Raw genomic sequence first — 59,326 nt, forward strand, 5'->3', positions numbered from 1 at the left:
TTCCTAATCATGGATTTCATTTTGATAGTTGTTAGGTTGCAAAAGTCATATATTTCTAGTCCACGATGTGGGACTCAGGCACCAGTAGACGTAGCCAGTGAATTGGCCTCTGGTTTGTGCGGTAACAAGACATGTTGCCAAATCCATAGAAGCACCAAATTTTCCTTTTTGAAATATGTCAAAAAAGTTAAAAAGTTGCTTTTAATATAAGTATTTTCTTTTTATTTTTTTTGGGTGTGGGGTGGGGAGAAGGGGGGGGGGGTGTGGGAGAGGTATACTAGTGCTTTGAGGAAACTCTGCACTGATCTTTGGGTATTTTCATGTAAACTATGCAGACCTGAAGGAAATTGTAGCGACAGTCCTTCAATTACACAAACCAATTCAATTTTCGCAGTCTTTAGAATCAGAAACGACATATGCTGTACAAGCAAAGTGAAAAAACCGGGTTTGTTTGGATTGTGAATTATTAGAGATATTTTTACTGTAGCACTTTTTGTGATGTGATGTATGTGAGATAAAAAAGTAATTGGGAAGATAAAAAGGTGCGTTGGAAATTGTAATGATGATGTAAGCAAATATATTTTGACAAATAAACCGCAATCCAAACAAAATTATCGTGTCTCAGCAAATGTTAAATAATTTTAATTACCAACAAACCATCTTGTTCATGTGTTTGCACTATTCTGGAACATCTCATGGGCTATTACTTGACACTTTGCAAGGTAAATTGCTCTAGATCAAACAGAAAATAAATTTTTCAAACCTTGTGCACGATGAATTTCTTTTCATTCCCACGATGTAACTTCTCATATTCTTTTTTTGAAAAAGTAACTTCTCGTATTCCAATGGCAGAAGGGATTATGCTGAATTCACATCCTTTATGTATTAATTAATGACTCATATCATGAATGCAGATAACAATTGTATCATTAATTATTAGTATTAAAAATTACACCAATTGTAAATTTAAAATGTAGAACGTGAATTTAGCCCCTCACATTATGAACATACATTGAAATGAGCCAAAGTGTTACGACTTAAAAACTACCACTACTATGCATCGGATTTTTTTTTTTTTTTTTTTTTTTTGGGAGAGGATGGAGGTTTCCATAAAAAGAAAATTGAAAATGTCCAAAATATAGGAATTGTAGAAGACAACTGCCGAGATACGTGCAAAAATTCCACAGGTTTAAATTCATTGGAACTGTCACATCGTATAAATATTCATATTCCTTCCCAAGGCAAGAGTAAAGCACGCCCTATATAAACCTCTCATGCCTTGATATGCCGTATATACTACTGCCACTTTCATGCATTAGACCGCCTATTTAGCCATGGATTTGTAAAGTTATACTACTACGTACTAGCTCTTCTCCAGTTCTCCTACATCTACATTGAATCCGTACAAGACATTATTCACTCTCCCAAGTCCAATTAGAAACTGTAAAGACAGCAGGAAATTCTGGCAGCCCCTGCAGTTTCCTTCATCGTCTAAGTAAGGAAAACCAGACGTCAAAATGGCTTTCATTTTTATTCCATCAGCAACTGCATTTTTCCTTCGTTTTTACTTTTTGGGTTCCATTGAAGATAAAAATTTTTTTAGCTCTACTATACTGCTTAATACGTCGGTAACTTGGTACGCAGAGGACTGTTTGGGACTTGAATCTTCTTGGCTACTCCTGCTTTTGGTCTATAGAGTTGACTACAAGTCAATGTTTTGCCTTTTCTTTGTTTCACATTCGACAAACTTTCCGCGTTGTGCTTGTACGGAAATATACTTTTGATGATCTGTATAAAGTTTTAATCCTTTTTCTTCTTTTCTAAAGCATCTTTCTTAATCTCGAAGGTTTCCTGGAGTTTCCTTGTACTTAATTTCTTCGGGGCTAAGCTTTCAATATCATTTATCCGTGCATTTGTGTGTCTTTCTGTGAGTGCTACTGTGATATTTGGGTAAGTTTATTTCATCATTTAGGAAAGAAGGAGAGATGATGATGAGGAAGGCGAACACGAGGAAGAAGGAAGAATCCAAGGGTCTGGGCTTGGTTGACTTTGTGTTTTCTTGGTCTATTCCTGATGTGATGAACAAAAATCTTTACTCTGACAAGGTAAGGGATTGATATCAGTATTTCCTTTTGAGATTTGAGATAACAAGATATTGCGTTTTTCCCCCCCTCAAATGCATTTTATCTATTTGCCCTGCTGAAATCATCTTAAATATGCTGATGACATTATGTGCGTCTTAAATTTGCCATGCATTGAAATAACTAGTAAGAATTTTCCCCACGTACATACAACTGGCAACAAAAAGAAAATTTCAGGAATGAGGTACATAAATTTTAACCATTTCGAAGCAATAGTAACGGTCTGTTATTAGCATTAGATGATCGAGAGTACAAAGAAGATGACCACTAAGCTTACTGGAACTCGAATTGGAAGGCTAACATAGAAAACTGAATGATTCTTGATGATCCTCAATTGCTCGTGCATGGCGTAGCTAAACATACTGCAGATTGAGATTTCTCTGTTCGTACTAGATTGCCCTTGTTGATGTGATGCTATTAATTTTTTGTAATCTTTGATTATTGCTTTTTAGACAGTGGATTACAGACACAATGCATTTTTAGTTTACTGCTCTATTAATTGCAAAGCTGTATTCTTTTCTTCTTCCTCTTATACGTATAAGGAGAGGTTAACAATGCTTCTGAGCCCGTGATGGCGTAGGTAGTATATTCCAAAACGCATTGTGAATTAGGGACTATGGATATATGCTGTCACTGAATACTATTTTGGTTTCATTTTGAGACAGGTGAAACAGGTACCGGAGACATTTCCGTCAACTGATCATTATCTGAAATCATTTATCTACCCACTTATTGAAGAAACACATGCTGATTTGTTCTCAAGCATGACAGCATTGTCTCGTGCGCCTATGCGTGAAGTATTTGATGTAAAAATATCAAAGGCTTATAAACCTCCTAAAGAGTTGTACTATTCCATTTCATTGAAGCAAATGGGAATGAATGAGAAAAAAGAAGGAATCTACGAGCCTGAGTTTGGAGATCTTATTGCACTTACAGATGTAAGGCCAAAATGTATTGATGATTTGAACAGGCCGAAAAGACCATATCTTCTTGCTATAATTCAAGGGATGAAGGATGGAGATTCTCAGAAACTTCCTATTTTGTCGTCAAAACCTCTTGAGTTTGAGAAACATGAGGATGGAAAGGGTAAAAACAGGGACAAACTGTTTGCTGTTTATCTTACTAACTTGACAACAAACATCAGAATATGGAAAGCTCTACATCCTGACCCAGAAGTAGTAAACATGAAGATTATTAAGGCCATAATGCCAGTTGATCCGAATGTAAGATTTACTTATCTTTGTATGTTCTTCTGAGAACTATCAACTCTCTTTTAGTACATTGCAAGAGAAATAGGAATTGAAAATTTCAAGTTTGCTTCTCTTTATGATGTTCATAATTATTTGTCATTTGTAGGTTGGACGGAATTGCACTCTTTGTTCTAATGGAGAAACTAAAAGAGATGCTGGATCACATTTAATTGCAGCCATTCGAAATTTTGGACTAGATGAGTCCCAAGGAACTGCTGTTTTAGATTGTATTACTACTAAAGAGTGTCACCATCAAAATTCAGTCAAGCTGATATGGGGTCCTCCAGGAACAGGAAAAACAAAGACAGTAGCTTCTCTATTATTTTTGCTGCTACAGATGAAATGCAGAACATTGACTTGTGCACCAACCAATGTTGCGGTGCTGGGAGTTACAAATCGGTTGATGACTTTGGTCAGGCCATCTCTCGAGTGTGATACTTATGGACTAGGGGACATTCTTTTGTTTGGAAATGGGGAACGAATGAAGATTGATGATTATGAAGAACTCCTTGATGTATTTCTTGATTACCGAGTTTCTGCTCTTTCATGTTGTTTGGCTCCATTGTCCGGGTGGAAAGGCAGTACTGAATCTATGATACAGCTGCTTGAAGATCCTGAGAAACAGTATCAGCTGTATTTGGATAAAGAGAGGGAAAAGGATCAAAGTGATGATGAAGAACCTCCCAGTGATGAGGAGGGTGAGCTGGAAGGAGGACTATTTGAAAACATTAATGTAAGTGACAGCCAGGGCAAAGTGGATGAGATTGACAGTCAAGGCTCAAAAAAGAATAAGCCTAAGTTCTGGAAGAAAGTTATTGTTCAAACTTTAAAGGAGAACAAGAAGAAAAAATCGAAGGACAAAGCAGCTTCTAAGAAGAACAACAAGAAAAAATCGAAGCACAACATGGAGGAGAAAAATATTGCTGGTAGCAAGACAAACAAAAGGGAGCCAGACAATACGTCGGTTACTCTTTTGTCATTTGATGAGTTTTTTATCAAGAAATTTAAATTGATTGGGAATCGGCTAATATTTTGTATACCAAGCTTGTACACCCACATGCCTACATCTTTCATTCCAATGGAGGTAGCAAAGAGTATGAAAAGGGTTTCTAACATGCTGCAAGCTCTTGGATCTTTGATACATAAGGTCACTTCTGCTAATGAAGGGCTAAGAGAAGTCCTCTATGGAATTGAAACTGCAGAAAGAAGGATAAGACACTTCAATGAGTTGCGAAGGACTAGAATGGGATGCCTGCTAAACCTGAAACACCTTCAAGAAAAAATCTCTCTTCCAAGCTTCTCTGAAGATTATCAAATTAGAAGCTTCTGTTTACAGAGAGCTTTCTTGGTCTTTTGTACTGCTTCAAGCTCAGCTAAGTTGCATGTGGAAGGAATGGCACCACTGGAATTATTGGTCATTGATGAAGCTGCACAGTTGAAGGAATGCGAGTCCACTATACCCCTTCAGCTACCTGGTATCCGCCATGCTATACTTATTGGAGATGAGAAACAACTACCAGCAATGGTTCAAAGCCAGGTTTTCCAATTGAACATGTTTTACTCGTCTATTTTTAGAAATTTAACGTATTTCTGTTTCTGACTCTTCTGATATGTCTTAAGCAGATATGTGAGAAGGCCAATTTTGGAAGAAGTTTATTTGAGAGGCTAGTGATGTTAGGTCATCAAAAGCACCTTCTCAATGTTCAGTACAGGATGCATCCATCGATAAGCTTATTTCCAAATAGGGAGTTCTATGGAAAGCTAATAATGGATGGTCCCAATGTGAAGGATGTGAAGTACAAGAAGCGCTTCCTGGAAGGGTCCATTTTTGGATCATACTCATTCATTGACATCAACCCTGGTAAAGAGCAGTTTGATGACAAGCATAGTAGGAAAAATCTCGTGGAGGTTTATGTAGTTGCTGAGATCATTGCTAACCTTCATAAAAGTATGCTTCTCTGCAAATTCTAGAGTATCATATTTTTTTTCTCCTCTTTCTTTGGACTTGTATGCAGTTAAGCTGATATCTCATCGTCCCTTTCTCAATAGGGTCTCTCTTTTCAAAGCAGAAGCTCCGTGTTGGCTGCATATCACCCTACAAAGCTCAAGTTTCTGCAATTCAGGGAAAGCTTGGCCAGAAATATAGTACGGACACAGACAGTGACTTCTCTGTTAATGTTCGTTCTGTCGATGGATTTCAAGGAGGGGAAGAAGATGTTATAATTATTTCAACAGTGCGGTGTAATGGGAGTGGATCAGTTGGCTTCCTTTCCAATCATCAGAGGACAAATGTGGCTCTCACTCGAGCAAGGTATGAATTTAATGTAAGAGAAACCTGAACGTAAATGAGTCTCATAGGTACTCTCTATTTCTTGAGTTTCATTATATGTTTGGAAAATTATATGCGTGCAAGATGATGCACAGACACGTAGTCTGTAGTAGCACTTATGGCTTGATTTACAGGCACTGCCTTTGGATATTGGGAAATAGTGCAACCCTCGTGAATAGTCATTCCGTTTGGAAGAAACTAGTATTGGACGCAAAGGCTCGTGGTTGTTTCTATAATGCTAGAGATAACAAGATCTTGGTTCAAGCAATTTCTTCTGCCTTAATTGAGTTAGGCCAATTTGATAAACTACTCAGTACCGACTCAGTGCTGTTCAAAACAGCGAGGTGGAAGGTATGTCTCAGTTGTCATACTAAAGTAATAACTTGGTCGGCTAGTTTGTTGCTGTTTTTGGTAGGTTTTTTTTTTAATGCTCGCTATAATTTCCTTTTACAAGTGGTGTTGCTGACTGACTCAACTATCCTTGGGTTTATACAATAGGTTTGCTTCAGCAATGATTTTTCAAAATCACTCGCAAGAATTCGGGATCCTGAGATCTGCAAGGAAGTTCTTTCTCTTCTAGTGAAGCTTGCGAGCGGCTGGCGCCAGCCTCTAAGTGACACTAGTAGAATTGAAATTAATGGTACTTCTCTGTTGTTGGAGACGTATGATGTGAAGGGTCTGAAACTGATGTGGACAGTCGGTATCCAGAAGTTCATTTCAATTGACATGCAAGTTCTAAAAGTTTGGGATATTTTGGCAAACCCGGAGATACCAAACTTGGCAAAGCAACTTGACAAGATATATGGAAACTACACACTGAACACTGTGAATCGTTGCAAATTCAAACGGATGGAAGGGTAACTTTACAATCTTTATAATCTTGTCATAGTTAATGTTTTGCACTAGTACATTCTGTTCGAATGGTATTCTTTCGGCCTGTCAATTTTTATCCTTCTTCCTTGTTCAGTAGTTTCATAACCAAAACAACTAAAACATGGCAATTTAAAGTTTCTAGAGGTTATAGTTTGATGTTAGTATTGTCAAGCTGCTGCCTTCAAGGCCTGCATAATTTCATAACAAGAGCGCCGCCCCTGACCTCACCATTCCTGGGATTGACTAACTGGTTGTTTGCTATGCTGTGCATTCCACGTAGAGGAGCAGCTGATTCTGGCATAAAGTCACAAACTCGTTTCTCTATCTTTTTAACTTTTCCTCTCACACTCATTTTTTCGGTCACTAATCTCTGTTTGCATTGCCATTCTCAATACTTAAGTGCGTACTCTGGATCCCTATCTTGTAGAAACTTAATAGGTTGTTTAGCCAAAGTTAAGAGCTAAAAAACAAAGGCTTCATTTGCTGCAGGAATTTAGTAGTTCCAGCTACGTGGCCATCGGAATCAAAATCTGTTACTGGTGATGATCCAAGTGAACACTTAGCAAGTAAATTTGCCGGAATCAGTCTAAGCGATGAGCCAAGACCGTCTACAAGGAGTTACAGGTGAGTATCTAATTCTACAAATTGTCACTTCACTTGATTGAAACTCTTGCATCTTCAGGTACCGTCCCAGAACACAAACCACACCACATTATGATTTTCTCCACCGCCTTTTACTCCCCGAATATTGATTTATGTGTTGTTTACCAGAAGTGCGCAAACTCATGGGAAGCACCACAATAAGTGGAAGAAGTCACAGAAGTGAAGCTCAAGTGAGACAAGATCACTGAAGATTCTTCTTGCGTAGTCTATGCAAAAGTCGAAAGTTTCTATTGTCGCCTGTGTTACTTGAGCTCTGCATACTGTCCATGGTTAATGCGGGGGATGATGCTTTCTTGAAATCAACGATTTATGGGTAGCAATTTTATCAGTATGTATTGATGAGTTAGGGAGGTACCAATCCAATTTATATTTGCAGTAGATTAAATTTACCTGAAACGGTGAAACCCATGTGTAAGAAATTCAGGGAAACTTGACTTGGTTGGGGATTTGACAGAACTTTTTACGAGGACAAGGCGTAAATTAAAGGATGGTGCAGTCCAGTCCTCTTGAAACGCCAGAATATTAATGGGTGTCTTCAGTGCTATAAGCAGTGCTGAACCCTCATTATATAATCTTGTAACGTTTTATATGTAATGGTTTCTCTATTTTGTAATGTGAAATGCTTGTCATGGTATATATGTATATACTAGTTTTTGAAGCCTGACGCTACGCATCAGGTTGCCCGGATTTGGCAGATATTTACTGTTTGGTCTTATGTTTGTGAAACAACTACACACTTTTAAAACTTCAACAAAATTCCATCGAAAAAAAATACAATGAATGCGTTATTCAAATAGATGTAAAATTTTCAGTATACATAATGAGGCTATAATGAGCACACACTATTTGGGGCAGTTGCAGCTGGAGTAGATGTAGGTTACACACAACTGCGACGAACAGATTGCAATTTAGGCAAATGATGTGTAGAATTCTGATCAGCTGCCAAAAGTTTCAGTCACCCTTGTCAAATCTATAGGACCAGCCTCAGTACTCCTTTCATAAGTCTGGTTTGGAAGATGTTGCATGGGAGGCATAAAATGTGGAAGTTCCAGAAGCTGAGAAGGGATAGTTTTGTACGATTAAATTGACATTTACATATACAATATGCAAAGTTCAGGAAATTAGGCTTCAAAAATCTGTTTATAATTTATCAAGCGAATCTAAACAGTAGATAATAGATTATTTTTTCGTTCAATAAACAACTCTGAATCAAAGACCAATTCGAATGTATATGAACACTATACATATTAGAATGGATAAGAAAGCAGATGTAACACAATCAAATAAGAGAACACATGCAAAAAAAAGTACCATGTTCAACTTCAGTCCTCCAATTGAATACCATCAAAGGTTTCCTATGCTTTGTCAATCTTCTACATAATCTATGAAAAATTCTAATGCTCCAGTTATTCCAAGTTGTCAACAGCAACCAAGTAAAGGTAACCTTTAAGCACTACAGATAACTTGACATTCTACTGGTTGAATTACCGATTCCAGTTCACCCATATGTTATTGAGAATAACTTCACAATTTGAACCATTCACCATTCTTGCATAGCATTTTTCATCTGCTGCAGAATCAATTTGCATTGAAATCTTGCTTAATATCATTGAAATGCTTCAAAAACCTTTAATATCTCAATTCCAAGGGAACAGGCAAAATAAATACGAAAACAGGAAAAGGGATTCAAATGCAATATGAATATAAGTTTGCATAAACAAATAGGGATTGGGAAAAAATTAACGGCTTGCTTGCTCTAGAACCTCTACTGTCTCTTGTAAGGAGAAGACAGCTACATTGAATTGCATGACCTCATGCATGTACCTGAATTTTAAGGTAATGAAGCCATAAAGTTAGAGCTAGCAACCCAGTCCATTAAGATGAGTGGAAGGAATAAGCCATTACTAAATAAGAAGAAAAGCATGATAAAAACATTGAACGTTCAACTTGTTACCAGTTCAGATAAAGAGATGTCTCGACATGCGTGATAATAAGGAATATCACAGCACAAGAAAAAAACACATAAAAAAAAAAATCCATGGAGGAACACGGAACTAAAATCTTGGCATCAAGTCAAATTAGAGCACAATAGCCAATTCGTGAATGACACTCATAGAGGAATGTCTGAAGTGCAAAAATCAAGCATCTCTATCTTCAAATGGCATGGACATCAATATTAGCAAATCAAGTCACAAAAATAACACAAAAACTCACAAGTGATACCTATAATAATGGGGACATTGCCATTGCAGCAGGCATCTGCTTTGCTGTATCTTCATGAAGAGTGGGAACAATGTGTGATACACGGGGACATCAAATCAAGCAATGGAGATTCAAGTTTTAATGCCAACCTTGGAGATTTTGGCAGGCCTAGCAAGGAGTCCGATGTACATAGCTTTGGGGTGGTCGCTTTAGAAATTGCCAGCGGAACGAAGTCAACCGATCCAATGTCGACTCACGAAAAATCTGAAACAGGGCTCCTGGAATGGGTTTGGGACTTGTATGGATTGGGGAAAGTTTCATCAGCTGTGGGTGGGAGGTTAAACAATGATCTTGATCTCAAACAAGTTGAGTGTTTGTTGATAGCAGGCCTGTGGTTAAGGATGGCAATGGGCCCGCGGGGGGGGGGGGGAAGAATTTTTGTAGGACCCCTTGGAGAGATCAGGAGCATTCTGTATGAGGATATGATTGGGGTTGTGACTCCGGGCTGGTAAATAGCTAATGGGATTTTAAGCCCTCCAATGTACCCCAAGAAAAAGGAAGGGAAAAGAAGGAAAATTTACCTGTTTGGGAGTTTTAAGTGCAAAGGAAAAAATGGAAAGTGGAAGGAAATGGAGGGGCAGACTGGTTAAGAAACTTTTCTTCCAAAAATGGGGAGAAAAAAAAAAGGAAGTTCCATTTAACCTTTGTAGATTTTTTCAAAATGCCAACTTTACCCATAAAATGTTAAACAATAAACTCATAACACAATGTGTCCAAAATCATTTCTTTTCTTTCATAAACTCCCCATCAATTTGAGCAGAAAATCACATCTTCTCTCTTCTTTACTTTCATAACTTGAGTGGAATACTATTTGCTTCAACCAAGTTACAAGTTACAACATCAAAGGACAACCCTGCATAGAACAACCAAGGACCCGAGATGGGAGAACAAAGTGCTAATACAAAATCACCACCACTAAGTCTTGACAGAATTCTTCAACTAAAATGTCTTCAGATACTTCAGCAGGATTTACCAGGGACATGGTCAAAATGCTGAGATGAATTTCTGGATCTTTGACTGTGCCCTTTCTTTCTCTTCAGGACCTTCCAGGTCACCAACATTGTCGTGATATTCCTGTTTCCAAAAACAGTGAATGCAAATCTATGGCAGCCTACCAATATTACTGGGCTTTGTACTCTAAATAAACAAAAACAAGATATTAATATATTTCTTTTTATGCAAAAACAAAGTTTCTGAAACCAGCCACTAACCAAGAACCTTAACACCTGATAGTGGCTAAAATTTTAAACCTTCTGTTACACACATCCACTCCTTCGCATTTCCCACATCGTTACCTCCTTTATGGTATTCAATACAGTCTATTTTCAACAACTTACTAGAAAAAACAGAATTTCGTGATAATATTTCCTATCAATCAAATGTTTTAGCAAATGAACAAAGAAAATACAATTTGCTTCATCTGTCGAAGAAAAGTTATCCAACAAACATAAGATACCAAGTTGTGCAAGTGGGTGCAAATGCCATCTGGATGTTAATTCTATTGATAACAGACACTTGCACCAAATATAAGATAACTGCCAAACTTTTCGTCAGCATACAAGTCTATGAACTTCAAGCTTATACATGGGACTCCATGTATTTTTTTCCTCAATGTCTAGTACTTCAAGAGCTGACTAGTCTCAATGCTCATCATGTTGCATCCAAGTTTGTACAAGTCTTCACATGCTTCTATAAGACATGGTATCAAAACTTGCAGAAACGCACCCCCTAACTTGCAGCTCAACCATATCAAATCCATGCAGTAAATCTTGGAATACGTAAAATAATGAGTAAACTGGCTCCAAAAGTAGCTCAAAAGTGAATACCTGAAGTACGTACTTGACATCCTTCCTAGAGAGCTTATTCTGCTTCAATAATAGTTCGATTCTCGCTCTCATCTGAGGATGCCTACATTACAACAATAAATCATCGGGAAAGCATGAGATTAAAGACACCAGATACAACTACAGTTCAGAAAACAAGCAACTCATTAGACACCAAAACTTACTCAGACGTCCAAAGATGACCAAGAATCACAGCAATTAACTGCACCAGTTTAAAGAACAAGAGAGAAACATCAGATGATGTTACTGATTATCCAGGGTGATATCCTTATCAAATAAATCAGCAAAAGGTGTATAACTACATATGCAACAAAACTCGTTCAGTTTAGGTACCAGGATAGAAGCAAGTCTAAACAGTACAATAATAGGTTATTACAAAGTAATAAGTTTGTTCAACCTGAAGAGTATATAGCCCAGAGTCCAGCTTTCTGTTGTACTTTTCCTCCTCATCCATCTGCAGTTATATTCATGTCATTCATGTTAAACACAGTTTGAATAGACAGAAACAGATATAAAAAGAAATCTAAACATTGTACAACCTCCAAATCGTCAAGTTCAATATCATTCAATCTTTCTGTCTCTGCTTTCACTCTATTGGAATATCTGGAAAGGGGTAAAAATATAGAAAAGTTTAGTATTAGAAAATACTCCTAGCCTCATGAAATAACCATTGGGGACAAATCATCTGCACTCCAAAATAGGGGAAAAGAACTAGTGTTCTGAGCTCATGGTTTCACCTCATATATAGCTCCATGAGCCGGTCTATCTTTTCACACTCATTCTCCACAAATTTAATTAACAATCTTTCCCTTCTAGAACCCCTCAAGATTCCACCTGTCATGCAATGAGAATAGAGGTTATACATGTGCATCATACATTTGGCAAAAGTATACTACATTTCACAAAATATGCAACGCAGCCTGTAACCTTATGCTTGTTTCTCTTAATTTCTAGATTAGCTGAATATATAATAACAAGAAATGCTTATATACACTCAGAGGTGGAAAAAACAAAGTTCATAGAAAAATTGAAAGACATTCACTTGCCTTCTTACCAAATAATGATGCAATTAGTGATATAAGGCGCTCTTCAAGTTCCTCTTTGAAGCCTTTTTTTTTGTTCTTCTTGCTCACAGGAATCTAACAAAGGTAAAATTCAAGTGTTGCATCACTACCAATTTATACTAATATCACAATCAATTGAAACTAAAAGCGAACATTACACCAGTGGCCACATAGAGAGAAAATTATAGGCATTTTAATTGCAACATTTTACGACAGATAAAAGATCCACTGAAATATTTAATCAGAAAAATGACAGATCACACCCTAGTTCACATTGAAACACCAAAAATGGGAGGGGGAAAGGATGAACCAAATAAAGAAATATTGAACCATATATAAATTAATGATGATGATGATAAAAAATAAAATAAATCTAAAATAATGAATGAACATACAGATCACTCGCACACAAGTAGGAGTAGCGAACTTACAAACTCCAAAACGCCACTCTACATAATATCCAAACTTTTTATTTCATTCCAAGTTGTTTATCCTAAAACCAAAAATCTGCACAGTTCAACCTCCTCTTTTTTTTTTGGTTCAACCAATAACCTATGATGAAAACCATTTCTCTTTATATAGCTCACGAGTAGCCACGCCATAAGCATAGTGAATGTAGCATTTATAGTAATAACTACTCCAAAAGCAAATGAAAGCATATAATGCATGGCTAATTTGCTAGTGTAACTCAACACCTATGCTGGAAAAGGGAGAATTGAACTTGCCTTACCCATAAAAGCTGGGAACGCAGTCTTCAACCCCATCACATCAATAAACCTCTCACAAGCAGGCGGATAATTCGTCATAGCAAAATCCAAGGCCCTGATAGCAGACCCGTAGCACAATTTCTTCTGGTTCATAATAATAATCATCAACTCCACCCCCTCGGCCTTCACAAACTTCTCTTTATTTTCCAAAGGCATCAACAAACAACACAAACAATCAAACAAATTCTCCACCATTTCCTCTTCATCCCCAGTTTTCGGGTCCCTCGACTTGTACATTGCCACAGCCTGGAGCACAGCATCCACCCCGTTCATCTGCCCCAACCGTTTCTGATTCGGCATGCTATTCTGCAACAAAATCGCCAAAATCTCTGAAGCATACTGCTTATTACTGTCAAACTCCCTCACCTTAATCTTCCCAACCAACCATTTCAGCAATTTCGTCCTCTCGCAGACCAATTCCGCCACCGCCGGCTTGATTTCAATCAAATTCTCAATAGTCGACAGAGTACTATAAATAGCCGCTGATTCATCAGGGTCGGATTCGGACAACGGACTCAAATTCTGAACCAAAAGCTCCAGCGCATTGTTCTCAATTAAGGCATCGACTAGAACATTCGCCGGCTCGTCCTTCTCCTCGCCGTCAAAAACGTCCTCGTCGGTGAGGTCTTGGATGAGCGAAACGGCGTCAATTGCGATATCGGTGTTGTCGTGGTTGAGCAGCTGAGTAATGGAAGCGACGGTGCCGAGGGACACGAGCTCCGGGTAAAGTTCGGGTCCACCGGCGAGGATTTTGAGCTTCTCGATTTCTTCATGGAGCTCGACTTCGGAGTCCGCGAACTTCTCGGGTTGGTCCGGATATTTCAATCGCGCGGCGGTGTTGTCTTTCAATCGCCGTTCGAAGGCCAGTACGAGCTTCTTTAGGGTTTTAATGTCGAGAGCTTCGACGGGGTTCTGCTGAGATTTTTCTAGGGCTTCGAGTAAAGAGAGGTCTATTTCTTCGCCATTGGAGGGGGCGGAGGCGGAGCGTCCGTCGTCGTCACCGTTGTCGTAGTCGGAGTAGTCGCGTTTCCTCTTCGCAGCGTGGTTCGCGACCTCCATTGTTTCTCAGCTCTGCTGATTTGATAACGATTTTGGACGATTCTAAGGTGGGCTTAGATTAATGGATGGAGATTATTGGGCTCAGATTCAGCGATAAGGTTACGTGAGAACATTAGTGATCTGTTCCTTAATCCACGGCCCATCTGGTATTGGGTGCCCAACCCATTCCCTTTCTGCAGAGAATGTACATTTTCCCTTTTTATTCCATTGAGATGAATGAAACCTACCAAAACTCTTCACCAGATTGTGCTTAAATCGTTCGATGGCTAAAAAAAAAAAAAAAAGGAATTCTTTATGAACTTTTAAAAAGATTCTATAGCACTTTTTTGACCCTGTGGCTTAATATGCCTCCTTAATTTATCATAGCAACATTAATCTACTTAAACAACCATTCAACAGGCGGATATTTTCAATCAGAATAGTAGTTTCTTTAGGGTGCTCTTCAATTCAAACGACGTGTACCAGTTTACAAATTTTCTAAAAGACTTGACTAGTAATTTCAGTCACAACCACATTTCTTGCAGACGTGTTATTGTCTTTCTTCGGTAGACTAGCAAGACAATTCACCAAGGAATATACTCATTTCTGTTTCACAATTTATGTTTCTAGCTATATTTTGCGTGGTCATTTTTGAATCCCCATTTTTAGAGCTAGCACTTAGGTTTTATGGTAACTTGGGCAGAGAAAACTAGTCTTTTGACCCTCACCCTTGCATGAAATATTTTGGATTAATTTTCTATATACTGATAATGTATACATTTTTTCCTATTAAATGTATGACACATAATCTGAATTTAAATGTATGTTATGCACCCAACTGTTGTAGTGTACAAACTGTCAGCATATATAAGATTAACGCAAACATTTTTTCCGATCAACTGAAGAAAAGAGATGATAGCTAACTTAAATTGAGAATTGAATGCATGTCCGGAAAGGTAAACGGACAATAGAAATGGTAAACTTGGGGTCTAGCAAGACAATTCACCACAGAATTTTTCAACTTTTTCATCTCTTTTTCTAGAGCACTGGTTCTTACGGTAAACTTGGGCAGAGAAAACAAATCCAATCCATTCGTGGCTCTCTTTACATGAAACGGTTTTACCAAATAAAGCAATTGATGGGAGATTTACAGGTAACTAACATGAGAATTGACTGAATGGACTAGAAAGGCATCTGCAAATTGGTCTGGGAAATGATAGTGATGATAAATGATCTGCAAAATGGACAGCACAGGTAAAATAAAATGTGGCAAATAAAGCAATTGATGGGACATTTATAGTTAACTAAATTGATAATTGACCGAAGGTATCTGCAAATTGGTCTGGGAAATGATAGGACTGAGTGATATCTGCAAAATGAACAGGACGGTAAAATGGACAACAGACAGGAAGTAAAAGGCGTGGACGGCAGGATTCGAACCTGCGCGGGCAGAGCCCACATGATTTCTAGTCATGCCCGATAACCACTCCGGCACGTCCACCCGTGTTATGTTAGCACTGTTATTGTAATTGCTTTTTATTAATCATTCTGAAGATTCTTTAGAGATTCATTTGTTCATCTTGATTCAAGTATAATTACATTAGCTTCACCTGAATATTGGAAGAATTACATTGACCTCCCATTGGATTTATATAGTTCTTGGATCACCTACAAATATGGAGTTATAGGTGTATGAACTGCTGAATTTGCTTTTTATTGTCGAGGTTGGTTAATTACTAGAGTTTGATAGTCCTTTTGGTGACCACTGGTTGCCAATTGAACCCTAATTAGGCAAACAATTTACAAAAATGTTGGTGATCATAAAGTGGGAGGCAATTGAAAATTGATTTTGGAAAAAAATACTAACGAAACAGAGAAGAAACCCGTGCGAGCGCCCGGGGGGGGGGGGGGGAGGAGGGGGGGAATGTTTTAGACTAATATTGACATTTTTATTATGAAGTATGAAATAGAACTTTTTATTCAGTTTCCTAAGATATAAATTCCACGTCCTTAAGATTGATTTTAGAATCATGTTTACGAAGTTGAATAGAGCCCAATGCCAAGTTTCTCCTACATTCTTCTCCTTACCAAAATTTCTCCAATATTCCTCTTTCATAGCTGTCCTCTTCTCCCCCATCCCCTTGCATTGTCAAGCAGCCCTCTTTTCTTTTTCCTTCTCTTCTTCGTTCTTGAGAAAAAGCAAAACTTGCACTAAATTTAAGAGGAATTCAAGGCTACAACTGCCATCGCCTGATATCGGTGCTGAGTAGAAGAATTGTCAAGGAGCTGGAAATGTTCTAAAATAAGCTCTCAGTCTTTTTTAAGAATTGGAAGTGTTTAAAAAAAAAAAAAAAAAAACTAATGAAGCCAAAATGGACTTTGTCTAAAGTAGGGCTAAAAGAGTTTAAGGAAATTGGGTTTAGAAATTTGAATAAAAAATTAATATTTCATTGTTATTAATCTCCAATCAAATGATCAAAGCTAACACAAATGATCCAACGAAAGGGATTAAAGGAAAGGGAAAAAAATGGAAGATGGGCTCACTTGGTATCCGAATTGAATCCATCTCTTGCCATGTGTAAATTGGTTTATAGGGCTAAACCTCACTTGTAGTCTTGGACCCAAGTTGGAAATTAGTCTAGCATAGTAAAATATTTCATTCAAAAATCATTTAGGGGTGCAATCAAATTTGAGCAGTATACTGTTCAAGCTCAACTCGAATTAAAAAGCTTTTGCTCAAATACATCAAGCTTTTGGAAGTCAAACTCAATTTTATTTTATATTACTCGAATTCAAGCTCAAGCCTGCTCATTGAGTCCAATCAAGTCTGATCAAGTTTAAAAAATATAAATTTATATTTTATATAATTGTAAATAAGAGACAAAAGAGACATTTTATACAAACAAATACAAATTAATATGTGTGTGTGAGTGATTAAAATCAAACTTGACTCATTAAGTAGGTCGAGCCATTCGAACTTTATCTTGAACTCGCTCAATGGGAATTCGATTTCGAATTTTGACGAAGCAAACTCAATAGCTACTCAATTAAACTCATCTAGTTGGCACTTTGCACTTCTGATCAAAATAGGTCTTGGACTCATTTGAGAGACACAAGGAAGGTGGCTTTGCTGTTCCAAACATGCTCACGAGGGGAGTTTCTATATTTAAACTAAATATCAAATCTTTAGCATTTTATACTCCTTGATAATGCAAAGTCAAGAATCTCGAGGAAGAATTCTCCGGAAAACAAATCTCCAGAGATAATCATGTGAATATATGATGCACCATTCGTAAAAACGTAGACTAGGACACACTCTGGCTAATCACGATCTGATTTTTAGCTGACTAGTGTCATTTGCTAATTGCTCTTTCGCATGCCATTTTCTATTTTTAGTTTCCTCCTGCAACTTTTATATTTACAAAACCACCCAGAGAAGAATTATTAATATCCCTTCACAGACCAAGGATTCAAGGGCGTTTATGACATTCAAGAAAACACCCCTTTTTTAATCAAAAATTGACCTTTGAAAAGGCCTGGAGAAGAATACATTACTACAGTTCCTTTTCTTGTTACTTTCTTCTCCGCACCAGTGGCCAAACCAAGAGGATCAGTCCCAGAACCTCCTGCTCCACACACCAAAATCGAGAATCCCCTCGGAAGAATGGCTAAACCCAATGGTCAGAAAAGGGTTCTTTTGTTATGCGGAGACTACATGGAAGACTACGAGGTAGGTTCTCTATTGTTCATACTTCTTTTGTAACTGATAGAACGATCTAGTATAATGCAAGATTACATTTTTGCATAGTTGGATGTTAAATTCCTAGGTGATGGTCCCGTTTCAAGCATTACTGGCCTATGGAGTAGCTGTTGATGCAGTTTGCCCCGGGAAGAAAGCTGGTGACTTGTGCCGCACATCTATTCATCAATTTTCCGGTCACCAGGTCTGTTGTTTTTCTGTTTCTCTATTGATTGTACTTTTTAAGGAATACCTTAAATCGGCGTCGAGGATAAGTTCATTTGAATATTTTGAGTTGGTTGTAGAACTCTTATGTAGCAAATTAATAGTGAAGAAGGTCTACGGTTTTGATTGAAACTTGGGAATTCGGATGTGGTACTTTAGTATAAAGAAATGAAATGAATAGATTGATCGAGTATTACTTCGTCAACTTCTCGTCTACAGATACTATCATAGGTAGTGTGGTTGTTGTATTTAGGAAATAGGAAGTAGCTGCTATTACTGCTTACTTTAGTTGGACTGATAAGTTCTTGCTTTTAATTACACTTTGTAAAGCAAGAGCTGGTTATTCAATTAAGGATGTATATTAGTAAGATGGGATTGGGTCTTTCACTATATCCAAACATGGCTGTTAATGCTTGTTTAATTACTCTTATGTATATTATAAAGCAAATATTTGTTTTTGCTCTACATTTGAAGTTTATGCATGGGAAGAGGTCGTGCAGTGGGTGAGGGGCTGGGACGGTGGACCAGGGGATGAAAGGCTAAATGTGCATCAAAGTTTTTCCATAGTGTATGAGCAACAAATTTGGGATTCTCATTCCGTTTTATGTTCTCTTACTCTGAAAGAAAAGTTTGTCCTGAGCAATTAATTGGAGAAAAATCAATCTGATTTTTGTTGTACTTCTCTAATTATTATAACATTCCTTGCTTTGTCATCCTCAACTATCTCAGACTTATACTGAGTCCCGAGGCCACAACTTTACCCTTAATGCAACTTTTGACGAAGTAGAGACCGGCACATACGATGGGTTGGTCATACCGGGAGGACGTGCTCCAGAATATCTTGCCATGGATAAATCTGTTTTATCCTTAGTTAAAAAATTTGCGGATTCTCAGAAGCCTATTGCATCAATATGCCATGGACAATTGATCTTGGCAGCTGCAGATTCAGTGAAAGGCCGGAGATGTACAGCTTATACTGCTCTCAAGCCTGTACTAATTGCCGCAGGTGCTCATTGGGTAGAACCAGAGACCTGGGCTTCATGTGTTGCTGATGGCAATCTCATCACAGGAGCCACATACGAAGGACATCCTGAGTTTATTAACCTTTTCATCAAGGCACTGGGTGGCAGCATAACTGGTTCTGCGAAACGAATATTATTTATTTGTGGGGTAAGCAGTAAGCTTAAGCTATCCTGATTTAACTTCATGCTAAACAAATCCGTTTACAGAACTGTTGTTTGTATTTGGAATTTTGGCACCTAAATTTGGTTTGTATTCGATGTAGTTTATGGGAACTTTAAGATGCAGAGCATCTGCCAACTTTTATGGTTGATCTGCTGATGAGAAAGTAGATGTAACTTCAGCCTGCTGTACCATTGAAAAACTTCTCATTAGAATGAGAAGTCTATATACAATGTCAAAATGGTTATGATTGGGGTTCCCATACAATCTAGTTTCCTGGTACTCAAATAAGCTGAAGTTGGTAGTAGCCATCAAAGCTGTCTTGTTGCAATATGTTTATTGTCGCTTCAAGCCATCATTGGTGTATGAGTGGCTCCTTGCCTTCACAGGCAGCCTATGATGTTTGACTGGCATTAACTATGTGTTGTCACCATTGCTTTTCATCTGACCTCATCATTGGTTGTGTTGAACATCAGTACATGGTTTTGCAATATTCCATCTTTTGCGAGGATTCACATTTGCTCTCTCCTGCTGCAGGATTTCATGGAAGACTACGAAGTTATGGTTCCTTTTCAGTCCTTTCAGGCTCTTGAGTGCCATGTTGATGCTGTTTGCCCCAACAAGGGTGCCGGAGACAAATGTGCAACAGCTGTCCATGATTTTGAAGGTGACCAAACATATAGTGAGAAGCCGGGCCATGATTTTACCCTAACAGCTGATTTTGGAGCTGTGGATGCTTCGAGCTATGATGCTCTTGTGATCCCTGGGGGCCGAGCTCCAGAATACTTAGCACTGAATGAGAGTGTTATAAAATTGGTGAAACACTTTATGGAGTCTGGCAAACCAGTAGCATCTATTTGCCATGGGCAACAGATTTTGGCTGCTGCTGGTGTTCTCAAGGTAATGAATATTTGAAGACCAATCTTTGTTCATTATTTCCTCTTTGATAAATCAACCAAGGAATGGCCTCTGTCATGCTAGACAATTTTTGGATGATTACCAATTATTTATGCTTGGTAACCCTTTTGTACTTCCTCTTATGGATCCAATTCCTGTGCTTTTAGGACAGTCCATGTAGATTGTAGTCGTATTCTCGTTCTATGATCCCGCATGATAATATATGGCTGAAAAAGTTGTTTGGGCTGCTGTGTTCTAATTCTCGTTTTGATATATCCTTTGCAGGGAAAGAAATGTACTGCATACCCTGCTGTGAAGCTTAATGTGGTTCTATCTGGGGCATCTTGGTTAGAACCCGAACCGATAGATCGTTGTTTCACCGATGGAAATCTGGTGACTGGAGCAGCTTGGCCAGGTCATCCCCAGTTCATTTCACAGCTCATGGCACTGCTTGGCATAGATGTATCGTTTTAGCTTATACATCAATAGTAACCTTCAACGATGTTTTCTGCTGCTATACAAAGATGCATCTCTCTGCTGAATAAATGGTGGTGGGGTTTTCTCTCTGCTTTGTATGTGAAGGCTTTAGATGAGAGAACATTAATTAGCTTGCTTTCTTGTGTAATACAGTAGTGTTTCCTTCCTCCTCTTGGGGAGATTTCTAATGGCACATTTGGTTGAGGATGAATCACTCCAGCTAAACCCTTGTGTGCCAGTGCCCAAAAGAACAGTACTAAGGAAAATAATACCATACGATGCTGAACACTCGTTATGATGGAGTTTGGTGTATTTACGTGGTAGATTGGATCACGTGATATTTTTTTCAAGCGTATTAAAAAGTGTTCACAAGTCTTCTTTTTAAAAAAAAAAAAAAAAAAAAAAAAAGCTAAAAAAATATACATATATAAGATTATTTTGTTAAAGAAGCACAAAGTAGCAATATTCGTTATTTGAGGCTTTTACCATTTTACGTAAAAGGTGGGAAGAATCTTTTTTTAGCTGAAATGGAATTTTTCCCCTTTTCTTTTCCTTACACGGTAACGTTGAACTTGCGAAATTCTTTTCGCAGTCTACAGCTAAAAGGATAATGTCCAAAACTATTTGGAACATTTCACGCATCAATTATATACTACTAGTAGTACCTTTTATATATATATATATATATATATATATAATTTGTTGGAGTCCATGTCGGCCATCCACAACGAAAGCCTAGAGATTCAATAACTGTGATAGGAAAATTTTGCATCAGCTACTTCCTTACAAAGAATGGGTATTTTAATCCAAAATCCAAAGAGATGTTGCTTTCAAGAGCTTTTTGACAAATTAATTCAATTTTTATCTTTTGCGTTATTCATTTTTTTATTTTATCTTGACTTGTTTATTATATCAATTTGATTGTGCACCGAAAGGGGTGCAAAATGCAACCTGCCATGGTTGCAGGTGCAGAAGGTTGCCAATGGAGCCCTTTCCATGGTCCAATCTGCCGTTTGTGTTTCCGCTACATTTGACCTTTGCTTACCTCAATAAATACTAATATACCGATGGCCGCAATTGCCTGATGCCACGAAAATTGAATGGATGACAAGCAAATATTTAACCACCAAACTTTGACTCTGCGACCATCAAAAAATAATGATTACATCTCTATTTGAATCGTAAATTGGAGGCTTGAATCTCATTTACGGTGAAAATAAATTCAACGAAGGTGTTAGAATAATCTTTTGATCTAATTCAGTTTATATATTTGCTAGTATTTTTTAAAGCTTTTTTAGATTTCCTCAATGCTCTTATACAATTCCCTTTCTTTAAAATAGGATTTCTTAGATTATAAGAATGTTTTCGTTATGACCGGAAAAAAAAAAAAAAAAAGGACCAGCAAATATTTTCCTGAGCAAAAAAGAGCAACCGGCCTAGCTACCAATCAACCAACCCTGGTATGGTCAGACCAGATGATGTAGAATGTTTAACAACTTGTCTTGTGATTGATAAGCAGTCTGACAAACGCCAACGGCGAACCAAATAGTAGAAGAAGAAGAAGAAGAAAGAATTGAGACTATTTTTAGATTTTTTATCTACAGTGCTTTATAGAAATCTCAAGGAAAACAAAAGTCAAATTCAATAGTAATAACTAACTAGTTGAAAACAAAAGTCAAAAAAAAAAAAACTAACTAGTTGAAATCACTTCTCACTCAGCGATACGGTATGTCCAAATGTACACTACGGCCGTTTGACAAATGAATTTTTTTAGTGTTTGTCTAAAATTTTATCGTAATTTACTGTAGAAGTTGTAAGAAAAATATTTGAATATTTTGAAGTTATAGTTTAAAATTTTTGAAAATTTTTTTGAGATTACTGTAATTAAAATTATTAAAAAACTTGTAGCTGATAAATTTAATAAAAAATTTACTTGCCAAAAATTATAGTTTGTTTTGATGCTCAAGTCTTCCAAAAAAAAAAAAAGTATTTATTGCCTTATAACCACATCTTTTAGTCCAAACAATCCAAATGGTGTAACTAATAAACATAATCCACACCCATATCTTATTTGGAAGCATTACTTAGACTATAAATAATTACTACAACGTTGTCTCTCTCTCTTAATAGATAATAGAGGAACAACAATCAAATTATACTTACCTGAAATCTAACAAATCGGAGATTTTAGTGTAAACGGTAGCACAACTGATGTAAACACTAACATAACAAAATGAAAAAATTTAGCAAATTTTTTGAGACGTTAAAATTAGTATCTCATGGTTAATCTCCTCAATCCAATTTCAAACATCTCATCTCTCATCTTCAATTGCACCCTGCAGTCACTGCCGTGACTAGATAAGATTTTTAATCTTAGTTTAACGTATTACTTACATTCAAGCAGAGATGGACTTAGAATGGGAGGCAGAGCAGCGACGCAACTAAAATCTTTTAGTTTATATGCATAAACGGACTATTTTGCTGCCACATTTATAAAATTTTGCTTATTTAGCTCCACTTCTCCAATCAAAATATTTAATTTATATGTGTAAATAAATAACTTTGACCTCGCGTTTAGAGAATATCACCCATCATTCTTCAACGAGATATTTATTTGACACTCTAAATCAACAACTTATAAATAAATAACTACGTATTTCATCTCTCACGCTTGATTAAAACCACCAACAAACACTAAATTTTACCTTGGTCATTTTCTACTTCATTCTCAATATGCTTTGGACAAACAAACCCGTTTGAAAAAAGTTTGTGATTTTTTTAATTATGATTTAAACTCATAAAAATTGCTTTTTCTTCACTACACTTTTACACCCATAAAAAATGACATAGTGACTGTCTACGTAATTTTTCAATTATATTGTTCCCAATTATTTGATCATGTTTCGAAAATCTAAAATTTTTTAAGAGTAGTAGTTTGATTTTGATGTTTGTGTTTCTCTTCTCAATTTTATCCCCTGAAATTGAAAATTTGAATTTGAATTGTAACATGCACATAATTAGAAGAACGTGTTATTTTAGAAAGGAGAGATTAAAAGATGTTTTGAAATTTTTAATAGGATAAATATTTTAGGACATTTTAAAATGAAAAATAAGACACTTTTAATGACACGAAAGAGTGTATCTCAACGCTTGTATGGTTATATTTATACATTACATTTACCCCAACTGAATTAATACATTTCTGGCTCCACCATTGTTTCAAGGTACATGTTGCAGAATTGGTCAGCAATGTCTTATGAAAACAATCAAGACGCTACTACTCCATTGCTTCTATTCATATTTACACATCACCCGGAAGAAAAGAAAGGGCGTTTAAGCAGAAAAATGGAAAGGGAATAACTAACAAGTGATCAGGAAGGGAGGAAAAGAAAAAGAAAGAGAGACCCCTAAAACGTAGCGGCTTACGTGGATGGATAAGTATGGAGCAGAATGTGGAGGAAAAGAAAGAGGGTTGTTGAAACTTGAAATTGAGTGGTGCGTGGCCGACTGGCTGCTCGGCTGGTAGCCGGAACTGCTGATAATTGATGATTATTCAACAACTCGCAACTCCATTCATATTCATTATCATCATCAAGATAGATAGTAATGCTGTCCAAGTCTCTGTCGTACGGTTCTGCATTTTCTTTGTCATTATGGGGGATTGGGAAAAACAGTTGAATTAGCTGAAGAATTAGTCTAACCCAATTTATTAGCTGACATTTCTCTCTGAAACCCAAAAAAAAATTGTTTGAAAAAACCCATGGAGATTTGTTTATCTATTACTACTACTACGTTTTATATTAAAAAAGAAAAAACTTTTGAGTCCGTAATTAGGATTTTTCTGATAGCACTCAATGGATACTCATTAACATATCTAAATTATACTAAACTTAAATAAATATACACAATCCTGCATTTAGGGCACGTTTGATAAAACTGAAATTTGAAATATGAATCCATTAACTTAATGATTAATTAAGTACTAATTTTGATACATTTGAGTGCACATCACATTAGTTGATAAGTGAATAGCTTATCACTTATCTTTTAGACCAAATTTTGTCTAATGAATTCAAGGCCACTTATTTAATTCAGATATTCTATTTTGACCGTATTAAAATCCGAACCCATTAAATTTAAGTGCTTAGTTGAATTAACAAACAGGGTGCTAAACACTTTCTTAAATTAACTGTAGTAAATATATATATATATATATATGATGTCGTCCCTCATTCCTAATGAGTATTTAACGAGCACCTGTTAATCTAACCTTAATAATTAGTATTACTTTAAGCAATTAAATGCTCCATTTGGCCCTACCAGTCCTCAAATTTGTTGTTAAACCAGACAGCCATCGTTTATCCGAATAATTCCATGCAAAAGTTTGATGCAGTAGTGGCGGGCATTCGTTTACTATTACGACTGCAATTAAAGAACTACTACAAGATTGAAGCGATGGGTGCTTGGCATTAAATTTTCTGCATCTGAAAATGGTTGCCAGTCCTTTATGTTCACGGTCAAAAGGTGCCGATAAAAGAATACAGAATAAGTTTTAGTTCCCTTAATCCTATCCACAATTGAAACTTGATTGGCTTTGGAATATTAAATGGCAAAGTTGAACGAAATATTAGCCTCACGTAATTGTCTCAAGTCATACTATTCCACAATATGATATGTTATTGGTGTCCAAGAACGACATTGTGTATTCATATAACTCTTAACAAAAAAAAATAGCATCTAATTATCTCTTGGATCAAAATAAAATAGATCAGTTATAAAATTGTCACTATTGAAAGATTAAGATTGACAGATTATTATTATTATTATTATTATTATTACTATTATTATCCATCCTTTAGGCCAAATTTATGAAAAAAAGGAAAAGAAAAAAAAATGGCTCGATGGATCTGATAGGTGCTTTTGCCTTTGGAAGTACAACCCGGTTCTTTTTGAGAAAACGTCCATTTCTTTTCAGACGCCTTAAGAGACGGAAAGAGAGGAAATAGGAAGCTCAGCCATGCAATAAAGCTGATTGAAAAGTGGGGTGGGTAAATGATAACTGGAAATTTGAGGGAATTAATTGAATGAAAATCTGTGAGCGCCCCATGAATGCCGATTTCTGATTGAGAGGCGAGTGGTGAGCCTTATCCACATCACAATCGCCTCGTAAACCAAACAGCAGCACGCGCTCGTCAAAGAGGTGCACAAAGTCCGTTTCACCCCTATTGAATCGAATACAAGCTTACAAGATTATTAGTTATGACTTAAACCCACAATTGTAGAATGAATAAAAAAAGAATATTACATCTCATTAATAGTATATATATAATTTGCTCAAATAGTGGAAATCACAGTCAACATGTAATGTAGCGTAAGGAATATTAAATTTTAAAAAATAAACTAAAGATTGAACATCAAGTCAATGTATATAATATATATATATATATATATATATAAAAGTCCACATACGTGCTATTATTTCATGTCAATATTCATTATGAACGCATTAATACTCCTTGACAGTCTACTAAATTTTCACAAAGAAATTCTTAACATTTCACTTGAGAGGATAGAAAAAGATGGGGAAAAGGTTGAAATAGAAAAATTAATGTGTCTCTAGTTTGAAAGTTTAGTGGAGGAAATAAAAGAAGAAGATCATGATCTAATTTAGGTTGATTGTGTGCTTCATTTTAGCTAGGTTTATTTTAGCTAAAAGAATTGTAATGCAATTGAAAACAAATATGGAGAAACATCATCTAAAAATTTAAATATTTTTCCACACTGAGAATTCAGCCTCCAAATACTAAAAAGAAAAATTATAATACTACGTAACGGAACATCATCATTCTTTTTTTTTTTTGTCTCTCTCTGCTTACTCGTTTATTTTTTTTTTTATCTTTTTCTTTTTGAGCATACTTGTAAGTTCCCAAACTAGTCTTGGAAATCTTATATAAAAGTCGTTTTTCTATTAAATAAACAAAAATCTCAATGCTTAAAAACTTTGGTTGATTCAAATTACCTTTTTAGAAGTTTTTTTTTTAAAAAACACGTAACACCTTTTTTGACATAATATGTATATAAAATAACAACATGGTTAGATATAAAAAATAATTAAAAATATATTTGAAGAATATTCTAAACTCTTTTTTTTTCCCTTAAAAAATGGCCCATCGATCCAAACTTTGGTGTGCATAAATTGCAAGATGAGATGCATGTTTCAAATAGAAAATAAATTATGAAAGCAAAAGGATAAAAAGGAATATAACATGAAAAGGATAAAGTCGACCATGCACCAAGGAAGCCAGCGACGCGGTTGAGCACATCCACAGCACAGATGAGTTGCGTGGGGACAAGAGGTGAGTGGGTAAGGAGGGCAGGGGACAAAGGAAGGAAACAGGATAACTCCGAATCTTATATATCTTCCCAGTTTCAGATATGGATAGAATTGGAATAAGGAGTTGAGTGACTAACATTAATTAGTAGTGCTGGCTCTTATCTTTTTCTCCTTAACTTCTCCCCCACCCCAAGCTTCCGTATCTTCACTCCTTCCGGACAACTTTCCAAGATTTCGAGGTATTTTAAGGTGACCCAATTCACAGGAAGATGTAACAACAAAAACCAGCAACTCATATTACACCAGACCAGATATTTCATTTTCCACCCCAGCCCTTAGAACCAATATTTCTTTGCTTGCTTGCTTGCCTTTGGAGTATATAGCAGCTCTCATCGATCGATCTCCTAGTACAATAGAGAACTGCATGGTACTAGATTTTGTTGAAGGTTTGAGTGATGATCAGCATGAAAATAATGGATTCTTTTGTTTTGAACCAACAAAGCAACCATGGGATCATGGATGAGGAGAAAAAGGGTCTTGACCATGACGGTGCTGTTTCATCTTCCTCAGAAGTTTCGAGTGCTGTGTCTTCTGAAGACTCAGATTTGTTTGAAGACTCAGATTTGTTTGAAGAAGTCAATTCTTCTGCCTCTTCTAGTACTCCTACTTCACCTACCTCAGCCTCAGCAAGTTCATCATCCGATCAGCTTACATCTGGAGACTCTGGACCTTTGCAAGACATGTCCTCTCTCCTTCAAGAGCTTCCGTTCAAGTAAGCACAAAATTCCTTCTGTCAAAACAGAAAACGTAAACCAGGTTGATAACCTGATTTATCTGGCATGAGTTTTGATTATCTTGTAAAGCGGCGAAAAACAAATAAAATTTGCATCAGATTCACTTTTCTTGCAAGCTACAAATACTTGCAACTGCAATGTTAATTTGTAATTAATTGTTTCTGTTTTGGTTTGTAGGAGAGGATTATCAAAACATTATAACGGGAAATCACAGTCATTTACATCTTTGGCAAATGTGAGAAGTTTGGAAGATCTTGCCAAACCTGAGAACCCTTATAATAAGAAGCTGAAATCATGCAAAAGCTATGGACTGTTTGATAGTCATCATGGATCACCAGGCCATCCTATTGCTAGGAGCAATCATCATAGTGGTACTTCTTCATCAAGGCTAATGTCAAAGAAGGCATCAAGAGGCTCCTGTTCTTCACTTTGTCTAAAGAGAAATTCTAGCTTTATAGGAAATAGACCCCCTCTCCCACCTCCCCACAGATCTACCAGTACTAGTAGCTTTACCTCTCAAACGCCCTTGTTTGCTTTAGGCGTCTGAACACTTTTGAAGCATTTAATTTTCCAGCAGTCTCTGTGCTGCATGATGATCATGTTTTCATTTGTCCTCCCATCTTCTTACAGAAAATAGTAGTGTTACCGAACAATTATGTGTGGCATCTATTTTGTGTTCTTTTTTTTTTTTTGGTGCCATATACCTGGAATCTGGATGCCATGAATGATAACGGTTCATATATTGTGTTTGTATGAATATGAATGTCTAATGTAGCATCAGAAATTTGCAGAGAACTGATATGCTTTTTGGGCTGCTGATCAGGGCTACCGCCGATAAGGGATATCCATAAGCACTCAAATATGTAAGTTAAAAGTTAATAGGAAGGGATGATCTTTAAGTATGTATGTTGATTACGATAGTAGAACTGTCAATCACAATTCAATTACGTTAATCCCGTTCAAATTCAACTAATTATGTTAATTCGTCAATCACAATTTAATTATGTTAATCCGTTCAAATTTAATTAATTATGTTAATTCATCTAAACTCGTTCATTAATTTTGAAAGGTAATAGCAAGGGATGATCTTAAGTATGTTTATCACGTGATAGTAGAGGTACCAATTACAAGTCAATTTTTTTTTTATAATAAAACATATTTCATTAAAGGATTACTGGAAATTGTCCAGCACAATTGAGATACATTGTTGCCCTAATGGCAGATAAACATGCACTAAAATTATAGATCTGCAATTTAACAAATACATAAGATTTGAGAAATTAAGGACAGATTTAAAAAGTACCATAAATTTGAAAAACATTTCATCATAGAAAAAGTCGCTGCAGCTCTCTTTGTGCATGCTGTAATCGTCAGATCTGCTAATCAACAGTTGTAAAGTCCAATAAAGATGGTGAGATCTGTCGAGATTGATCCAAATCTAAAATATTCCCTCAGATCTGCTATCCAACTAGTTCAAGCTCAAAACTGAAAGTGAGATTTGATGAGAAGACTGAAGAAATTGTAGATCTAACATATAGATCTAAAAAAACTCCAAGATCTGAAAAAGTAAATAACAAAACTAAATAAAACTCTCACTAAGATAGTTTAGGAGAGACTAAAACTCTCAATAGGACATCTTAGGAGAGAAGAAAACTCTCACTAGGATAACCTAAGAGAGACTTTATTGAATGGAAGGAAGAGCAAAGGACAAAGGAGTAGGAAAGGAGACCTTGGCTTAAGGCCAAGATCTCCCTCCTATGGAGGAAGAAGGGTAGATGAGGAAACCTAGAGAGAAGAGTTGATTTTTGTAATTACAAGTCAATTATATCAATCATTTACACTCATTCAATTATGTTAATCTGTTCAGACTTGTTTATTAATTTGAATGAGTATTTATATTCATTTAAAAATAATTATATATTTAATCTCAATTATTAGTGGATGTTAAGTAAATAAATTTGAATTTCTTATTGATTCAATAACAATTAAATTCCATTATTTCTATTAAATAACATGAGAAATTAAAAAAATTAGAATTTTAAATGACTAATAAATGAATAATTAAATATATCTATACCTATTTATTAGATTGGTCTAAATAAGTACTTATTTATGTCCACTGGATATTGATTTAATTATATTCATTACTCATTTATGATCCGTTCAAACCTTCGAGTCACTCATTTTGATCACTTGATAGTATGATCTATCACGTAAGGTTTAGAAATTAGAATACGTATAGAATTGTTAAATACTTATAGGCTATAGCTAGGGAAAAGAGCTTATCTAAACCTAAATTATTCACTAAATCTCACTTTGCGAGAATAGATAGCTGGCAATAGGGGTTTTCTGACCTGAAATATTTATTACTCATGAAATCCCAAGTTTACCCCATCTATCTTGTGCTTGTAGGTTTAATTTAAAGTTTTTGACAACAATATACAAGAAAAAAAATGATCATGAAAGGCTATTTTTCTCCTCTCTGTGTCCCCTCGTACAAGTCCCATTAACATTTTCAGCTTGCTACTTACTGAAGTAAAACTATGATGCAAATTCACCGTTCAGCTCCTAATTCAAACTTGGGCACACATTTTTTGACCTTTCTCAGAGGAAAAAGTACATAGATCAATTTGGAAATAACTTCAAAAAAGATGGACTCACGCTTTTGAAGAAGGGATAATTGTAGAAACTTTCTTGAGGTTCTAACAATTGCATTCACTTCCCTCGAGGCTTGCAAAATTACATAACCTTTCCTGGAAAATATATCTTGATAACAATTGGTAATTTAAGAACAAAATATTTAATGAATATTCTATCTTGCATCTATCTTATTTCTAAACTAAATTAAATGACAATAGAAGTTAACTATCACCACTATCGGCTAGCTTTATTGTATTTCATTAGAGGAAAATACGAAACATGTTTTGAAGGTATCAAATGTTTGGACAAATTTTTTTTTGTTTTGCTTTAGTTAAATAATTTGTGAAGAGACTCATTTTAACAAAAGCTTCCCTATTGGCAGGTTGGCTCTTTGTAGAATTGAGCAAGAAATCTATTAAGAGGAACTCGAAATATAATATAATTAGCTAAGATGCGATTAGAACTTTTGAATGAAGAGGTATTAGCACAAAAGGATTTTCTTTATTATATTTAAATTCATTTTTTATTCGTGGTTTGTAAATTTTGTAGAGTTTATTATAGTCGTTTTGTAACACTAAGGTAGGCAAGCGTAAATTTTTGAACTTTAGGGGAAGCAGCTGCAATTGTCAAAGAATTTCAAGAGAAGTTTTCTAAAAGGGATAATTTCAGAAACCTCCCCTGAGGTTTCTGACACTTTCACTGACATCCCCTGAGGTTCTCAAAATTTCACTTACCTCCCTTGCTTTTGATTTTGTGGTAACAATCCAGTCCAAATCAGATTAAAATATTATTTTCATGTGTGAGAAGGTATTTTTATTCCATAGCTACCCTTTGCAGAAGTTGTATTAGTAGAAGATTCAAAGAAGAATAAATGATTTGGACTAATTAGTAAAGTTGAGGGGGGGTAAGTGCAATACAAAAAATTGCATGCACCAGATGTGCCATGCAACAGTTATTTGGCAGATTTTGCAACGGCTAGCTGCAAATTGCAACGGCCAGAAGGTTTGCTGTTTCAGTAGCAATAGCATATAAAGCAAAGCAACTTAACTACCTCTGAGGTTTCAAGCTATTAACATTCTTTGCTACTAATTTGGAGTGATAACAAGTGCATTTGCTGTGCTACAATTAGAGCTCTGAGTAAAAAGTTTTAGCTGCAACCATGGCCTCTTCAAACCATAGGGGAGAATCATGGAATTCACCTACATCTTTCTCCATTAAAAACAGGTTTTGCCGCTGTAATCGCAAAGCAACCGTAATGATATCAGAGAGTGAAAGGAATCCAGACAAGTTGTATTTCTATTGAGAAATTTCCAACTTTGTGATGAATTTTAAAAAAATTCTACAAAAGGGGTGATTTTGGGTTTAATTTCCGTCAGGGGGGTCTTCGCATTTGTGAATTTCACAAATGCGAGCTCTGGTTATTGAGCTCGCATTCCACGAATGCGAGCTCTTCTCAATTTTTTTTTTCCTTTTTTAAGAGCTAGGGAATTATTTCTAGGAAGCAAATGCGAGCTCTTATCTTTTTTATTTTGGTATTTTTTGAGAGGTAGGGAATTATTTGCAGAAAGCTTCTAATTTTTGTTTTAAAAAATGTTGCAAATATTTAAAATTTTGCAAATAGCTCGCATTTGTTAAATTTGACCTGCAAAAATTGTATTTAACTTTTTTGTTAGATTTCGCATTTATAAGTATGACTTGTAGAAAATTAGATTCAAATTTAGATGTATTAGGGTTTTAAAAATATTATATAAGTGATAAAAATTTTATAAATTGTAAAAATAAAATCAAACTGCTTGGATAATTAAATGTTATATTTGCATAAGAAATAATACAATAATCATAATAATGATAATACAATAATATTGGTGTAATAAAACTGCCATTAATTTAAATATTTACTTATAATGCCCAAAGAGCCTAATTACCAATTTTTTCTTCTCGCGCTCAAATATAACATTAACCCGCATGCGAGCTAACCTTGAACTAGAAAAAACACAGAATCCCGCTTGCGGGTTTCAGGAGTATTCGGATATTCTCATATGCACCTATGCAAATCGAACCAACCGGATATCTTATCCGTATCCCATTTTTTTAAATAAAAATCTTATAAATTTGAAAAATAAAATCAAATTTAGATGTATTAGGGTTTTAAAAATATTATATAAGTGATAAAAATTTTATAAATTGTAAAAATAAAATCAAATTTAAATAATTAAATGTTATATTTGCATAAGAAATAATACAATAATCATAATAATGATAATACAATAATATTGGTGTAATAAAACTGCCATTAATTTAAATATTTACTTATAATGCCCAAAGAGCCTAATTACCAATTTTTTCTTCTCGCGCTCAAATATAACATTAACCCGCATGCGAGCTAACCTTGAAATAGAAAAAACACATAATCCCGCTTGCGGGTTTCAACGTTATTCTGCGCTTCGTGTGTTTGCTTTTGTTTTGCTTTTGTCTTTTTTTTTCGAAATGGAGGGTTGGCGGTGGAGCTTAGTACGAGAGCTCACTAAACTCTAATAGGTTTCTAATTAGGTTTCTAATAAAGACTTCGTTCGATATGTGATATTTCAGCCGAACTTCGAATCCATGGCACTTATTACGCGCTTAAGCCACCTGTCCACATTAGCAATCAAATGGCTTGATATCAAGAATTCCACAAAGGTAAATTACCTAATAACCTTGCAAAATAGGCTATCCATCTTCCTTGAGTTCATATAAAAACATTATCCTAAATACCAAAAAGGACAAGCTTGAATTCCCAATCCCACCTGTGTACATAAATTGTTCTTATTTGATTGAACTTCTTGTCTTGTAACAAATGACTCCACAGACATTTTCTTGCAAAGTACGTAATTTGAAGTCAGGCGTGTAATCTTGCATGACAAGAATAGGTACGTAAAGAATAAGAAAATTCATTATGTAACTTAAACATAAACGGTAGTAATTAACCCCAACTACTTGGGATATATCTGTAATTTTGGCCCTGATGACGTCAGAAAAGGGGCCCAATTTTTTATCAAGGGAGGTAAGTGAAATTTTGAGAACCTCAGGGGATGTCAGTGAAAGTGTCAGAAACCTTAGGGGAGGTTTCTGAAATTATCCCTTTCTAAAATGATCCTATGGAAAATGAACAATTTATTTTATGCATCGATATAAGGAAAAGGTAAGACTGGAAGAAAAGACTTGGATCCCACGTTGTTCGTTGTTCTTGCCTGTACAGCATCCGAAAATAACATGCGTGTCAGGTCAGATTTGCTTTATCATTCATGGCATTGCCATCTATGCTTTCAGACTCGGATGGGGCATCGACTCGATCGAGTTCAAGTGTCAAATGTCAATGAATTCTACTGGATTTCGATTAGAGATCGAATCAAATGACGTTATAAATATATCATATATATATATAGCATTCGAAAATAACATGCGATGTCAGGTCAGATTTGCTTTGCCATTACTGTCTATGTCTTCACACTCGATGTCAGGTCAGATTTGCTTTGCCATTACTGTCTATGTCTTCACACTCGAACCGGACATCGATTCGATCAAGTTTAGAGGTCAGGTGTCAATAAATTCGACTGAGTTCAATTAGAGGTCGAACCGAATAACGTCATAAATACGTCATATATATATATTCTTGCAAATTGAATTTACAAAATATAACCAAGAATTTAGTGATCTAAATCCCTATCCGATTCACCAAATTCAGCCAAATTCACAAAATTTACAAAATAAAAATCTCATACATATTCAATCTTTGACAAATATCAAAAGTACCAATTTTTTTCTAAAAAATAAAAAAAAAAGTTTCCCATACAGTTCTTTTCCTACAATCTGTTCTCTTTTACCAATACTTCGCGAATTTCCAACTTTTAAAGTTGTCCCCAAAACCAAAACAACAAAAAAATTGCATCCCCTTGAGGAGGAAAAAGCACACAGCGCACATTAGTACGCGTTATCCTTGTATCATAGCTGGTTCCACATCTGATCTGGCCCAATGATTTGGACTTTTAGTTTTGAACGAAAATGAACTTGGCATGACTGCAACTGGGTCCTAATCACGGTTGGTTCTATAAAGTTCTTTTTACTTATGTTTTCCTCTGTTGATGGTTTGGTATTTAGCCGGATTCACCTCAGTATTATAATTCTTCAGGGCTTATAAAAAGTTGGCCATCTTATGTCTCAAAAACTCCAAAACCAGTATTCCGCACCATATTCTTTATTATTTGGGTCAAGAATTGCGAAAACTTCACCAAAATTTTCCTCAAAAAAAAAATTCCATCAAAGTATATACTATTTCCCATGATTAGTAATTTAGTATTACTAATTCCCACATACAATACACACTTCGGGCTCAAACCACAGGATATGATATATTACAGAAAAGGCGAAAAATTACCGAGCGATGGTGGTGAAGGAGCTACGGTAAAAGAAAGTGGAGGCTTGAAGTTGGAGTCCGAAAATTACACCAGAGAAGCAGAGGCATCAGAGATGGTGAAGTCCGGTGGAGGTGCACAAGCTTGTTGGTAGCAGCGGTGGTGGACTATTGGAGGAGCTACGGTTACGCAAAGAGGAGATATTGTTTGTTGGTTTTTGCTATTTTCCAGATTTGTTGCTTGTTTCCTCGGTCAAATGGAAGACTCAAGAGTCAAGACTTAAAGTTCTGAAGAAAAAAAAGTTCAAAAAAAAAAGGGAAGAGGAAAACCGGGTTTAATACAGTTATACCGGTTCATCGATCATAGTCGACTGTCGATCGGGTTTTATCGATTTTATTACTCTCGAGTTTTTAACCTAATTCGGGCCGGCTGGTCCGATCCGTATCTGAAAACACTAATTGCCATATTGCCTCTTGTACATAATTTGAGGCGTATCGAAACAGAATGGAAAATTCATGGTATGAAGAAAGTGAATTGAACGTGATGAGCGACAATGAGCCAATTATAATTTCAAAAAAAAAAAAAAAAAAAAAGCTAGACAAATGCACTCAAAAAAGTACATGTTCATACATTTTTTTTTCTAAAATGGACTAAAATATTAATAATCAAAAAATTAATTGGGGCGCACCCAATTATCTGTATGCTTACATGAATAGGAGATATCGGACATTGAAAAGAAAATAAAGCATTTTTTTTTAGTAGATGATATTATGACTATAAAAAAAATTCAAGCACTCTATCCTTCTTTTATTTAAAAAAGAGGAAGAATGAATTGTTTTTAGACTTTTCTTAAAGTGTGAATATCATCTTCCTTTTAATCCCTTTCTTCCAAAATTGAGAGGTCTGTTTGGATTTAGGTGTTTTTTCAAATACAATACTATAACAATATATTTATAAGCGCTCCAAAAAGACACTTAAATACATTTATTAAAAACATAAAGATAATAATAATTATAATAAGAAATACTACCACTATCTTTTTTTTTTCACCACCACCCTTTCCACTGTCACCCCCTCCCCTCTTCCATGGAGCCATTGCCTCTCTTACCTCCCTTCCCCTTCCCTTCCTTCTTCCTGCTCTCCCTTTCCCTCCTTTTCTCTCCTCTCCCTTTCCTTCTCTTACAAATTGAGCCCGCGACTAGATGAAGGGAAAGGGAGGGGTAAGGGCTTTCGGGGGAAGGGGAGAAGAAAGGAGGGGGAAGAGGATGATGGAGGAGAAGAAAGGAAGGGAAGGGAGAAGAAGAGAGGAGGGGGAGGAAAACAAAGGAGGAGGAGGGAAGAGTTGGTGGTGGTCGTTGATGGTAGTGAAAAATTAATAAAATTTTTTAAAAATACAGCAATAAAATATTAAATTTTAAAAGTATCCTAAAATATATCTACAGTGAAAAAGTTTTTGAATATAATATTACAATATAAATTTTTAAAAACATCCTAAAAAAATGCTTAATTCATACGAACCTTACAATTTCCTATTAGACACCTTTGCAAGGTTGAAGGAAGGTTGACATGTAAGGCCAGATGTTGTACATTGGGCCCTAACTTTAATAGAGGAGGGCTGTCCCCAAAACATCTTTGGTCTGGAATGCGTTGTGCCTAATGGGCCGGAGGTCAGGAAAACAGTTTTGTCTCTTCAAATTCATTCTTGTAACTTGTTTCTTTTCTTTTTCTTTTTCTTTTTGAGGGTTTGTAACTTGTTTCTTCAAATTTTTCTCTGTTGATGTCCCCCTATTACTTCCAAAAGCTAAAGAAAAAATGTGTTGCTACATGCTTTGACTTTTAGGCTGCATCAAATTGGCCACTTCTTTGTTCCTTCCTCCGCCTCCCTCCTTTCTCTTTTCTTTTAGAGACATGATTGAACATATCTTTGAACCTTGAATAAAGAAACAAATTAGCCGTACATAAAGAAGACAATCACAAATTGTTGAGTACCACATTAACAATAAATACCGGAAAACACAGGTAGGCCATGATCACTCAATGGAGCACTCCACATAGTAACGCTGTGTTAGGTATACAATTAATTGCACAAGTGGGATCTGGTCAATGGCCAATAACCTCCATGATTCAGCAAGTTCGTATTGTGATTTATAACCTTTCTTGTGTTTTTCTCGAAAGAAAAGTGCCGTGGGATAGTGGAATCTCGATGATTTTATTCACAGAATTTTTTTTTATATTTTTCATAAACATATTATTTTTTTATTTTTTTATTTCGTATACGTTAAACTGCTGCAGTATATTTTTCTATAAAAACTCGTTTTAAAATAGCAATTCAAACGCATAATTCCACAGCCCTTCTTATCCAGTTTGGTGGTCAGCAATCAAATTTTGTACTATCTTTCTTGGTACACCCCAATTTTAAAAGGCCTTTTCTTTTGTTTATGATGGGTAGCTGTCCCGCTTTCATGGCAATTATCGTTCTACATTTTCAACTGCGAATCTTTGAACCTAATTATTGTACATTGTCAGTGAGGGGGGTGTCGGCGGTGTGTCATGCTCTAATCCAATCCATCTGTTGCCCCCATACAATTATATGATACGACCTTCTCAAAAATAAAATAGTAGTAGTGATAAATAATAAAATCTGGTAGTAATTTGATTTGATCAAAATGTTTCATTATTCGGACGATTTCATTATTCATTATATATCTTGTATACCTTATTATTTTTGTCTCCAAATTTAGTAGGTAACACAAACTTTTAACATGGAATTAGCTAGCGAGTGCTGAGTAAGTTTATTTAGATTTTTGAATGTGCGATAAATAACTTTGGTGGACTGGATTAGTAAAGCCGCATTAGTCGAGTCGAGTCGAGTTGCTTCGTATTTTCCAAAAATTAATGCTCCTCCTTTCGTGATTTTGAATGTAGCACTTTAATCTAAGATTATTTGACAACAATTTGTTTCATGAACTGAATTTTTTCCAGGTCCATTTGAATTTGGACAAAAAAACGCTTTGCAAACTATTTCTTGTCTCTTCACAGCTTTAAAGGAACCTTTTTGTTTTTGTTTTTTACAAGCGAAAAGGAATCTTGCTTGAAAAAACAAATCAATATCATCACCGCCAGCTAGTTTTTTTTTTTTTTTTTGACACTGTGGGTATCCGGAACCACCCGACTAATCCCACAGCACCCAAAACTTACCGGTTAAGATTGAACCTTGGCCTCACGGGGGTGATCCAGTACTAGTTGTGGTCCTGAGTTCGAATCTTATCCTGGATTTGAACCTTCGTGACTCGCTCGAGGTCGCTGCGTGGGGCCGTGGCACACTCCTTCAATTTGGTGTGCCGGCTCGGATCTTAAGGGTTCGAGTCGGGACATGTTCCGGATTATTAAAAAAAAAAAAAAAGATTGAACCTCGGTCTATTAGGCAGGAGTTTAACTTCCTAACCATTAGGTCCACAACTTGTGCTTTCTACATTTACCCTTATTTTCACCTCCAACAAATTGGGTTTTTTTTTTTTTACTTTTTTTGGTAAGTAACAAACTTTGAATCCAAAATCTCTTATTTATTATCCTTTTTAATTTATCACTTGACCCAACTCTTCCCCCCTTAACAAACGGAGTTAAATGATGGTGAACGTGTTTTTTTTTCAAATAAGAGTAACTTCTCTTCTTGACAATAAATGTGTAAGGTAGAGATGATAACCATGATTTACTTTTGAAGTGCAAAAAAATTGACAGTTCATAGAGCAAAAATCCCATCCATGTCAAAAGCTCAGGGATTCATGTGGTGATAAAAGAAAGAAATAAGTGAAATTGAATTGTATTATTATTATTATTATTATTATTTTCCGTTTACACGCTTATAAATTTTAAATACAGTAAAATCAGAAAAAGAAAGCAACCTATGAATAATGGAATAATTTAATTTAGAGATATGGGTTTGTTTGGATAGGAAAATTTTTTAAATAATATTTTACTTGTATCAGATATTTATTTTTCAATCAATTTTTTTATATTTTTAATTATTTTTTTATTTTATATACATCATATCACAAAAATGTTACGATTGTTTTCCGTCATTTATCAACGTAAAATCCGTAAGCCCCCACTAGCTTTGTATCTGTAAGGCGTAGATAGCTGCATTTCCGTTGGCAGCATTATCGGCTCATGGCGCGATGTTTCGTATTGGAAAAGGTTTGCCTATGAAACTTCCTCGTAAGCCAGCGAGCTCAGCGACCCCCATCAAGTAAAATCCCTCACGTCAAAATCTGAAGATTAACCCTATTATTATGGTACGCGCATACCATATTTATGTGAACTATCAAAAAACTAACAATTAAACAAGCAGGACGAGTGGAAATTATGACAAAATCAGTAGGTGATGATACGTAATTACTCAAATACAGCGCCATCCCTACGCATCCCCCCCCCCCCGCCCCCTCAAAAAAAAAAAAAAGAAAAGGGAGGGAAGGAATGTTGTCATACATTTATGGGTATTACTAAAAATGACAAAAGGTGTTGATAGTACTCAAAATCATCACTAGTTTCTCCTAATAATAGGGTTGAGTCTGGATACAACAATTCATTTTACTAAGCTTATATCACTTGTACAATTCATGAAAAGTATAAAAATGTTAAGAGTAAATTTTATACTCCCTCCGTCCCACTTTGATAGTCTTGTTTTCCTTTTTCGTCTGTCCCAAATTGTAGTCCACTTTCCCATTAAGGAATGTAGTAATCTTTCAAATTGTCTAAAATACCCTTATTAAATATCTTGTTATTAATACATTGTTATTAAATACTAACCCACTACATTGAATACATTGAGTTTTTCCAATGCATAGATAAATGAAAAGTCTATCTTAGCATAAGGGTAGTTTAGGAAATTATTAATCTAAATTTATGTTTCCAACTAAATTAATTACACTTTCTTAATCTGTGTGAAAAAAAAACCAAGACTAACAAAACGGGACGGAGGGAGTATACATTATTGCGATTGGATATACGATACATATGTAAAATTTGATTTTCAAATTCAAATTCGAATTATATGTTATGCATCTGATGGTGAAAGTGTATACACTGTCAATGTGTAGAAGATTAATTCAAATGTTAATAATACTCAAACCATGATTAGCTTCTTCAGATGTCATAATTGCATATAACCATTACGACAACCTATCGAACTAAGCGGCTAATTTCTTTGTTTATTGCTGAAAAAAAAATTCGCATAAATGTTGACATGACAGTGGTACAAAGCTATGCTTGCTAAACCCAGTAGGCAAGGAAATTTTTTTTTATTTTTAAATGAGTAAGCCCGGAAGCCAAGCAGCCAAACCTTTCTAAGGGCAGCTAGGCCTCAACCGTACAATCAGCTGGCTTCCAATACCAAATGGTCAAAGTTAGAAATTTTTGTACTTAATCCAATAGAAAGAGAATAGGCAACTTCACCGTGTAAAACGATGCCTTTAGCAGTAATAGCAAGGGCAAGTGTTTCAGATTTCTGTAAGGACTGGCTCATGCTATTTTGGACATTCCATGTTCTTTTTTTTTCGGCAGAAAAAAATTTAGGTGGATGCAAGATCAGTCCCTGTAGATCGCTCATAGAGATTTTATAGATCAATCATCAATACAATTTTTACATTGACAACAAGATTTGAATATACGATTTTTTATTAAAAAAAATGATCGATTCTTATTAATTGAGTCAATTTGTATTAGCAACATTCTCAGTTTATATTCTTGTTTCATAAACACGAAAACAAATTGTACTGGCAAAAAAAAAGACAAAAAGAGAAAAGAGAAAGAGTAGCAACGAAAACCAAGGAACCAAAAAAAAAGGCAAAAAATGAAGAAGCGTCCAAGATATAGGTTCTTATCTTTAAGGATACATCCAGAAAGTGTTTTAGACTTATATTTTTCCCTTTTGCAATTGAATTTTTGACAATAAATTATTCCAGCTTCTTTATTAGAAGAATAAAATAAGCAAGCAATAAGATACACTAGTACAACCTTTCATTCAAAGAATCAACTCTTGTTGGCAAGAATCACACTAGTACAACACTAATTCGTTAGGGGACCGACGATTTCTTTTTTAGAAAGGTTTGCAGTGGCTGCCGGGCTGAATTTCAAGCAAAAATTCTAAGCTGGCTGACGGGCCCAACATTTAAAAAAAAAAAAAAAAAATTTGCTTTGCCTGCTGATAGGCATAGTTCTGTACCGTTCCCTTGTCAAATCAACATTCTTGAGAATATTTTTTTTTTTGCAATAATTAAAGAAATTAGCCTAACTAAGCATATGTTACTTGTATAGTTTGAGCTGGACTAATTTGACGTACAAGATTTACAAGTTAATTAAAGTATGATCTATTTAATGAGCGCCCAGTAAGCACTTGTAAAAATAGATTTTAGGTGTTGATATTATACAAAATAAAGTTAAATAAAAAATTATATAAATGCAAGATAAAATAATAATTATTGGTGTGTGCTTCCAAATGATGATTTGAATGTCATTTAGTTTTTTTTTTTTTTGGAGAGAATGTCATTTAGGTTTACTAATGGGTGCCCAAACAATTTCATCAAAGTATGACTAATTTGATAATTTGATACACTGCATAGCATGATTTTTTTTTTAAAAAAAATTTCTAGCATAATTAGAGAAATGAGACCTCATTTTATCTAATTAAACTTATATTACTGGTATAATTTGAGTTGGACTAATTTGGTATACAAGTTTTTATTGGCGATTTACCTTTTTCTTTATTCATTGGCAACTTCTACACTAATTCTATTTCTACTTTTATTTTTATTCTAACCTATCTATGTAAAGAAGGGGCTAATTAGGTCAAAAGAATTAGAGAGAGTGATTAATTGATAGTTGATAAAATTCGAACCTTTCAACTTGTGAAAACCAACAGGTCGTTGGATTCTCGTCGGATTTGTTAATGTGATACACGAGTTTTGCGGGTGATTCGTGGACGGAACGAAAAGCTAGTGAAATTATCGCAAAGCCACACGTTAAAAAAAAAAAAGTGCAAATTGCATATCCCAGCTACGTTACGGCTCGCATATCCTCATAACTTCCGCCAGCTGATCATGCTCCTGTTCACTTTTCATCTTCTATAAATAACCCCACGCAGGAGTACCCTCCGCGTTCGCCTAACTGCATCCCGGGAGAAACAGCCTGAGACATTTATAGAGAGAGAGAAGACTAGAGAGGGATAGATATACGGAAATCATTTTAGAGAGAGAAAAGGAGCAGGGGAAATCGATCTATGCAACCGAAGCAAAACGCATCGGTCGGATCATTGATAGAATTGGATCGTTTTTCCGGCGATTATGAGCTGGTTTGATAAGCTACGGTGTTCATCTAGTCTTAGCCGGTTTATAGCCGGCCTTATGCTCTTTCTTTTATATCATTCATTCCAATTAATTTCGAATTTCTTGATTCCTATACACCCGTAAACTTTTAGTTGTAAGATTATCTTTTAGATCAGAGAAATTTGTTTTCTGTTGAAATTTGGTTGGTGGCGTTCTCGTGAATTTAGCTCAAGTTCATTCGACCGACAAAAAAACAAGAGTTATTGAACTATTTGCCGACTTGTTTCCGTCGTTCACTTGGAATCTCATGGAAGCTACAGATGATGATGATTCTTCTTCTTTCCCCGGCTATTTGCTGGACGGTTCGTATCTTGGAATTTCATTAATCCAAGTCCTTTTTTTTGTTGAATTCTATTTCTAATTTAATTGTGTTTTTATTTGAATGTGAATGTGTGTAATGAGATTCTTGTGAATGATTTCGAGTTTTTTGGTTGATTGTATCTTTGATTAATGCTTGCTTCTGTCTGTTGATGCCATGGATTAAGCTGAGAATTATTGAAGACTTTCTTATTTATTTTAATTTCTTTTTGGCATGGGTTTTTCTTCCCTTGCTTCCAAGTTGTTTGCTTGCAATAAGACGCTCTTAAAATTTTATATTTAGTTTTCATTTAGCTTTTTATGGTGCTTAAAATTCACGTAGCCACACTTTCTGATTTTTTGTTATGCAATTAGCAGGTGCTTTTTCCCCCCGAATTGACAGGCGACAAAGTTCACTCCCTTCTGTGATTGTAATTGGTGGGGGTATTTCTGGGATCGCTGCTGCTCGTATCCTACAGAATGCATCTTTTAAGGTATTTTCTGGTTGATAAGGTATTGTGTTTCCATGTCAGGTGATGCAATTTTCATGTTTGCTTTTCTCTTGTTAAACTTTCTATAATCGTGCAGGTGCTGTTGTTGGAGTCACGCGATAGAATTGGTGGGCGCATACTCACTGACTACTCATTTGGTTGCCCAATTGATATGGGAGCATCGTGGTGAGCTTATTTTCCAATCTTCTTTTGCAGTGTCTGTTTCAGTGACTCTTTGAACTCTTTGTTTCAAAATAGGTCTTAAATGGCTCGAGTTGACTGTGATTAAAATGTTTCTTGGTAATCCTTTCTCTCCCTCTCTCCGCATCTGTGTGTGTGAGAGAGAGAGAGTGTGTGTGTGTATTTGCCTCTGTCTCTCATTGTCTCTGCGTTTTTGGGTGCAGGAAAATGGAAAAATAATACTTTTCTAAGACATATGGCTTTTGCATGGAATGTTTTAGTCAGTTGCTGTTTTGTTTTGATACAAAAACCTGAAAATACCATAAGTGGATACTTTACTAACTTTGTTATCTAGTGTTCCAGGCTTCATGGTGTTTGCAATGAGAATCCTTTGGCTCCTCTAATTCGCCGTCTAGGGCTTACTCTTTATCGTACCAGCGGTGACAACTCAGTGCTGTATGATCATGATTTGGAAAGGTAAAATTTTGAGTGCTATACCTTTCTATGTTAAACAGGCTGAACTCTGCTAAGTTAAGTCATTAATCAACTCAAGCTGGCCATCTTGTTCCTTTCAGTTATGCACTATTTGACATCAAAGGCCATCAAGTTCCTCAACAGACTGTTATAGAAGTTGGAGAAGTATTTAAGAAAATCCTCAAGGAGGTATGCTCTTTATTTCTGCAGTGTTTCTCCGTAAGCATTTTATTGGGCCATTCGATGGGTACTGATGCATTTAATTTTTCCCAGACGGATAAAGTGAGGAATGAACACACTGATGACATGTCTGTTTCGCAAGCCATATCAATTGTGCTGGATAGGCATCCTGAACTGAGGTACAAAAATATGTGGTCCTCTTTCTGTTTCTGGATTCTCAATTCTGAACTGTATTATGTATAAATTTGCTTCATCTATGTCTAGACAAGAAGGGCTTGCCCACGAAGTGTTGCAATGGTACATATGTAGAATGGAGGCGTGGTTTGCTGCAGATGCAGATATGATATCTCTGAGAAGCTGGGATGAGGCAAGTTCATGTCTCTCATTGCTTATGCTATTTAACTTTATTTGGTTATGCTAATGGAAATGCAATTGTTGCTATCCCCTTCATCTCCCTACCGTGTCCTGAGTTTATGGCTCAAAACCTAAAATATGCTAATACAGGAACCAATAGCCAAGTTAGTTTGCTAGAACTATCTTCAGTAGATCATACTTGTTTTTATATAGTAATGTTACTGTAAAGATTTTTGAGGTTTTTGTCACCCATTAGTATTTACATGGTTCATGGCATCCAATGTGTAGGAGCAAGTTCTTTCTGGTGGTCATGGTCTTATGGTGCAAGGTTACTATCCACTAGTAAAAGCTATGGCAAAGGACATTGATATACGCTTAAATCACAGGTATGCTGGCAGTTTTCTGTTGCAAAAGAATTCATTGCCCTCTGGACTGTTTTATTGGTACTAAAAATGTTCCATTATGTATCTTCTTTTGTTAAGCTAGTCATGCTGTTGGATGTAATTTCAATGTCATTAAACATGTTTTTGACTTTCTGTTGTTGACTTATTTATCCTAGCTGTTAACAACGCAATTGTTTGGGGGGGGGGGGACTACATAAACGAACAACTGAAGCTTGTGATAATTGTAGTAGTACTCTTTTAACAGTATTTTGCGTGGCATCCACGTTTTATGTGATGTTCCTTTTCTTTTTCATTACATCTAGATTGAATTGCTTACCTTATTAATCTGTTCTGAGACATGATCTCAGTTATTAGCTTTTCAGTGCCGGAACCTTTGGAACTTTTTAGCAAAACCTTCTCTTTAAATTATTTAAGGTTCTAATAGTTTCTAGCTACTAGAAAATTGCTTTCCTGTAATTCTTTGGAATTTGATTCATTTTTTCTGTTGCAACTATTAGAGTTAAAAGGATTGCCAATGGATATAACAAGGTGATGGTTACAATTGAAGATGGCAGCAATTTTGTTGCTGATGCTGTAATAGTAACAGTCCCTATTGGGGTTCTGAAGGCCAACTTAATTGCTTTTGAACCCAAGTTGCCCGAATGGAAACTTGCTGCAATATCAGATCTTGGTGTAGGGAATGAAAATAAGATTGCACTACTGTTTGACAAAGTGTTCTGGCCAAATGTGGAGCTACTAGGGATTGCTGCACCTACTTCCTATGCATGTGGCTACTTTTTGAATCTCCATAAAGCAACAGGCAATCCCGTCCTTGTTTACATGGCAGCTGGAAGGTTTGCTTATGACCTTGAGAAGCTTTCAGATGAGGCTGCTGCTGATTTTGTAATGTTGCAGCTGAAGAGAATGTTTCCTGATGCAACAAAGCCGGTAAGTATTAATTTAGCATATGATTGTTAGCCTTCATTGTGTTTGACATGTTTACCTTTAACTAACTGCTGATGAAGATATTAGTTTTCAGCAAAATAAGGTGTGGAAAAGAACATCACTTATTTTGCAAGCAATTTATGCTGTTGAAGTATTTAGACAGTCGCATTTAGTTTTCACTTAGTTATGGATATGTTGTTGCTGGCATATTAATTGGGAAATAGTGTAGCATGTTCTGATTCTTGGGTCTCTAGATGGTATATCATGCCCATCTTTTTTCCCTTGGATGCATCCAAGAAATCTTAATCCTTGAATTACTAAGAATGTCCGTTGTCCCTTGTCCTACAGGTCAAGTATCTAGTGTCACGCTGGGGATCTGATCCAGACTCTCTCGGATGCTACTCTTATGATTTGGTTGGAAACCCAGAGGACATATATGACAAGCTCCGAGCACCAGTGGGCAATATTTACTTCGGAGGTGAGGCTGTTAGCGTGGATCATCAGGGATCTGTTCATGGTGCCTACTCAGCCGGAGTCATGGCTGCAGAAAATTGTCGCAAACATCTTATGGAGCGACTTGGAAGCGGGGACAAGATTCAGCTCGTCTCTTGCAGGGAGGAAATTCTTGAAGCAACTGTTCCTCTCCAGATATCAAGAATGTGAATCTTCATGGTAGTAGATTTCACTTAAATCTATTTAGGATGCAAGTAACTGCATCCAACTGTATTGTTCCAATCCAATGAAAACGACGTTGTTTACTTTTCGGGATATCTTTTCAATATCAACTAATATTCTTCCGGGTGCAATCTGATGCCTGAAAGATCTTGAGCTGAATTCATTATTGGTTATTCTAATTTATGCATGAATGAATTTTCGACCAGTTGTTCCGATGACCTGAACTCTGTTTATGTAGTAGACAAGATTCTTTTGACTGATTCTATATGGATTACTAGTAAAAACCTATCGTCTTTCCATCTGGGTCTACAGCATCATTCCCTCTCTTCAATTTTTCTTTTTAATGGCGCGATTACCAAACATATTTCTATTTATTTATAGTTGTTTAAACGTAATGGTATGAGTAGTTTAAAAGTTCACATCAGTAAACGTAACAGTGTGAGTTGTTTAAAAGTTTGACATTAGTATCTAAAAAATAGGGTCAATTACATCTACTCCCTTGAAGTTATCCAAACTATAAATTAAGCTCTCAGATTTAGGCAAACTACAGAAAGGGGATTTGGGGCAGGAACCGGTTTCAGGAAAGGTTGATGGTCAAGATTTGGTCAAAAAAATATAAGATTCTGATTTTATTTTGTACATTATTTTTCACATCACGTGCGAAACTCACAAAATTTTATTATATAATTACATGTTGTGCAAAATGAATTATATCATGTGCAAACTAAGTTACATTTTATGTAAAATATATAAAATCGATTCGATCGGTTTCTCCGTTGACTGTTCCCGTTCCAAATCCACCTCAATCTCCTGACTTCATAAAAAATACACCCTTGCAATTAGGCATGGAACGATAACTTCCCAACTTCAATAATATCAGCAACAATTATAAATCTCAAACCCTAAACTACCCCTAAAATCCTAACTCTTTTTTTTCCCTCGCCCGATAAACATAACAGTGGACAAGCCTCATCTATCAATATTATATACCGTCTTTACAGACTACAGTGGACACTTTTTTTGCTAGATTTGCCATTAGTTTGGTCTTGATGACATAAGTGCAAGGGAGGAAAATATAATTTGACCAAACTATAAGGCCTATCTCTTAGTTAAGCTAAATCTGAGGGGAGGTAAATGCAATTAATCCCAAAAGATAAGGGGTAAATAACTAAATATTCCTCATTTTAAACTTCCAACAAAAAATTTGCATCCGTGACCAAAAATTCACAGTGTTTTTGAAATAGAATTTTGCGATACAAAATTATTTCTTAAAAAAAAAAAACCCATGGCACAACTACTTTTTTTTTTACTTTTTTTTTTTTGCCCTTTTCTGCTGCCATTTTGCCTTCAATAGTCATGGTCGGTGGGGAAGAACACAAATCAAAATTGTTCGGTCTAACTAATGTCCCCACAACTCTCACTCAACTCATTAGCCCTCTCACCCGAGCAGCTTTTCGATTAAAAAGTCATAGATTATTTAAGCCCAAAAAGATTCGAAACTCAAACCTCCCTCTTTTCTGTTCTTATCGTCGTCTTCCTTCAAGCTTCACAAGCTTGCCTAATCAAAATTCCATTTCTACGAGACCTTTTAGCTTACCGCGCCACCTCCAAAACGTCCATCTTCTCCGCCATGGCAACCACCGCTCACAATAATCTCAATGCCAAACTCGTAAGCCTAATACCCAAATATTCCATTTCCATAGTTTATAACCGATTTCTTTCTTCTCACTATTTGTTTGAAAATTTTTGGCAGGTTTTGTTAGGGGATATGGGAGCTGGTAAATCGAGCCTAGTCTTACGCTTTGTAAAGGGCCAATTCCTCGAATTTCAAGTAAGTGGTAGTCGTATTTTATACTTTCTTAACCTAATTAATCCAGATGATGGAGGATTAGATGATTGGAGAATTAATTATATAGGAATCGACGATCGGAGCGGCGTTTTTCTCGCAAACGGTGTCGGTGAACAATTCGACGGTGAAGTTCGAGATCTGGGACACTGCTGGTCAAGAGCGCTACCACAGCTTGGCCCCCATGTACTACAGGGGCGCTGCTGCTGCTATTATTGTCTATGACATTACTAGCACGGTACTGTATACCTTTTATTTTTTTCTTTCCGATGCGTGCGTGATTAGCCATGCATGCATTTAGGCTTTATACAAAGATAGTAATTCTGTATTTGGTTCTTGAATCTCGAGCATTTGATTTAATTGAGGCTGTATTTGGTTTTCTATCAAAACTGGAATCGGAATTTGAGTTGTATGATGTTGTAATGAAACCATGTTTTTATAAGATTCCATGTACGTTTCCGTTGGAATGTTGGTATTTTATCGGACTTTTATGACAAGAAACTTGGTATACATGCTTAATATACGATTAAATTGAGGCTGTGTTTGGTTCTCTATTAGAAATGAAATCGTATAATATTCATGCAAGCTACATTTTCATGGGATAATTTGCCAGTTTCAATTCTGATGAAAAATCAAACACAGCTTCAGCGATAAAGGAGCTTCAAGAATTGAGCTCACTTGAAGCAGCTCACTGAGGAGATGCTAATTTTGAACTCACAATACTGGCTGTAGTTGATAATCTCCTTATTTTTTAAGTTGAGCATCCTGAACTTGTTTGAATTTTGTGCATAGAGATCGTCGCGAGCATTGTAGACATTTTGCCAGCAAGCTGTTTAGTGTACTCCTTTTTGGTTGTGAAAGCACTAATTCATCTTTGATAGCTATTGTCATATGAGTTTAGAGTTGCAATCAAATGAATTATGATTACCGGCTTTTCCTGGTGGGTTTTTTTAGGTGAATGTATGTGACTACCACATGGTTTGACTGTGGTTACCTTTATGTGACTTTTTTGGAGCTCTTGGCTTGACAGGATTCATTTGCACGGGCTAAGAAGTGGGTGCAAGAACTTCAGAAGCAAGGTGCCCAACACTAACCCTCTTTACTCCTTAACTAGGACATTTAAGAAAAGAACAGATATATGCTTTGATTACAGGAGAGGTCGATAAAAAGAAGACGAATTTAATCAGTCAAGTTATTTTCATCCAACGGAATAATATCTTCCTTGTATAAGGATAGGCCTTTGAAAGTTCTAGTTTGCAGTGACTTGATCATCTTGATTTTGTTGTTGTTTTGCAGGTAATCCGAACCTCGTTATGGCGCTTGCTGGAAATAAAGCTGATATGGAAGATAAGAGGAATGTGACTGCAGAAGTAAGTACAATCTTGTCTTGCCAAAAAATAAGAAGTACTATCTTTTCATAGATTGTGGTTGGTCGTGCCTTCTTTACTGATTTCTTTTCTGTGACTATTTTTTCAAGTTAATATCTAGTTGGTCACTACATTCATGCATCCACCATCATAGTTCCGCTATTTTCTTAATGATATTTACTTCGCACTGCAAGCATAGAGTAGACAAAATAGTGATATTTCGTCCTACATGTTGCTCATGATCCTTCAGAAATAGAGAACCTATCATCTGTGAATTTACAAATTGAAGTGTGGAAGATAACACAATCAAACAACATTGAACGATTTTGGAGGGGAAATATGAAGCTGATTCTTTGACTGAATGCTATGGACCAGGAAGTTACCCACATTATTAGATACACTGCCCATGACATATCCATTAAAATCTTAGGGAAAAAGAACCACGTCATCACTGTGCTATGGACCAGGAAATTACCCACATTATTAGATACATTGCCAATGACATATCCATTAACATCTTCGGGAAAAGAACCACGTCATTGCTATGTTAGATAGATGAGAAGAAGTTTGTTGGGTTGTTAATTGGATGCATGTTTAGGCTTTTGATCACCTTGTTCAAAAGAAGAGGATGGGAGTCGATACAATCCTATAAATACATCAGGAACCCTTTTTGACTTGCTCCCCCAATCTACAATTGGTGAAGTGCAAAATCTGTAGTGAAGATGAGGACTGTAAGGTCACCATGGATACATAATGCTGAGAAACATTAGTTGTACCTTTTTTTTTCTTTTATAGGATTCATATACTTCTCTGAATGATTCAAGCATATCTGGTCTTTGCTTAGTTATCTTTGTCCACGTTTTATGTGGACCGTTGCTGCTTGCAACCTTGAACTTGTTGGAGGCTGTGACAGCATCACATGTGGCAGTTTGAAACAATTATATCATTTTACATAAATGTACAAGATCCGTATATGCGATCTTCTCTATGTTGATTGGTTATTAAATTTAGGTTTTGGATGCATCCTTTTTTTTAGGCTTGACCTATTGCTTTTAGTCCTTTCTGGGGCTGGATTGAGATATACTCTCACCCCATTCACATTTTATCTAGGTGAATGTCCTTTGTTTCACTATATGTCTGATTAATTCCAATATCCAATAATAATCTATATTGTTATAATGTCTGGTTCTCTTCTGGCTTTAAGTCTATTTTTTTTAATGTAGTATGTTTACCTCTCCCTTGCGGATCATTTTACAGGAAGCACGCGTATATGCAGAGGAAAATGGTCTTTTTTTCATGGAAACCTCTGCTAAAACTGCTATCAATGTTAATGATATTTTCTACGAGATAGGTTTGTTCCTTTGTTCTTTTTTTTTTTTAATTGTCTAATTTGTTTCTTTCTCTGGAGTTGGATTTAGTTTTCTATTGGCATTCTTGATTTTTCTTTACTTGTTTTAATTATGAGGAAATTATAAGGCAACTTACATTTAAGTGGATTTGTTGTTGGTCTGTGCAGCAAGGAGGTTACCAAGAGCTCAACCTGCTCAAACCCCTGCAGGGATGGTTCTTGTTGACAGACAAGGAGAAGGGTCCCGAGCTGCAACATGCTGTGCTTAAGAGTGTTGTGATATGTTCCTTTGACCTCAGATGTATTTGTTTCTTAACCTTGTTTATGTATATTTGTAAGGAAGTTATATGATACCATTACCTTATCCTTCATGTAACACAATTGAGTGCATTCCTCATTCCAATTGGGGGGGAGTAGTTTCTGTGGAGCATGTAAAAGATATCATTGATTTAGAGCAAAAATTCGAAGGCCTTTCTAAAGGAAGCATTGTGATTGAGTAGAAAGTTCCCCTGGATCAATCTTTTTGATTTTCGGTTTTTGTTGGATGATTAACTTTGTCACCCTTTATCTGTTGAAGTAATATTCCAGCCTGCAGTTTTAACATTTTCTTTTACGTGGATCACTCTTGTTGAAATTTGCGAGAAATCAACTAGATTGGGACAAATAAATATGCTATGGCGTTCTTGTACTTTCTTTAATTTGTTCGAGTTTGCATCTGTATCTGATTATTTGTGGCTGCTTGAGGGCCGTATTCTCCATGGTTTGGTAATCACGCCTCTTCATTCATTATAGCTTATCGAACCTCAGATGTATATTACTCATGGGGTGTAACTTAACGGGTGGGGTGCTGCACTGATTACTGGCAAGAAAATCATGAAGGGGCACCTTTGTCCTAAAATCAGGACTGCTGCTGCTGCCTGAAATTATTTCACTGCATGCTCGCAGTTTGAATTGCTGTATTGATAGATTTCATTTTTACTGGATTTACCAGTTTGTAGCAGGAATTCTGATTTTTCAAGCTCCGATAGAAAATTTCGAGAACTATTGGAGGTTATGTGATCAAAAGGATCAAGGACCTGGTGAATATTTTGTCTAACTTGTAAATGAGTAACCTGTGCCGGTGCCACTCTGCAAAAGCATCTATTTTGGATCCAAGTTTCTCCTGGTTCCAATTGTATTTGAGGTCCTTGAAGAGACCGGATTTGAATTTCCCTTCTATTTTTTTTTTGGGTCTACAACAGCAACTATTTGACCTAGAGAGGCACAAAGCACTAAGTAATGCACTAGGCAGCGGGATTTAAATCCCCAACCTAATGCACGAGAGAGTTTTAAAGGAGCCCTCCCAGGCATTGCCCATTGGACCAAGATCGAATGATTGTAATTTGATTTCATACATGATGGTTTCTTTTGCTAGATGGGCGAACTCACCCGTCACTCCGTTTTAGGTCCATACAACAAATATCCAGCCTCTGAACCAAACAGTAACATAATGGGACTTTGGGGCCTCTTGAGCTTTGTACCACCAATTTCTAGCCAGAAATCTTTGCAGTATGTTTGCCACTCAAGGCCCTCGTACGGTAATAAAAGTCGTGTTGCACATCATTCTCCACACACTCTGATTGAACTGTATTCGGCAATTGCAGGAAAAATATCTTTTGTTAGTTCTTGTTGACATCCAGCATGCCGCCTGTTTGTTTCAGATATCATTGTCGGGCCCCTGAGCTTTATTCTCGATAACAGTTGGGAGGCACAGATTTTTGAAGGTTGCCCACTAAGCGAAAGTTTACATATGTAAAGCAAGATCCACATCCCTTCCTTTTTTTTTTTTCTTTTTTTTTAAGGCAAAAATTTTTACCACAAAAACTCAATTTGTTAACTTTAAAGATGTGATTTATGGACTGCTACAAGGTTTTGATTCGATCAGTCGCTTTTGCAGATTGCAACACTGGTGCCTCTCTTTCGACAGTAGATAGCACTAATTTAATTGAATGGTGAATGGTGAATGGTGAATGGTGCTACCTGCAAATATTTCTGAGATCAACAATTTTTTGATCTTCTATCAACCAAGTTAATAATTTAACTACTACTTCTAAGTTCTAACAACCCATCTAGGCCTGATCTTCCATATCAACAAGGTCGTCCTGATGACTCGAGAATTGCTTACCCGTCCATCTAGCCCACTGCAACCCTCAATTATTTGGACTGTAGCTAACAAATCCTTGCTTGATTGTCGATTGATGGCAACCAACTCTTTGTCCCCTCCAAAAAAAAAGGGACAAAATTGGTGTTATGGTACAGAAACCAGAGAAGCCAGGGCTTTGCAGGAATCAGAAGGGAACAAGCTCAAACTAAGAAATCAATTATCAATGAATCAATAAAAGTGAACAAATTGAACTCCAACTTTCATTAATTGGATCTGGAAACAAATTACAAGACCAGAAATAATGGATTTAGCTAAGAAGGGGAAAGATTGAAGGAAAGTTTGAGAGGGAAAAATGAGGATTGATCCTCAAGTTAATTCAGACGAATCTGAGAGAATAATTCCTAAAAGCTACCAGAATAGAGCAGACAAGCCTGCTTTTATTGTTAACAGACCCTAACAGAATACTAGCTAGACTAATAAGAGTAAGACACGTGTCCAAAGCATCTGCTAGTTGCCGCGCGTTTTGAATTTCTGTTGGAGTAGTTGAATCCCAGGAAAGGCGTGATTCTCTGATCACGCCTTTGATGACCTTCAGGCCCAGTGATCACGTCTTCCTCTGCTGACCTTCACGCCTCCATTGCTTCTGCTACCTAGTTCCTGCTTCTGTGTCCTTGGATAAACCCCCATTTCATTACAATACCTCCCCCCCATAAAAAACCTTGTCCTCAAGGTTGAAACTGAGGAAACTTCTCCCTGATCAACAAAGCATCTTCCCAAGTAGCATCTGTAGGTTCAGTTCCCCACCATTGTATTAGCCACTGGGAGACAGCAGCATTTCCTCTTTTGATCATTCTTCTTCCCAGCAACATTACTGGTTCGACCCTGAGTAATCCCTTTTCATCAGTATCTGGGAGCTGCAAGATAGGTGTGGCTTTGTTCCCCAGCTTCTTCTTCAACAGGGAAACATGGAACACAGGATGGATCCTAGATGCAGTAGGCAATTTAAGCCTGTAAGCCACCTTACCAATCTTGCCTTCTATGAGGTAGGGACCAAAGTACTTAGCAGACAGCTTGGTATTGCTTCTCACCATCACTGATGATTGTCTATAAGGTTGTAGCCTCAAATAGACCCAATCACCTATTTGGAACTCTCTCTCACTCCTGTGTTCATCAGCATACTTTTTCATCTTCTCCTGAGCAGCCTTCAGATTTTTCTGTAGCAGATCATCCATTTGTTTCCTGTCCCTTAAGTAATCCCCCACTGTTACCACCTTAGCTTGCTCATAGGGGCCAAGAGCTAACTGAGGGGGTTTAGATCCATACAAGGCTTCAAAAGGGGTCATCTGGATAGTAGTGTGGTGAGTAGTGTTATACCACCATTCTGCCAATGACAGCCACGTGCTCCATCTCTTGGGTTCCAAGTGAGACATACACCTGAGATACATTTCCAACACTTGGTTGACCCTCTCTATTTGGCCATCGGTTTGAGGATGGTAGGCTGTGCTCATATCCAGCCTTACCCCCTGTAGTGTGAATAATTCAGTCCAGAACTGACTGATGAAGATTTTGTCCCTGTCTGAGACTATGCTCTGGGGCAAGCCATGCAACTTACTGATATGATCTAGGAAGAGCCTAGCTACCTTAGGGGCATCAAAAGGGTGAGTTAGGTTCAGGAAATGTGCATACTTAGTAAACCTGTCCACCACAACCATGATGGTATCTTTCCCTTCTGATTTAGGTAACCCCTCAATGAAATCCATGGTGATGTGACTCCAGGAGTGTTGTGGGATAGGAAGAGGTTGGAGAAGGCCTGGATAGGCCACACGTTCATCTTTGCACCTCCTGCAAGTATCACATTGCAGTATTGTTGTTTGGATTTCTTTGAACATACCTGGCCAGTAAAACAGCTGCTTAGCCCTCATCCAACTGGCCTGTATGCCTGAATGTCCTCCTAGCTGAGAGTCATGAAGGGTAGAGATGAGTTTCTTCCTTATGTCTCCCCCCTGACCTACTACAATTCTCCCCTTATACCTCAGAATTCCACTTTGATAGTTGTAATCTGAGCTCAGTCCTGGACAGGTGAGAAGACCCCTGATGATATCCTGTGCCCAGTCATCTCCCATATAGCTTCCTACTACCTCCTTCATCCATTCTGGAGTGACTGTGGAGGTCACTGCACATTCAGCTTCATCCCTTCCTCTCCTGGAAAGTGCATCTGCTACTACATTCTCCTTCCCCTTTTTGTAGCAGATCTCATAGCTTAACCCCATCAGTTTAGTCAGCCACTTCTGTTGGAGAGGGGTGGTGATCCTCTGTTCCAGCAGGTATTTCAAGCTTTGATGGTCAGTGTTGATGATGAAATGATGTCCTTCTAAGTAGTGTCTCCACTTAGTGACTGCTGTGACCAAGGCAAGCAACTCCTTTTCATAAATTGATAATCCCAAGTTCTTCTGTCCCAAGCTCTGACTGAGGTAAGCTATGGGTCTCCTGTTCTGCATCAAAACTGCCCCAATTCCTCCATAACAAGCATTTGTTTCGACCACAAAAGGTTGGGAGAAGTCTGGGAGGGCTAGCACAGGGGTGTTGCACATAGCTAATTTCAGCTTCTGAAAAGCATCCTCAGCTTCCTCCCCCCAGTTAAAGCCATCCTTCTTGAGGAGAATAGTTAATGGCTTTGCAATAGCTCCATACCCTTTGACAAATTTCCTGTAGTATCCTCTCAGTCCAAGAAATCCTTTCAGCTGTTTGGTGTTCACTGGTTTTTGCCACTGCATCATGCTGTCAATCTTCTGGGGGTCAGCCCTTACTCCCTCTGCTGAAATGATGTGGCCTAAGTACTCCACCTGTTGTTGAGCAAAAGAGCACTTACTCTCTTTTGCATAGAGCTGGTGTTGTCTCAGAATCTCCAGGACTTCAGTGACATGCTGCTCATGCTCCTTCAGAGTAGGACTGTAAATCAGAATATCATCAAAAAATACTAAAACATACTTCCTGAGTTGCTTCTGGAAAACCTGGTTCATCAAACCTTGAAAGGTTGCAGGGGCATTGGTCAGCCCAAATGGCATGACCTTGAATTCGTATAGCCCCTGGTGTGTCCTGAAAGCTGTCTTGTGTATGTCTTCCTCTCTTACCCTTATCTGGAAGTATCCAGCTCTGAGATCAATTTTGGTGAAGTATTTGGATCCATGTAGTTCATCCAATAACTCATCAATAAGGGGCATAGGAAACTTGTTCTTGACTGTTAGATCATTGAGCTGCCTATAATCCACACAAAACCTCCATGAGCCATCCTTCTTCTTGACCAGAAGTACAGGAGAAGCAAAGGGGCTGCTGCTCAGCTGAATGATCCCAGTTTGGAGCATTTCCTGCACTAGTTTCTCAATCTCAGTTTTTTGGATGTAGGGGCACCTGTAGGGCCTTATTTGGAATGGTTTTGCCCCTTCCTTAAGAGTGATATGATGATCCTGACTCCTCTCAGGAGGTAATCCCTGTGGTTCTTGGAATACATCCCTAAATTCCTGCAACAGCTTCTCCACTTCTGGTGGGATTGGCTCCTGGACTGGTTTCTCATCCACCACTGTACTTACCTGTGCCAAGATTCCATGTGACTGCTTCCTAGTCCACTTGTACAGCCTACTTCCTCTTATCAGTTTTAACTGTACTGTACTGTCCTCCCCTTTTAGCTCTATCTGTTGCCTTTCCTTCCTGAACTTCATACTCAAACTTCTGAAATCAAATTCCATGGGGCTGTACCTTGCCAACCAGTCAACTCCTAGGATCATGTCACACCCCCCTAACCTTAGTGTGTTGAACTGATGTTGGAACTCATACCCCTACATTTTCCATGTTACTGGCTTTGTAATGTTTCTAGACTGTAGTTTTTCTCCATTCGCCACCCTTACTGAAAGAGTTCCCCCTCCTGTTCCCAACTTCAAGTTTTTGGCCATCTGTTCATCAATAAAACAGTGTGTACTGCCACTGTCTACCAATGCAACAATGGTTTTTCCCTTAATTATCCCTTTGATCCTGATGGTCCTATGTTCACTCCCTCCTGCCAAGGCATGGATGGACACTTCCATGTGTTCGTTTTCTAATTCCCCTCCAATGCAATCACAGAACACATCAGATTCGTCCTGTTTTTCCCCCTCTATTTCAGTGGTCCCCCTCTCCTCTTCTTCCATTGCCAACAAGTTTAAATGAGACTGCCTACACACATGTCCTATGGTATAAGGTTCAGCACATTTGAAGCATAGCCCCTTCTCCCTCCTAAGGTTGAGTTCTGCTGGGGTGAGTCTTTTGAACTGGTTCTGAGGATTGGTATAGTTGTTGTGTATTTTAGGAAATGATTTGTCAGGAGCTTTAGGATAGTTGGGAGGTTTGTCTGGAGGTTTTGTATAGTTTGTGGGTTTGAGTAAAGGCTTCTGGTAGTTGGGGCTGTAAGAGGTGGTCTTATGGATTTTCTGTAAGGCTCTCAGGTTCCTTTCCTGCAGTTTGGCAGCCTCTATGGCATCTGCTAGTGACTTAGGTTTGGCCATTTTTACCATAGTTACTATCTCTTCTTTCAATCCACTAAGGAAACAGGTTTTATAATAGCAATCTTGTAAATGGGGAAGAGAAGGCATTACCAAGGCTTTGAGCATTTCAAATTGCTCCAGGTAGTCAGCTATTGATCCTGTTTGCATCAGTTTATTGAATTCCTCTATAGCTTCCTCAGGAGAGCCATCACCAAATCTTTCGCATAGTGCATTGCAGAACTCCTCCCATGGAACAGCATCTCTGCCACCAAACACTCCATGGAACCATATATCTGCTTTATCTCTGAGGTAGAGCTCTGCAACCTCAGATTTCATCTCCTCCTCCACTCCATTGATCTTAAAGTATTTGTTGGCCTTCCTAATCCACTCCCTTGGGTTCTCCCCATTGAATGCTGGCAGATCTACCTTAGGTAACCTGGAGAGTATTCGGTTCTCTCTGATTTCAGATCTATCCTGGACCCCTTTCTGCCCCTCTCTCCTCCTGCTACCTTCCTGGTGTCCTGGTTCTGGCACTGAGCTGCCGCCTGCCAGATCCTTCTCTTTGTCATTTAGTTTTGCTAATACTTGCGCCATCATGTTCATCATGCCTTCGTACTTCTGATCCAAACTTTTGAGAGCCTTCTCAGTGCCCTCCTGCCTGTGCTCCATAATCCTTACAGCCTGTTCTATTCCATCACTCCTGTTAGCAAAAGTTCTTACAACACTTCCCAATTCTGTCACTTCCTTCCTCAACTCATCCTGATTTTTAGCCATTTCCCAATGGCTCGTAGCTAGCTCTGATACCACTGTTATGGTACAGAAATCAGAGAAGCCAGGGCTTTGCAGGAATCAGAAGGGAACAAGCTCAAACTAAGAAATCAATTATCAATGAATCAATAAAAGTGAACGAATTGAACTCCAACTTTCATTAATTGGATCTGGAAACAAATTACAAGAACAGAAATAATGGATTTAGCTAAGAAGGGGAAAGATTGAAGGAAAGTTTGAAAGGGAAAAATGAGGATTGATCCTCAAGTTAATTCAGACGAATCTGAGAGAATAATTCCTAAAAGCTACCAGAATAGAGCAGACAAGCCTGCTTTTATTGTTAACAGACCCTAACAGAATACTAGCTAGACTAATAAGAGTAAGACACGTGTCCAAAGCATCTGCTAGTTGCCGCGCGTTTTGAATTTCTGTTGGAGTAGTTGAATCCCAGGAAAGGCGTGATTCTCTGATCACGCCTTTGATGACCTTCAGGCCCAGTGATCACGTCTTCCTCTGCTGACCTTCACGCCTCCATTGCTTCTGCTACCTAGTTCCTGCTTCTGTGTCCTTGGATAAACCCCCATTTCATTACAATTGGCTAAAGATTCTTATTGGACGGATTGATGGGGTTTTTTTTTTTTCTTTTTTTGAAGAAAAACATATATATGACAAAGAAGATTTTATTTATCACTGACTTTGCTGGAAATCGTCCACGACTCGTTCTGTGGTGGTTATGCTCGTATTTGATGTGTATTTGTGACTCAATTGCATTGTGGTAACAGACAAAATTGGGGTGGTTTAAGTTGCAAAAAGGAAACCGGCTCTGAGGTGTAATGTCCAGGGGCTCGATTGGTGGGGATAGACAAACTGTCAGTCAGCTTACCCCTGCCCTGAAGACACATATGATATTTATGGGGTACATTGTCACTTTCCATCATCAACATCAATTAATATTTGTGCCATTCATTTTAGTCAGCTTCAACAAAAAATTCCCATATTTGTTTTTAGATTTTCTGCAATCAAATTGATTACATGTATAACTAGCTAGTTTTAGCTAATTAGATACGAGCAT

The 59,326-nt window shown here is 36.8% G+C and overlaps 6 protein-coding genes and 1 non-coding gene across 7 annotated transcripts; 5 read left to right on the forward strand and 2 right to left on the reverse strand.

The window, feature by feature from the left end:
- The first annotated feature begins 1,376 nt into the window (after positions 1-1,376).
- LOC113778100 lies at positions 1,377-7,917 on the forward strand. The gene is made up of 10 exons (XM_027323374.1): positions 1,377-1,495; positions 1,973-2,105; positions 2,807-3,364; positions 3,498-4,928; positions 5,015-5,339; positions 5,441-5,702; positions 5,855-6,071; positions 6,219-6,577; positions 7,083-7,217; positions 7,365-7,917. Exons 2-10 carry the CDS (start codon positions 1,986-1,988, stop codon positions 7,417-7,419), a joined length of 3,462 nt encoding a protein of 1,153 aa, XP_027179175.1. The 5' UTR covers positions 1,377-1,495; positions 1,973-1,985; the 3' UTR covers positions 7,420-7,917.
- Positions 7,918-10,226: 2,309 nt separating this feature from the next.
- LOC113778101 (beta-catenin-like protein 1) lies at positions 10,227-14,252 on the reverse strand. Its single transcript, XM_027323375.1, has 8 exons — positions 13,152-14,252; positions 12,417-12,501; positions 12,100-12,196; positions 11,902-11,965; positions 11,760-11,816; positions 11,527-11,564; positions 11,345-11,426; positions 10,227-10,592 (listed from the first exon to the last, which is right to left on the reverse strand). Exons 1-8 carry the CDS (start codon positions 14,250-14,252, stop codon positions 10,503-10,505), a joined length of 1,614 nt encoding a protein of 537 aa, XP_027179176.1. The 3' UTR covers positions 10,227-10,502.
- Positions 14,253-15,650: 1,398 nt separating this feature from the next.
- Positions 15,651-15,732, reverse strand: TRNAS-AGA. The gene has a single exon. It is a non-coding gene; the product is annotated as a tRNA-Ser (tRNA).
- Positions 15,733-17,785: 2,053 nt separating this feature from the next.
- LOC113777601 (protein DJ-1 homolog D) lies at positions 17,786-21,072 on the forward strand. The gene is made up of 5 exons (XM_027322749.1): positions 17,786-17,961; positions 18,059-18,175; positions 18,925-19,365; positions 19,915-20,277; positions 20,560-21,072. The coding sequence occupies exons 1-5, from the start codon at positions 17,896-17,898 to the stop codon at positions 20,746-20,748; spliced, it is 1,176 nt and encodes a 391-aa protein (XP_027178550.1). The 5' UTR covers positions 17,786-17,895; the 3' UTR covers positions 20,749-21,072.
- Positions 21,073-27,221: 6,149 nt separating this feature from the next.
- On the forward strand, positions 27,222-28,546 carry LOC113778162. The gene is made up of 2 exons (XM_027323459.1): positions 27,222-27,857; positions 28,057-28,546. Exons 1-2 carry the CDS (start codon positions 27,541-27,543, stop codon positions 28,424-28,426), a joined length of 687 nt encoding a protein of 228 aa, XP_027179260.1. The 5' UTR covers positions 27,222-27,540; the 3' UTR covers positions 28,427-28,546.
- Positions 28,547-42,056: 13,510 nt separating this feature from the next.
- Positions 42,057-46,531, forward strand: LOC113777646 (probable polyamine oxidase 4). Its single transcript, XM_027322799.1, has 10 exons — positions 42,057-42,591; positions 42,965-43,080; positions 43,175-43,263; positions 43,621-43,734; positions 43,833-43,920; positions 44,005-44,090; positions 44,176-44,278; positions 44,554-44,651; positions 45,167-45,596; positions 45,942-46,531. The coding sequence occupies exons 1-10, from the start codon at positions 42,537-42,539 to the stop codon at positions 46,254-46,256; spliced, it is 1,494 nt and encodes a 497-aa protein (XP_027178600.1). The 5' UTR covers positions 42,057-42,536; the 3' UTR covers positions 46,257-46,531.
- A 1,146-nt stretch (positions 46,532-47,677) lies between these two features.
- LOC113778290 (ras-related protein RHN1) lies at positions 47,678-51,432 on the forward strand. Its single transcript, XM_027323643.1, has 7 exons — positions 47,678-47,937; positions 48,022-48,099; positions 48,185-48,352; positions 49,145-49,193; positions 49,411-49,484; positions 50,739-50,832; positions 50,998-51,432. The coding sequence occupies exons 1-7, from the start codon at positions 47,899-47,901 to the stop codon at positions 51,096-51,098; spliced, it is 603 nt and encodes a 200-aa protein (XP_027179444.1). The 5' UTR covers positions 47,678-47,898; the 3' UTR covers positions 51,099-51,432.
- The last annotated feature ends 7,894 nt before the right edge of the window (positions 51,433-59,326 follow it).

This window comes from Coffea eugenioides, chromosome 7 (assembly GCF_003713205.1).
Source record: "Coffea eugenioides isolate CCC68of chromosome 7, Ceug_1.0, whole genome shotgun sequence".
Lineage (NCBI taxonomy): Eukaryota > Viridiplantae > Streptophyta > Magnoliopsida > Gentianales > Rubiaceae > Coffea > Coffea eugenioides.

Excerpts from the sequence above, each read along its gene's own strand:
- LOC113777646 (XM_027322799.1), top strand. The coding sequence starts at position 42,537 with ATGGAAGCTACAGATGATGATGATTCTTCTTCTTTCCCCGGCTATTTG. Across the intron at positions 42,592-42,964 it reads CCCCGGCTATTTGCTGGACG|GTGCTTTTTCCCCCCGAATT; the intron begins GTTCGTATCTTG and ends TGCAATTAGCAG. Across the intron at positions 43,081-43,174 it reads TACAGAATGCATCTTTTAAG|GTGCTGTTGTTGGAGTCACG; the intron begins GTATTTTCTGGT and ends ATAATCGTGCAG.
- LOC113778100 (XM_027323374.1), top strand. The coding sequence starts at position 1,986 with ATGATGATGAGGAAGGCGAACACGAGGAAGAAGGAAGAATCCAAGGGT. Across the intron at positions 4,929-5,014 it reads CAGCAATGGTTCAAAGCCAG|ATATGTGAGAAGGCCAATTT; the intron begins GTTTTCCAATTG and ends TGTCTTAAGCAG. Across the intron at positions 5,703-5,854 it reads GTGGCTCTCACTCGAGCAAG|GCACTGCCTTTGGATATTGG; the intron begins GTATGAATTTAA and ends CTTGATTTACAG.
- LOC113778101 (XM_027323375.1), bottom strand. The coding sequence starts at position 14,252 with ATGGAGGTCGCGAACCACGCTGCGAAGAGGAAACGCGACTACTCCGAC. Across the intron at positions 11,966-12,099 it reads CTCATGGAGCTATATATGAG|ATATTCCAATAGAGTGAAAG; the intron begins GTGAAACCATGA and ends ACCCCTTTCCAG. Across the intron at positions 11,817-11,901 it reads TTGAACTTGACGATTTGGAG|ATGGATGAGGAGGAAAAGTA; the intron begins GTTGTACAATGT and ends ATATAACTGCAG.
- LOC113778162 (XM_027323459.1), top strand. The coding sequence starts at position 27,541 with ATGATCAGCATGAAAATAATGGATTCTTTTGTTTTGAACCAACAAAGC. Across the intron at positions 27,858-28,056 it reads CTTCAAGAGCTTCCGTTCAA|GAGAGGATTATCAAAACATT; the intron begins GTAAGCACAAAA and ends TTTGGTTTGTAG.
- LOC113777601 (XM_027322749.1), top strand. The coding sequence starts at position 17,896 with ATGGCTAAACCCAATGGTCAGAAAAGGGTTCTTTTGTTATGCGGAGAC. Across the intron at positions 18,176-18,924 it reads ATCAATTTTCCGGTCACCAG|ACTTATACTGAGTCCCGAGG; the intron begins GTCTGTTGTTTT and ends CAACTATCTCAG. Across the intron at positions 19,366-19,914 it reads GAATATTATTTATTTGTGGG|GATTTCATGGAAGACTACGA; the intron begins GTAAGCAGTAAG and ends CTCCTGCTGCAG.
- LOC113778290 (XM_027323643.1), top strand. The coding sequence starts at position 47,899 with ATGGCAACCACCGCTCACAATAATCTCAATGCCAAACTC. Across the intron at positions 49,194-49,410 it reads GCAAGAACTTCAGAAGCAAG|GTAATCCGAACCTCGTTATG; the intron begins GTGCCCAACACT and ends GTTGTTTTGCAG. Across the intron at positions 49,485-50,738 it reads AGAGGAATGTGACTGCAGAA|GAAGCACGCGTATATGCAGA; the intron begins GTAAGTACAATC and ends ATCATTTTACAG.